The following is a 72,089-nucleotide window of genomic DNA, read 5'->3' as shown; positions in this document are numbered from 1 at the left end:
CCAACGGCACTGCTGTCGAGCAGAACAGACTGAACTTCGCTCAGGAGAAGCAGGGAAGCACATGTGAAAAAGGTAAGACACAATCTATTTTCACAATTTTTGGAAAATAATCATGGAAATTGAAAATGTATATCACTTCTAAAAATATGTATATTTATTTATATAAAGTAGTTTCATAGATACAAGTGTTATATATATATATATATATATATATATATATATATATATATATATATATATATATATATATATATATATATATTAGTAGAGACGGTTACTTTCTCAGAATGAAGATATGTGCGTTTTATTGATTTTTCTTTTTCCTCTCTCTCATAGGGATCAGTGCTTGATTGAGACTAATAGACTATGATCTGCTTTCCTGTGCAACAAAGCGCCCCACCTGTGGTTGGCATTGCTCATCTTGAAAAGCAGAAAGTGTCTGGATGTGTGTGTTGTGTATTTTATGTTTGGCTGCTGAACATTGTGTGAACCAAGTGGAGCATGTGTGTCCTTGTGCACACTGGTGAATCTGTGAGAATGTGTCGTGCAGTATTATGGCAAGTGATTGCCAAATTAAAATCTCAGAACGCAGCATCTCACCAGCCAGTTATACTTGACATCAGCCAGTCTGCCTGATACTCCAAAGTGCCCAAAAGCTAGTTAGGAAGATGGTTGTTATAATCAGTCACTAGGCAACTGTGCAGTGTCTCTCATTTCTTGTCATCTCTCTTATTTTTGTTTTTCATAGGAAAAATAAATTGTGGCTCTTCCATTTGTTTACCACACTTCTTAAGAAGTGCCAAGGGTTGCATCTCAAAAATGCCTTAAACTGGAGTTTACATATCTTTGCATTCCAAAATGAGATGGACGAGCCAGTGTAAAACCACATCAGAAATGTAGTTTAGAACAGTTCTGTGTTTTGAGTAGTGGACCACAATTAGGCCCTGTTTACACTAGTGTGTTTTCACAACCCCAGAGATTTCAAACTAAAACAGGGTCTGCAGCATTTTCAAAAGTCTCCTTTTTCAACCTCGAATACGCCAGAGTAGTGTAAAAGATGGGTGTAACCGTAGCGAAAGTTATAACGCACTAGTGTAAACGGGGCCTTGGTGTATGTTTGTAATAAATTAAATGGAAAACCTGGAAAATGCTTGAATACTTGTGAATCAATTATTGATCTACAAAGAAGCTTTTGATATTCTATTTGCATATTGTGTACTTTACCTGTATATGAGAAGTATTGGTTCCTATCCCTCTTATTTTGAAGAAACTTCTCTGTAGGCTACAATGTTAGTCTTCTTTGTTTACTTCTATGTTTTCTGAGGTTTTAAACAAGTTTGACTGATCACACAATTGAAAGCACTAATAAAAAAAATAGTTTTCCTTTTCTTTTTTTTTTTTTTTTTAAATAGTTTCTTTTCAGGTTGGTGTATCATTTTGCGTCCTTTATGCAAAAGCAAATCATAAGTTGGTCCAAACGCAGTTTACACTGAATAGCAATAAGGTCTCAAGAGTTGGAAGCCATAGAGCCTAATGTTTTATACATGGTACCAATGCAATCTGTCGTCTGTTAAAAGCCAGGTTTTCCATCTTTTGACACATTTCTCCAGGATCATCTCAATTTTTTATATTTTCTAATGCGTTTTGTAATCTAAAAATAAACCTTTGGTTTAAAAAATGCAGCCATGCCTCACTGTTCATTTTTCTGTGCTTCTAAGAATGATTAATTGGTCTTGAATAAGGACAGACTGAGATATCATTTAGGCTGGTCAATGGGCCAGTATTTGGCTTATTTGAGGTGTTGAACAATTGCCTGATAAAAGGTCCTTTTGTGTGATAAATATGTCACAAATATTTACAGTGAGTTAAGTAAATGCCTTTAAAAAATATCAATATCTCTGTATGTTAATGTATTTTCTTTGTCTTTCAGTGAACTAATATTTGTTCACTCCCTGTTTTTAAATGACATTTGCCTTTATGTAGCACCAACTAGAGTGCTAGATTACATTAGAGATTCGAATATACATGGTTTATGGTGTTTTTAGTCAAAAAAAGGTGCTTTAACCTTTTCCTCAGCTGTCATCTCAAAGTGAACATTTTGTCATATTTCACAAGCATAATGCTGTGATGCCTAAACTCCCTTGGGCATTACTGCAATAATTTGACATTGGTTATAAATAGCATAGAAGAAACAAAAAAACAAAATGTACTGGCTTGTTTCTGCAATAACCTATCATTTTTCAATTGTGTTGCATGTGTTTAATTGTATACACGTGTGTAATTTGATATCACATCTTGGCTGAATACGTATAAGTGGAGTATACAGAGGTATCAAAAATCTTTACTGATCAAGCACTGATCTTCAGTTTAACCATTTCTCAAATGCAAGAATGGTTAATGAGTCTTATTGAACAACTGAGAGCTGTTCAGGAAATGCATTGCACTCGTAATCCATTCACCAGCCACCAGTGAAACCTCTTCATGTCAATCTAGTACAAAGTACTTGAAATGTAAATTTTGCTAGATAAGGTTTAATTTATTTACACACACTGAATCTATTGTTGTCTTCCGTCCTTGTGTTCTTGATAAGCCTATCTTGTGGATATCAGCTAAGGACGCTTCACTGGATGTTTTGCCCTAATGGAAAAGGGGAATTTCCTTTAAGATAAGGATTTATTTAGTGCAGTTAATGGGTAAGGTGCAGATTAAAAAAATATATATATTTAAAATATTTTTTAACCCTACTGTTTCTGGATATATGTATTTGCCTCCCACTTAGATTAGCAGTGGTGCTTATAAAGAGCTTTGAACACTCTAGCCCTTTGTAGAACAGTCATGATGAAGCTCCTCGAGGGATTTCTTTCTCTAGGTTTCTTGGCTGTTTTTTGTAGCTCCAGTAATGCAGAGCAACAGGACTTCAAGTTACTTGCTAGTCCTCTGAAAAACAGACAGACTTCATCAGATGAAGACAATGCATTTAACTGTGGAGGTCCACTGCCTCAACAATCCAGAGCCTACTTCCAGTACCTTCAGAGCAGAGGGGTGACCCACTTTAAAGTTCCCCTGTCCTGGTCTCTCATCCTTCCTTCAGGTGATCCCAACCAGTCACATGAAGACACTGTGAAGTGCTACAAGATGCTCTCAAACCTCTGCTGGTTCTCCATCGTTCTGCGGTACCAGAACTCTTCAGAGCCAGATATGGAGGCTGGGAGAATCCATTAGTGGTGCAGATGTTTGAGCAGTATGCAGGATTTGTGTTCAATACATTTAGAGATCTTGTGGACACATTCATCACGTTCAGTCACCTGCATGAGCTATATGAAGTGCAACTTCAAAATGCTGTCCAGTCTCATGCAAATGTCTACAATGTCTATCATCAAATGTTCAAAGGTAAAACATGAGATTATTAATGAGATTATGATTTCTGTTTAACCAAATAATGTGTAGATCTTTTTGCATGATACCATTTACACAAGTTTCATAAATAACATGCTAAATTGTTTTATAGTTTAAATGTAGCAGGAAAAAAACATTAAAATAAACTTTGTTGTTATTAGTATTATTATATTCACTGGAGTATTCTAATCCCAGTACCCCCATTACATACACTATATTGCCAAAAGTATTGGGTCACCTCCTTCTAATGAACACGTTTGACACCTTTAGTAATTTCTATGAGTACAAATCTTAATGTTAAAGCATATAATGATATTCTACGGAATTGTGTTCAATGCAAAAACTCATCACCAAACACCAATGACTTGTATAGACACTATAAGGACAAAAGTATTGGGACACCCCCTTCTTTAGAACAGAAAAAGGCACTAACAAAACTGTGGCAACAAAGATGGAAACATAATTCATGTATTTAAAAATTGTATTTACATCTCTGTTGCAACAGTTTTGGATGTGTCTAAAATGACAGTACCCTTATGTACAAGTCATTGGTGTTTGGTGATGAGTTTTTGTCTCAAGGTCTGCATATAAAGTCACACCAGAGGTGTTCAGCTGGGATCAGGACTTGGCTTTCTGCAGACCAATCAAGTCCTTCCACACTGACTAAATCAATCATGTCTCTTTGAACCGTGCCTTATACACAGAGTCACTGTCATGTTAGACTATAGAAAAACCTGTCCAAACTGTTGCTATAAAATTAGAAGCACACAATTCCCTAGAATATCATTATATGCTTAAACATTATGATTTGTACTCATAAAAATGACTAAAGTAGTCAAACATGTTCATTAGAACGGGGTGACCCAATACTTTTGTAAATCTTTATAATAGTACAATGGTGATGTCTTGGTGATATTTTTTTGTTTTTTAGTGCTTAATTTGTCTGTTGGGATTAGAGAGAGTGATATTAACTCCATTTATCAAATGGGGCCAAAAATCATGGTAAGTGTTCAAGACAGATCATCATATATTATGCTGCTGCATAGTTATTATTATGTAATTTATCACATAGCCTAATTCTCTTATCTCATCTTCAGGCATATGTGGATTTCATCTCTCTGCACATGAAGTACAACTGCAAATTGGAGACACCTCTTACGGAGGAATTGAGGAAGTTGTAGGTAATGATTTATTGTGGCTCTTGAAGTAATATATCATCTTCACAACAGATCGACCCTTTGAATAGTCATCAGATTTCATAAGACTTGTCTCAGCTGGTTTTTAATATATACTGGTTTTTAAATTACTTGACTTGACAGAAGATTTCAGGACACTGGAATGACACTTGACACTCTTTAATGACACTGTTTCAGATTGGCAGTGGTCAAAAGCCCATCCTAATGTATCAGCTGACAGTCGAAGACTGTGATGGATATGAAAATAATTTCCAGCCACTTCACACAATTCTTAGAAGTAAATGTTAGCATATTTCTTTAAGTGATGTGTCCAATGTCTAAAATGCTTTTTATAAAATTAAAATACCAGATGCTAAGCTAGTATTAAGGTTGAACCCCTGATGTCACATGGATTATTTTACCGATCTCCTTGCTACGTTTCTGGACGTTGATCGTGTAAGGACCCTTGCTGTCAATGGGAGGGTCAGAGAGCTGTCAGATTCCATCAAAAATATCTTAATTTGTGTTCCAAAGATGAACGGAGGTCTCACAGGTTTGAAACGACATGAGGGTGAGTAATTAATGACAGAATTTTCATTTTTGGGTGAACTAACCCTTTTAATACAATCTTCTACCAATGTAACAAAATATTTGCCAAACCTTAACTTCAGGCTATATAATAAAATATCACTATCTAAAGTTCATTAAATACACATACTTTGTTGATAGTAGTAGTAACTGCAAACTACTACACTTTCTGTCCAAACAGCTGTGCTTTTAGATGAAATTGGCATCCAGAGGTTTACAGTCCAAGCTCTAATGGATGGATTTGAGGGTCCTCAAGGCTACAGTCAACGATTTGGATTGAACTATGTGGACTTTGAAGATCCTGACAGACCGAGAATCCCCCAAAGCATCAGCATATTACTACTCGAAGGTGATTGAGAAAAAAGGATTTCCTGATACTACAGCAAGTGCTAAGATGCAAATATATGGCAATAAAACTGAGATCACAACACTCCCTACTCTGCTGCCATCTGAAGTTCCTTCAAAATCCAAGGTTGTTTGGGAAAAGTTTTCCCCTCAGTCCAAGTTTGAAAAACAGCTTTATCACTATGGAACATTTCCAGAGGGATTCTATTGGGGTGTCTCGTCTTCAGCATATAGAAGCAATAGAAGGTGGCTGGAATGCAGATGGAAAAGAACCAAGTGTTTGGGATACATTCACTCAAAAACCTGGAAATATACCAAACAATTACAATGGCGATGTGTCATGTGACAGTTATAATAAAATAGATGCAGATCTATACATGTTGGGAGCCCTGAAAGTTAAAACTTCCAGATTCTCCTTGTCTTGGTCTCAAATTTTTCCCAACGGCTATAAATCTTCTCTTAACCAGAAGGGGGTGGACTATTACAACAGGCTCATAGATGGTTTCATAGCAAACAATATCGCACCCATGGTGACTCTCTACCACTGGGACCTGCCACAGGCTTTGCAGGATATCAATGGTTGGGACAACCCTGAAATGATTAACATATTCAATGAATATTGTGACTTTTGCTATGCAACATTTTGAGACAGGGTGAAAGTTTGGATCACGTTTAATGAACCTCAGACAATTGCATGGTTGGGATATGGACTGGGTCAGATTCCACCTAATGTGAAGCAACCCGGAGATGCTCCATACAGGGTTGCGCACAACCTCCTGAAAGCTTATGCACAAGCATATCACACTTATGATGAGAAATACAGGGCATCTCAAGGAGGTCTGTATCCATTAGCCTGAACGCTGAATGGGCAGAACCCCTAGACATCAATGTTCCTCGAGAGGTGGTGGCTGCTGATCGAGCCCTTCAGTTCCAGCTAGGCTGGTTTGCACACCCCATCTTTAAAAATGGCAACTACCCTGATGCCATGAAGTGGCAGGTTGGGAACAAGAGTGAACTTCAAGGCTTGGCAGAATCCAGGTTGCCTTCTTTTACTGATGAAGACAAAGCCTTTATCCAAGGAACAGCTTATGCATTCTGCATTAATACGTACACTACCAAATTTGTGCATCATGTGACCAGCAGACTTGATATTGCGTCTTATCAAACTGATCAGGATGTTGAAAAGGACAATGCAGATGGCTCTATAAATACAGCTGTTAATGATCAGAAGGCTGTTGCTTGGGGCTTCAGGAGACTTCCTGGTTAAAGGAAGAGTATGGAGACCCTGAGATTTATGTTACAGAAAATGGTGTGGCTACAGGCACTGAAATTGATGACACTGATCGTATATTCTCAAGAGTTGATGACACTGATCGTATATTCTTTCTGAAGACCTATATTGATGAGACTCTTAAGGGTATGCTAACACTATTTGTAATACACCAACTGTTTGTGCTGTTTATATTTGTGCATAAAATCTGCAGAAATCATAAATCAATACATTTAAAACATTACAAATTATATAAATATAAAAATGTATATATGATGATGATGGTGGTGATTATTATTGCATGTAATTTTAGTTTTTATATTATTATAGAACCTACATTTTATTTTAATGTATTTTTTTGTAATAAAAAAAAAATTAGACATGCAATATGTACAAAAGTAAAAATTATTTCTGAATGATGATAGATTAAAAATTGTACGACAAAATGCTGATTGGGTAAGCATATGCACAGTTGACAAATAAAAGGTCTGAAACACAATTGTGTGTAGTCTACGCCTATATGAAAGCTTTGTGTATTGTGTTCCAGATGGTTTTGAGTGTAAAAAACATTGCTTTACATGAACATCTAAAAGTGCTAAGGTGAGGTTGTACAAAACTCCCTTTTTTTGGCATGGTTTGGGTGCATTTTATGCAAATGACTAGATGAGTGAACATGCTTTCTCATTTAGAAGAATAGCCTGGACTATAAGTGAACAAAAGTAAAACCAAAGTTACGTGCATACACACCAGTGAATGAAGCCTACTGTTTTTTGTTGAACTTGACACATTTATATGTATTCTCTTTTTGGGTGCACAATCTGGATGGAGTACGTGTCAAGGGTTACATTGCTTCTTCTCTAATGGACTCCTTCGAGTGGCTGAAAGGCTACACTGTTGGCTATGGACTTCACTATGTGAACTTTAAACTTTCAAGTCGGCCGAGAACTCCAAAGTGCTCCGCTCACCTGTACTTTGATATAATGAGAAATAATGTCTTTCCATTGACAGAGGAGGAAGAAATGAGAGTTATATGGACATTTCCTAGAGGGATTTATGTGGAGTACAGCAACTGCTTCCTATCAGGTACAATCCTATCCAATCTTATTTGCTTACTGGAGGGCTGATGGAAAAGGTCTCAGCATTTGGGACAAATTTGCTCATACTCCAGAAAAGATATCAGAGGATGAAAACGGTGACATTGCCTGTGACAGCTACAAAAAGATCACTGAGGATATCAATAGTCTCAAAACACTGAGAGTCAGATACCGGTTTTCTATTTCATGGCCCAGAATTATGCCAGATGGAACAAACAGGAAAATTAATGAAGCTGGACTCAACTACTATCATAGACTAGTAGATGCTCTTTTGGCAGCCAATATCAAGCCAGGTAAAATATTTTGAATTAATCTGGCATGCAAAAAAAAATTGCTCTTGCAGCCTAAAATAATTTGATTCATTTCTGATGGTCTATTCATCATTTTGAACTGGCAGGTGACTTTGTACCACTGGGATCTCCCACAAGCACTTCAGAATGTTGGTGGCTGGGAGAATGAGACCACTGTCGAGAGGTTCAGAGACTACGCTGATGTTATATTTAACAGTCTGGGAGACAAAGTGAAGTTCTGGATCACTATAAATGAACCCTACATTGTTCCACTGTACGGTTATGGCCATGGAACCTTTGCACCAGGTATGATTTGTATTGAAAATTATATTTTTGCTTTTTGTAAATAAGATTTTGCTTTTTAATTTTAATTTAATTTCATTTAATTTTAGTTAAGTTCTTGATGTTCTTTTTCTGTTTTGTTAGTTTCCAATTTTAGACTACTGGTAAAAATTCATTTGTGCTAATTGAATAAAATGTTATTGTATTCTTTAGCGTATTTGCTGGATAGTGTGGACATCCGTGGCTATGCTGCCTGGTCACTAATGGACAATCTGGAATGGACAATGGGTTATGGTGAAAGATTTGGCCTTTTCTATGTAAATCGATCAGATCCTTCTTTACTACGTATTCCTAAGAAATCTGTCTGGCACTATGCTACAATAATCAACTGCAATGGCTTCATAAGCCCAGGAGAGAGTCCACATGAATGTCAGATCCATTAACCTGAAGGTGACATTCCCATACTTTATCTATCTATCTATCTATCTATCTATCTATCTATCTATCTATCTATCTATCTATCTATCTATCTATCTATCTATCTATCTATCATCTATCTATCTATCTATCTATCCATCTATCTATCCATCCATCTCTCACCTTGTTTACAGGATCTACACATCCACCTTGGTTAGCCAGTTTATTGGGTTTGGAAGTTTCAGGTCCTGATGCTGAACTGGCTCTCAATGTCCTCTTCAGTATCACCATTACTGCGGCAGTTGCTGTTGTCCTCTTGGTGTATGAACTTGCATGAATGTAAAACATTCAAGAAGCAAAAACGTCCTGTAGTAGAACACATTGACCTTGAGATAAAAAAAAAAAAAAAAAAACAATACATGAAGTTGTTACGTGTTTGTTCCTGTTTGCCCTTATTTGGTTATTTTCCTGTTCTTGTTAAGTTGATTAATTATTATATGCACCTGTTTAGTTAATTGTCCTTTGTATATTAGTTCCTGTTTGTTCCTTCATTCCTCGTCTGGTCTACTTTGTTACAAGTTGCTTTCAAGTGCTCGCTCTATGTTTCTATTTTGGATTATCCCCTGAGTTTTGTTTATTAAATACTATTAAGCTGATTCCTCGACTCCTGCGTTCTCCCTTGCCGTAGGCAAACGTGACAGACGTATTATGAAGGCATGAAGTAGATTGTGTACAACAGGTTTATCAGCAAAGTTTTGATTATGTTGATCATTTATAGGCCCTATAAATTCCTGTTTGAATTATTATACAGGCAGCTAACACACTCATAAATAGACATATTTATTGTTTAAGTGAGAGAGTAAAATCTTGCCAAACAAGCATTCTGTTTTCAATTCCCTAAGCGACAACATGTCACACAAACATTAAAATCAAAAATAAAAGTCATGTTTTGTAAAATTTCACTTCATGAATTTGTATTAAATGTGTAGAGAATATGCTTTTGCCAATAGGGAGGCAAAATATTTTAGTGATAGGTACTCATGTCAGCAATGACATTATGATTTTTGACATTATGATTTCTGCCATATTTCTATGGCAAAAACATAGTTAGGAATGTATTTAGATGGACCTCTGTGATCTCCCTTTGTTTCACCCACTGCTGCTGCATCCTGAAGGTCCTAAGGAATTTTTATGGTGGTCACAGGCCAAAACCATAGGAATCCGTCTCTGGGTGGTTGAAGGGCTGAAAAGGTCCTTCCCGGGCTTGGTACCAGAAGCCTATTTTTTATAGCAATAAAGGATGTTTATGACTAATATTAGCAGTGTAGTGTTATTAAACATACAAAGAGTGCATGTGTCTGCTTATTATAGAATCAAAATCAACTATAAATCACAACCAGAAGTCATTACAAGCACTCGATGATGGTTTAAAGAGGGTAAGCAAATACATTAATAAATTAAATACATTTTCAAGTGTAGCTTGATGCTAATTGTATTTCTAATTATATTTTAGGCCTATTCTTGTAAGCATTATAGATAGCTTGTGTTTCTGGTGTAGAAACAAATTATTTAGATGTTAAATCCATATACGTGGATACATATCTGAGGAAAAATTCATTGAGATGTGTTCCTAGCATCTTTATCTGATGGTGTTGGATAGTTTGCTTATGTTAATCCACCAAGAGCCAATCAAAATGTAGCAAACCTTTGTCCACTCTTGTGGTCAGAGAGAGCCCCCGCCATAAACTGGGCCCTGGAATGTGCTGTTTTCACTACAGATGAAAAATAGCAAAAAAATAAAGAGTGTCTATTTACACTAGGGGTGGATCTAGGATTTTTTAGAAGCAGGGGCCACAATGGGGCCACCATTTACAGAGAGGGGCCAAGTTTACCGTTCAAGTCTTTGGAAACTTTAACAATAATGGCTTAGATATTTCCATATGTATGTGTATGTATGTGTGTATACATATGAATTCATTAAGAATAACATACATAATAAAATATAATACAATATTTGAGGAAAAACGGGCATCCCTGCCAAATTGGAGTTCATTTTCACACTTTGTTGAGTTTTGGGTTCCAACAGCAAGAATGTTCATGAGCATATGATAAAATACAATATGTATACAGCTTAATGTTGTTCTTGAACATTGTAAGAAACTGACACTACACATCTTTTTGTAAAAAAAAAACAAACTTTTTTTTTACTTTTTTTGTGACTGCTGCTGAAAATTCAGCGGTCTTTTCTCAGGAGGTTGAATCCATCTACTTATTCGGCAATTACTTACTGACACACCATACAAGCTATATACATTATTATTTGGACATGTAACATGTATTACATTCTAAATTAGGTCTCTTTCATCTTAATTTAAATTATAAATATACTTTTGTTCAGTATTAGATCATGTTAGTTCATAATGATGCTACATCATTTTATTTCAATACTACAAATGAATTAGTATATATAAACATTTACATAGGAAATTAAATAGTTGTTAACTATTGTTCAACCTTATTGCAGTGCAGAAATGAAACCGTATGAAAATGTTATATCACGATTATAGTGACCAAATTGATCACGGTTATCGGTATTGTTAAAATACTGGAAATGTCTAAAAGGTATAACTGTAGTGTTAATTTAAAGAAGACACTTGGCAGATTGTTGTCCTTAAGTCAGAAAAATAGCTACAAGGGCTTGAATTTACAGTTATTAGAAATATTATTTACATTATCTTTGACAAAAATATAAAATTTGCCTTGTTGCTGTCTAGAAACACAATGCAGGTAAAGCCACAAATCTGACCATGTTCTTTTTCAAATCTGAGGATAACTTTATAACTATTAAGTTTGATTAAATATTTAGAGTATGCCATGTGATTTTGTTTAGAGTTGACTCTAAAATGCCAACTAATAGTTACTCACATTATCTAAGCATCCATGCAGTTTATTGTCTTGTGCTTCCCAAACTGCTTTGGCTCCATGCACACATTCACACTTCTCCCCAATAGGAGACTTTTAGATGTTTTTAATCATGATGCTAATGTCTTTTATTTATTGCCCATTGTTTACTGAACACTTTCTGCTTACACTGTTTGATCCCACATTTTTTTGGTCAAACTTAATTTCATCTCTAAAATTTTCATCAAATGTCTTCCTTTAAAAACAAACATACAAAAAAAAAATATATATATATATATATACGTATTATGGTCTCAAGTCGATTATCTTATATAATTATATAAATATAATTGTTCCTATTTGCATAAGGGCTAGCATGTTTAGTCATCAACACTTACTTACTTTACTTACTTACTTTTGTCATTTAGCATTTAGCAAAGCGACTTACAAATAAGAAAAAGTAACTAAAACTAAAAGTTACAACTCTATAAATACTATATACCCACATATTTAAGAAAATAAAGAAATTAAATAAAATTGACAAATACATATAACATCATTTCAATAATAATCATATAAATGAAAAAACTAAAATAAAAAGCGATACTTCTATCCCTTGCCAGTGTCCCTGCCCGGTGGAGTCGCACGGTTTGAAGTGTTTGAAACAACTTATGCAATCTGATGAGGCTTCTTATTAATGAGGCAAAAAATACATTATTTTCATACTGTGATAACGTCTACGAGTTATATGAGTCTGCGCCCTCTGGCTTCGAGTGTGAATTACACCATACATTACAGCAATAATCGAATTCAGTTTTAATGATAATTAAAATGTAAAACAGTAAAACAAACCGGTAATAGTTTCATTCCTTATTGTGTTACCGAGAATCATACGATGCTTCCACACAGACAACATTAGAATTGTATGCACTTTCCACACTATTCCACTATTTTCAGCCAACTTCCACTATTTTTAGCACACCGGGTCTATGTGACGTGAGGATCTTACTTTCATTTTAAACAAAATGCTAGTTTTTCTGCTATCAGTGATGATTCTGAAAGAAAACACGCTTGGAACCTAATGTTGCTATAGTACGCAACTCCCACCCGAGAAACCGCACGCTATTATTTTAGCAAAAAGTTTGCTTTGTAAAGTAGGTTCAATAGCATTAAGTTAAATAGCGCAAATAGTTTTATTCAACTGAACTGAACTGTGCACATTCGTGTTAGACACTTACTGTGCGTTATGCTCTTGCGCCATCTATGCAATGAATGCACGTCCTTGAATGAGCATTGTTTTGTAACATCAGGTAATGTCAATGACGTGACCCATTTCAGGGGTGCCCAAAATTACAATTTTAAATCAGTCAGCTTATTAAGATGCGGTACACAGGTTGAATTTCAAATGATTTAACGCTAACATAAATCACCGAAGTTAGCAAGTTCAAGTTTATTTGTACAGCGCTTTTTACGATACAAATCGTTGCAAAGCAGCTCTACAGGAATATATTTATATATTGCAGAACCTTAATATATTTAACTTATGGCAGAATTTGGTAATTCTGTATGTTGTCTGAGCGTTGGCATCCTCTGAGGTCCTCTGAGGGGGTGGCATCATCTTTTCTAAGGTGTTCGGTCATCTCAGATCATTTAAGGGTTGGATCCAGACTGAAGCTTCTGTAATTCCTAGTTACCATGGGATGTTAATCCCGTGTCAGAAACAGAGAAACAAATAGAGACATAATTAGCGTAGCTGCTGTTCCATCTAAGCAAAAATTATTTGTTCAACCCAAGCTAAAGAATAATAATAATGTACATTTGATCAGATATAACTGCAGTACAAGATTATAAAATGAATTATGCGAATGCTTGGCTAAAGAGATGTGTCTTTAATCTAGATTTAAACAGATAGAGTGTATCTGAACACCGAACGTTATCAGGAAGGCTATTCCAGAGTTTGAGAGCCAAATGTGAAAAAGCTCTACCTCCTTTAGTGGACTTTGCTATCCTAGGTACTACCAAAAGTCCAGAGTTTTGCGACCTTAGGGAGCGGGTTGGATTGTAGCATGGTAGAAGACAAGTTAGGTACGCAGGAGCTAAACCATTTAGGGCCTTATAGGCAAGTAATAATATTTTGTAAATGATACGGAACTTAATAGGTATCCAGTGCAGAGACTGTAAAATTGGGGTAATATGATCATATTTTCTTGACCTGGAAAGAACTCTAGAACTAATCTGGAACTCCCTTTCGTCGTGGAAGCTGACGATTCAACCACGGGAGTAGAAGCGGTGCTTTCACAGCAGCAGGGGACTCCTCCCAAACTCCATCCACGCGCCGCCTTCTCCCGGAAACTCAGCCCGGCGGTGAGAAACTACGACATCGGCAATCGCAAACTTCTAGCCATCAAGTTAGCTCTAGAGGAGTGGAGGCACTGGTTGGAGGGAGCAGCACATCACTTTCTGGTACTAACCGACCATAAAAATTTGCAATATCTCCGTGATGCAAAACGACTCAATCCCCGTCAGGCCCGATGGGCTTTATTCTTCACCCGATTTAATTTGAAAATTTCCTATCGCCCAGGCCCATGTAATGTCAAGGTCGACGCTCTGTCTCGTATCCATGCACCCGTGGAGGCACAGGAACAGAGAGAGGGGATCATCCCCGCAGAGCTCATCACCAGCCCGATCCAGTGGTCTTCTCCACCAGTTGCCTCCACAACTCCACCTGCCACTCTGCCGGGCTGTCCAACAGACCATCAATATGTACCCCGGACGCAACGGACTCCACTCACAACTCTTTGGGCACTGTCCACCCAAGGGTCAACAACACTCTCTCGTTGCTAAAAGATCGCTTCTGGTGGCCCAACATGGCCAGGGACGTGAGAAGGTTCGTGCAGGGCTGCCCCGACTGCGCCATTTCAAAGAGTCCCCGTCATCTCCCAGCCGGTAAACTTCTACCTTTACCCACACCTAACCGTCCATCGTCACACCTAGGAGTAGATTTTATTACGGATTTACCCGCCTCTGATGGTAACACTTGCATCCTTGTCATCATTGATCGCTTCTCAAAGTTATGTCGACTGATTTCCCCTCAAAGGTCTTCCCACAGCACTCCAGACAGCAGAACTTCTCTTTAATCGAGTCTTTCGCTATTACGGCTTCTCAGAAGACATAGTATCCAACAGAGGCCCACAGTTCATTTCAAGAGTTTGGAAGGCCTTTTCACTCCTAGGTGTGACCATAAGCCTCACCTCGGGCTATCACCCACAGTCTAATGGGCAAGCCGAACGTAAAATCCAGGAAGTTGGGCGCTTCCTGAGAACCTTCTGCCGCGGCCACCAGGACTCTTGGAACCAGTTCCTAGGCTGGGCCGAGTACACCCAGAACTCTCTGCGACAGGCTTCCACTGGACTCGCTCCCTCCAGTGCGTGCTCGGTTTCCAGCCTCTATTCCCTTGGTCGGGGGAACCATCTGATGTCCCCGCGGTAGATCACTGGTTCCGAGAGAGTATGGGACGCAGCCCACCATCAGCTGCAGCAAGCAGTGTGCAGACAGAGGATGACAGTAGACGTCCGAAGATCAGCCACACCCGTATATCAGCCGGGACAGAAGGTATGGCTGTCTACCCGGGACATCCGACTGCGCCTGCCTTGCCTGAAACTCAGTCCCAGATTTGTAGGCCCCTTCACCATCCTGGAACAGATTAATCCCATCACCTATAAGCTCCAGTTACCTCCCCGATACAAAATTGACCCTACATTCCACGTGTCACTACTCAAACCTTTCTCTCCTCCTGTTTCCCCAGAGCCTGACCGGACAGAAGAACCCCCTCTCCCACTTATTGTAGAGGAAGGCGCGGTCTACAGGGTTAAGGAAATCCTGGAATCCCGACGTCGTGGTGGTATCTTGGAATATCTGGTGGACTGGGACGGTTATGGGCCTGAAGAACGCTCATGGGTTCCTAGGGATGATATCCTTGATCCTGCCCTTCTCGAAGAATTTCACACAGCTCACCCCAATCGTCCAGCACCCCGGGGTAGACCACCATGACGCCGGGGTCGGCCCTCAGGAGCGGGCCGTGGAGAGGGGGGTAATGTTACAAGTCGGTCAGGTTCACCCTCCAACCAATCACACCGCACCTCCTCTCCTGAGTACTAATCACCTGCACCTGTTCCTCATCACCTCGCCCATCAAGCACACACCTCCGCTACATCCAGTGTCCGATCTCGTTAATACGAAGTGGACTCAACCGTTGGTACTATCACCTTGTACAATCGAAGTGACTTACCTGGGGTACTTACCTGAATTCTCTTCCTCCGGTTGTGCATTCCATCTGCAGCTCCAACCCCCATTCTGAGGTGTATGCTTCCAGTACTCCGGTCCTCCTATTCTCCTGGTCCCCGTCTCCACAAGTTCCTGTAAGGCAAAAGGTTCCTGTTACTCCCAGTATTCACCAACTCTGTGTTGGTTTAGTCACCCGAAGTTCCCCGTCTTAATTTCTGAGCTCCCCTATTCAATAAACCACTCATTGTTCATACTTATCTCTGTGTCCTACAAACGTAACACTTTATGGTCTTGTCCTTTTTAGGGTTAACAACTATAATTTACTATGATGTCAATACACTGTATTAAAGCCTTGCAAACACGCACATTGAGATAACAGGTATGATAAAAAAAAAATTACACAGATTTTATATCTTATTCAGATAGTAATTGTAATTGCAGATTTATATAACAAATACAGTTTATCTCAAGGCAAAGTTCACTGAAAACTGATTTTCAAAATAAGATTGCTTTGAGTGGTTAAATTTACCAACATTACACCCAAGTTGAATGGAATGATGGAATGACCTGCCAAACTCAATCCGAGCAGTCCTTCTTCAAGAAATGGCTAAAAACACATCTTTTCCATCTTTATTTGACCCTCTAACTCTAGCACTCTATATTCTAATTCTATTTTATCTATTTGTTTTCTTTTTTGGTAACACTTTATAATAATATCTGTCATTACTAAATCATTAACAAACATTATGTAATGCTTAATGGATTGTTATTTAATATATATTCACATATCTAGAAACGTGAAATAATGTGCTTGTTAATGTTTACTAATAAATATATTAAACATTACCTAATAATTAACATTTCATGTAAATTAAAATGCTTACAAATGTCATTAAACTTCTAATTCATGCACAACTTGAAAATCTACAAATGAAAAATTTAAAGTGTTATACGATGATTAAAAGCTTTTGTTAATGCACAACACTTTTGCTGCTGTTGAGGTGTGATACGGATAAGGTTAGGGACAGGTTTGGTGTATGGGTTGGTTTAAAGGTTGGGTAAGGGGTCAACAGTGTACAGAGGTCAGTTTGATTACTTTAAGGGAACACGATTCAATCGTTTTGATGAATGATAACAATAGTATACTAATATATGTGTTGAGGCAATAAAAACATGTTGCACCCAAATTACAATGTGTGTAATGTCTTTACCAAGCATTTAGATAAACTTAACTAACCACCCACAAACGTTGTTACAGTAGCTAAAAGACCAGTGCCAATAAAGATACAAAAAAAAATAGTAAAGATTTATGAACATTTACAAATGATGAATAGTTTCAACTTTAGATTGGGTACTGCGGAAACATAAATGATTTGTCAAGATGTGAAAATAGGGTGAATTCCGGTCATTTTGGACTTTTTTCCATCAAAATGACTGCACATGAAGGTACTAATGATTAGTAAAAGTTTATAAACATTTACAATTGATGAATAGTTTCCACTTTAGATTGGGTACTGCAAAAACTTTAACAAATAATTAATAAATGATTTAAGATGTCCAAATAGTAGAAGTCTAGACAACAAACAAAAACCAAATATATGACCATTATAGACTGTGATTATAAGTTAATGAATATATTAACATGAATAGTTTGTGAAGTGCTTAAAATGAATAATTAAGCTATATTGTCACAATATTTGTAAATGTAAAAATGAGCTGAAGTTTAATGACATTTGTAAGCATTCAACAGTACATTAACTTTTAAATAAACTTGTAATCATTGTGTAATTTCTGTTAAAATAATTTGTAGATTTAAATTAAATAAGTTCATTAAAATAACAACATACAGTTAGGTCCATAAATATTTGGACACAGGCACAATTTTTTTTATTACTTTAACTGCTGACCAAAACATATTCAAGTTACAGTTACACTACACAGCTACACAGTTTTAATTTGAGGGTATTCTCATTAAAATTGAAGGAAAGGTTAAGGAATTACAGCTCTTTAATATGTACCTCCCCCCTTTTTCAAGGGACCATAAGTAATTGGGCAGTTGACTCAAAAGCTGTTTCATGGACAGGCGTCAACTGAAGTCAGCTGCAGTAAAGGCCTGGCAAAGCATCACATTCATAAGTTCCAGACCTAAGCCAGTCATTGCCTGCAAAGGATTCTCAACAAAATATAAAACAATTACATTTTATTTATGATTATATTTATTTGTCCAATTACATTTGAGTCCCTGAAAATGGGGGGACTGTGTATAAAAATGGTTGTAATTCCATTTATAGCATAAATGTAGCAGTTTATGTTGCATTTTTGTTCAACCTCTTGAATTAAAGCTTAAAGTCTGCACTTCAATTTCATCTTGATTGTTTTATTTTGTTCTGGTGGCATACAGAGCCGAAATTATGAAAATTGTGTCAGTGTCCAAATATATATATATGGATCTAACTGTATAATAAACAGTTTTGTATTGACACGGAAACCCCAGTACTGTACAATCTTTGGTAAACTGTTTACCAATAACATAAAACAGTGATCGATTCAAAATACAGAATATGTTGCTTTAAAACTTAAATACAACATTCCACAAACATTTGTTTAGCAGAGGCCATTGATACAGCTCTTACATCTGAAATTTATTTGGGGGGTCACACTCACCAACAAACATCTAGTTGGGGTCCAAATGACAGCTGGAAAATTCTAGTGTTAATCCACAAACACGTGCACAATATTATCCAACAGGGCCAGATACACTGACGTCCATAGTTATCCAATATTCATCCACAGGGCTTATCAAAGGTTGCACAGGGTCAGTGTGATATACTAACTATATACAATACATAATTGATGGCGTATCACCTAAAGTTCTGAAGGTCTGCGTCAAGCAACTGGCAGGTGTGACATTGTTAATTAGTCTCTTATGCAAGAAAGAGTATCACGCTTATTCAAGACCTCCATTATCATACAGGTCCCTAAGAAATTAGACACATGTAGCCTACTCTCATTGATATTAGGCAAGTAGCATTACCATGAAGTGTTTAGAGAAACTTGTACTTGCATACATAAACTCTGTGTTTCCAGACACTGTTGATCCCCTACAGTTTGCCAAACACCCCAACCAATCAGTGGATGGTGGCCATACCTTTGCATTATACACCTTAACATCTGAACTGCAGTGAAACATATGTAAAGATGCTCTTCCTGGATTATAGTTCTGCCTTCAATACCATCTGACCGGGAAAGATACTTGGGAAGCTGACAGACCTTGGGGTCCCAAATCCCACCTGTTACTTTATTTTGGACTTTCTTATTGATAGACCACAAAAGGTGAGGTGAGGTGAGGTGAGGGTGAGGCAAGGTCTCTTCTGAGATTACAATTACACTGTCATATAGAGACTTGTTGCTAAGGTTGCTTTATGTTTATAAACCTTTTACATGTATCTGTTATACAGAGACTTTTTAATCACAGTTTTCTTATTCATATTACATTGTTTCAGGACAAAGTCAATTTCAAAATGCATGTGCAGTATACTCATATGGAAGTAAGTGTGCTTTTTTATAGTATGTTTCATTGTATGTCTATAGTGTGTTTTAATATTATTATTTATTTTGGAGAGAAATGCATCACTGATAATACAATGAATTACAGAATTTCATAATTACTGACACATATTATATGCTCTTGATACTAAGAACTAAGAAAGATTTTCAGCAAGTTTTCATTTCTGTATGAACTATAGTTTTGAAGGTATGTGCAATGTCTGTTGTGTGCATATGTGTTAGAGGGACATCTTTGACTGCTGTGCCATGTCTTGCTGTTTTTTCCAATGCCACACACCACAGGCACTGTCCTTTCAGTATGATGTGTCAAGCTAAAGGTTCTGTTAGTTAGTGTTTTTTGTTTTTTAATGGAATACCACAGATAAAATGTATCTACTGCCTAACAGTTATTACTGAAATAGGTGTCTTGAGAAGTCACACTTGTCTCTATGACAGCAAACAAGAATCTGACGGCAGGTCACTGTTATTTATAAAGGGTAGTAGATTACTGATTACAGAAAATACATTCCCTTCTTTGATATTAACATGAAATGTAATAAACAGCAGGGTTTCTCAAACTGGGGCTAATTTAAAAACTGCAAAGGGATTGTAAGTAGATAAATAGCTAATAACTAGTGTTGTCTATTTTAGTGGATGTGAAAAACGTGTTAATTCAATTAGTTATGGGGAAAACAATTAGGCGTTAAAATTATTAATGCATTTAATGCACCTATAGCCTATAATGCATTTAAATGCCCCTTTAGATATTGTGCCAAAAATACTCTTGTTAGAGTTAATGTACTGTATTTACAGTTGTATATCATATGATATAGTTAGACAATATCACATGAGCAATTAGTGCTGTTACAAGTTAAGGTTGCCTGTTTTGCCCAGTTCAACAGATTATGTCAAAATTATTTTATTTTTAGAATGCATTTTTCAAATGCAAATGCATTTTATGCTTTCATACTAGTTTAATTTCTTGTTAGAGAGCCACGTGTGACTCGCTAGCCATAGGTTCCTGGCAACTGATCAAAATAATACTTATGAAACTTAACAACTGCCATAAATTGTATCAGTAGTCAGATTAAAGTTAAACTGCATGATTGTGACACTGATATGTATGCCTCCCCCTTAGATTAGCAGTAGTACTTACTTATAAAGATCTCTGAACACTCTAGCCCTTTGTAGAACAGTCATGATGAAGCTCCTAGAGGCATTTCTTTCTCTAGGTTTGTTGGCTGTTTTTTGGAGCTCCAGTAATGCGGAGCAACAGGACTTCATGTTACTTGCTGGCCCTCTGAAAACCAGCCAGAATTCACCATCAGATGAAGACAATGCATTTAACTGTGGAGGTCCACTGCCTCAGCAATCCAGAGCCTACTTCCTGTACCTTCAGAGCAGAGGGGTGACCCACTTTAAAGTTCCCCTGTCCTGGTCTCTCATCCTTCCTTCAGGTGATCCCAACCAGCCACATGAAGACACTGTGAAGTGCTACAAGATGCTCGTGCAGCAGCTGACTGAATCGGGCATCAAACCTCTGCTGGTTCTCCATCGTTCTGCGGTACCAGAACTCTTCAGAGCCAGATATGGAGGCTGGGAGAATCCATTACTGGTGCAGATGTTTGAGCAGTATGCAGGATTTGTGTTCAATACATTTAGAGATCTTGTGGACACATTCATCACGTTCAGTCACCTGCATGAGCTACATGAAGTGCAACTTGAAAATGCTGTCCAGTCTCATGCAAATGTTTACAATGCCTATCATCAACTATTCAAAGGTAAGGCATGAGTTTATTAATTCATTTATTATCATACGTTATCATATGTTTCATGAGTAAGATGCTAAATGCTTTTATGGTTTAAATGTAGTTGAAAAAAGACTAAACAGCTCATTTGATGGCCCACTGAGACAACTTACCGCATGTAATGTGAAATCAGGCCCATATGCGTGGACAAATGTTAAAACAACAATACACGTAAAAATAAACTTTTACATAGTTTACATTACATAGTTCTTTATAATAATACAATTATGGAGTGTTTCTCTCTCTTTCTCTCAGTACTTCATTTGTCTGTTGGGATCAGAGCCAGTGATATTAAGTCCATTCATCAAATGGAGTCAAAAATCATGGTAAGTGTTCAAGACAGATCATCGTATATTATGCTGGTCAATAGTCAATATTATGTTATTTATCACATATATCTCCCGTCTCATCTTCAGGCACATGTGGATTTCATATCTCTCCATATGCAGTACAACTGCAAATTGGAGACATCTCTTACAGAGGAACTGAGGAAGTTACACGTAATGATTTGTTGTGGCTCTTGAAATATTATATAATCATCTTTACAATAGTGAATAGTCATCAGATTTCACAGCTTGTCACTTAACTCAGCTGGTTCTTAAAATTCATTGGTTGATGTGACAGAATATTTCAGGACACTGGAATGACACTTGACACTCTTGTTTCAGATTGGCAGTGGTCAAAAGCCCATCCTTATGTATCAGCTGACAGTCTTCAACTGTGATGGATATGACAATCATTTCCAGCCACTTCACACAATTATCAGAAGTAAATGTTAGCATATTCCTTTAAGTGATGGCTCCAAAATCTAAGATGCTTTTTTATAAAATTAAAATACCAGATGCTAACCTAAAATTATTTGTCAGTTTTACAGAAGAAAGATCTTCACATCATGGGCTGTGACATCACACACCTTTTTGAGAAGCTAAATCAAGAAGAAACACTCAAAAGGTAATGCTGAGACGAATAAGGTACAAATATCAGTATATAATAGTTATATAATAGTCAGCATAACAAGTATGTTCTCATTTAGTTTGCAGATAAATGACCAGAAATCAGCTACTGCATTCTCATACCAAAAGGTCTGGGAGAAGTTCAGAAGTCAAACTGAAGCTGAGCGTGATCAGTTCTTGAGTGGCTCATTCCCAGTTGATTTTGACTGGTCTGTCTCCAGTGAGAGTTTCAAAGTGGAGGGTGGATGGGCTGAACATGGGAAGGGCGAGACCATTTGGGATCGATTTAGCCATGAGGGTCATGTCATTGGAAACCAGACCACTGATTTGGCCTGTGATAGTTATAACAAGGTGGACTATGATGTGTATCTGCTTAGGGGCATGATGGCACCTAATTATCAGTTCTCAATATCCTGGGCTCGCATTTTCCCCACCGGACGCAAAGAAAGTTTGCTTGAAAAGGGTGTTGCTTATTATGACAAGATGATTGATACACTCCTACAATCCGGCATCGAGCCCACTGTTACCCTGCATCACTGGGACCTTCCCCAAGCTCTGCAGGACTCAGGCGGCTGGGAAAATGACTTTATTGTGGAAGCTTTCAAAGAATTTTCTGACTTCTGCTTCTCACATTATGGAGACAGAGTCAAAACATGGATCACCTTCGGCAGCCCATGGGTAGTGAGTAACTTGGGGTATGGAACGGGGGAACATCCACCAAGAGTGAAAGACCCAATAATAGCATCTTACAAGGTGTTTCTGTCAATCTGAGAAAGTGCCATATTCTTTTTTATGAGTTTAGAAAGTGACAATTATTTGTTTGTTTTTGCAGGTGACACACAATATTATAAAATCTCATGCTGAAGCCTGGCATATTTATAATGATAATTACAGAAAACTGCAGGGTGGAAAAGTGGGCATTGCTCTTAACTCTGATTGGGCAGAGCCGAGGAATCCCTCAAGTGATCAGGATGTGGCAGCAGCTGAGCGTTATCTAAACTTCATGCTGGGCTGGTTTGCTCATCCCATATTTGTAGATGGAGACTATCCAACCGTGTTAAAGGAACAAATTGATAAAAAGAAAGGTTCATGTGGTAAAGAGCTGGCAAGACTCCCTGTTTTTACTGAGACTGAGAAACAAAGAATTCAAGGCACAGCTGATTTCTTTGGCCTTAACCACCACACTTCCCGACTGATTAGTGAGAGCTTGAATAGTTGTGATGCTGGACCGAATAATGTCGGGGACTTCCAGACTCATATCGACCCCACATGGCCCCCCACAGCTTCTGACCAGATCCAGTCTGTTCCGTGGGGCCTTCGAAGATTATTGAACTACATCTCTTTAGAGTACACGTCCATCACAAAGGTGCCCATCTACATCACAGGAAATGGAATGCCAACTGAATACGATGGTGATGTGTTCAATGACACTGACCGTGTCGAATATCTCAAAGCCTACATTAATGAGGCAATGAAAGGTAAACATCTTAACAAAACTAGGTAATGTTTAAAACCTTTTAAATGTTTAAAGAGATAACAAGTCATGGAATTGGTGACCTAAACCTAAGGTCTTGGAGAGAATTATTCATTATATAGTATTCGTTATTTCCAGGCCAAAAACACTATTTGCCAAACTTTAAAGGGATAGTTAACCCAAAAATTTAAATTCTGTCATTAATTACTCACCCTCGTTCCAAACCTGTAAGAAGTTCAGAAGACAAATTAAGATATTTTTTTTATGACATCCAAGAGCTCTCAGACCCTCCATAAACAGCAACACAACTGAAATGTTCCCAGGTCCAGAAATGTAGCAAGGACATCGGTAAAATAGTTGCATTAGACGCATGTGTGTGTTAACGTAAGCAGCAGCACCATGCGCATGCATTGTTTACATGAAGCGGAAGCAAGCACATGCGTCGTGATACTCTCTCCACAATGGCGGTGCACCTCAGCTGACGGGATGAGGAGGAGAAGAATTGTTGAATTAAGTCGTTATTTGTTTTCTTTGAGCACATAAAGTATTCTCGCAGCTTTGTAAAATTACAGTTGAACCCCTGATGTCACATGGACTATTTTACCGATGTGCTTGCTACGTTTCTGGACCTGACAACATTTTAGTTGTATTGCTGTCTTTGGAGGGTCTGTGAGCTTGGATTTCATCCAAATTATCTTAATTTGTGTTCCCGAAGATGAACAAAGGTCTTACGGGTTCAAGATGTTTCGAATGACGTGAGGGTGAGTAATTAATGACAGAATTTTCGTTTTTGGGTGAACTATCCCTTTAACATCAGACTATATAATAAATGGTTGCTATCTAAAGTTTACTAACTACATCTCTCTCTGTCAAAACAGCTGTGCTTTTGGATGAAATTGGCGTCCAGAGGTTTACAGTCCAGTCTCTAATGGATGGATTTGAGGGTCCTCAAGGCTACAGTCAACGATTTGGATTGCACTATGTTTACTTTGAAAGTGCTGACAGACCAAGAACCCCCAAAGCATCAGCATATTACTACTCAAAGGTGATTGAGAGAAATGGATTTGCTGAGGATGCGGCAAAGGCTAAGATGGAAATATATGTAAATAAAATTGAGATCCCAAGACTCCCTAGTCTGCCACCGTCTGAAATTCCTTCAAAATCCAAGATTGTTTGGGAAAAGTTTTCCCCTCAGACCAAGTTTGAGAGACAGCTTTATCACTATGGAACATTTACAGAGGGATTCCATTGGGGTGTCTCGTCTTCAGCATATCAGGTAGAAGGTGGCTGGAATGCAGATGGAAAAGGGACAAGTGTTTGGGATACTTTCACTCAAAAACTTGGTAATATCCCAAACAATGACAATGGCAATGTTGCATGTGACAGTTATAATAAAATAGATGCAGATCTATACATGTTGAGAGCCCTGAAAGTGAAAACGTACAGATTCTCCTTGTCATGGTCTCGAATTTTTCCCAACGGCTATAAATCTTCTCTTAACCAGAAGGGGGTGGACTATTACAACAGGCTCATAGATGGTCTCATAGCAAACAATATCGCACCCATGGTGACTCTCTACCACTGGGACCTGCCACAGGCTTTGCAGGACATCAATGGTTGGGACAACCCTGAAATGATTAACATATTCAATGAATATTGTGACTTTTGCTATGCAACATTTGGAGACAGGGTGAAATTTTGGATCACATTTAATGAACCTCAGACAATTGCATGGTCGGGATATGGACTGGGTCAGATTCCACCCAATGTGAAGCAACCTGGAGATGCTCCATACAGGGTTGCACACAACCTCCTGAAAGCTCATGCACAAGCATATCACACTTATGATGAGAAATACAGGGCATCTCAAGGAGGTCTGGTATCCATTAGCCTAAACGCTGAATGGGCAGAACCCCTAGACATCAATGTTCCTCGAGAGGTGGTGGCTGCTGATCGAGCCCTTCAGTTCCAGCTAGGCTGGTTTGCACACCCCATCTTTAAAAATGGCGACTACCCTGATGCCATGAAGTGGCAGGTTGGGAACAAGAGTGAACTTCAAGGCTTGACAGAATCCAGGTTGCCATCTTTTACTGATGAAGACAAAGCCTTTATTCAAGGAACAGCTGATGTATTCTGCATTAATACGTACACTACCAAAGCTGTGCGTCATGTGACCAGCAGACTTGATATTGAGTCTTATGAAACTGATCAGGATGTTGAAAAGGACAATGTAGATGGCGCTATACATACAGCTGTTAATGAGCAGATGGCTGTTTCTTGGGGACTCAGGAGACTTCTTAACTGGTTAAAGGAAGAGTATGGAGATCCTGAGATTTATATTACAGAAAATGGTGTGGCTACAGGCATTGACATAACAGTTGATGACACTGATCGAATATTCTTCCAGAAGACCTATATTGATGAGGCTCTTAAGGGTATGCTGCCACTGTTTGTACTGTGCATATTTGAAGGGATGGTTTATTCAAAAATTACAATTCTGTCATTAATTTCTCACCCTCATGTTGTACCAATACCCTAAGACTTTTGTTCATCCTCTGAAAGTAATTGAAGATATTTTAAATGAAATCCTAGAGGCTTCTGTCCCTCCATTGACAGCTTAAGCAACTTTCACTGAAGGTAGTAAAAACATCATGAAAGTAGTACATGTTACTCCAGTGATTCAACGGTAATTTTCTGAACCCGTCAGGAGTCTTCAATTGTGTTCTGAGGATGAACGAAAATCTTGAGGGATTGGAAGAACATGAGGGTGATCAATTAATGACAGAATTTTCATTTCTGGGTGAACCATCCCTTTAAGCATAAAATCTTCTTATAAATATTTACATTCAGAAATAATAAATCAATACATTTTAAATATTGTTATGGTAATTGAGACTTCTGAAACCCAATCCTGTGTAGTTTTTAGTTTTCATGGTTTTGAATACAACAAACGTTGCTTCAAATAAACATCTAATGTTCTAAATTTTTGCAATTTTTCTGCATAAAACACGAATTGTACAAAATTATTAGCGAATGAGACCCAGTAATTTTAATAGTGTTACAGTATAAATTGTTGAACCTGACACACATTTATATGTATTCTCTTTTTAGCACACAATCTGGATGGAGTACGTGTCAAGGGTTACATTGCTTCCTCTCTAATGGACTCCTTCGAGTGGCTGAAAGGCTACACTGTTGGCTATGGACTTCACTATGTGAACTTTAAACTTTCAAGTCGGCCAAGAAGTCCAAAGCGCTCGGCTCATCTCTACTTTGATATAATAAAAAATAATGGCTTTCCATTGACAGAGGATGAAGAAATGTTATATGGACACTTCCCAGAGGGATTTATGTGGAGCACAGCAAGCGCTGCCTATCAGGTACAATCTATTTTAGCAAATGAAACTGAATTTTATCTATCCTATTTGCTCTGTGTCTTCAAATGAGGACATTTGTTTCATTTGCTTATGCTCAAACACCACAGATAGAGGGCGCCTGGAGGGCTGATGGAAAAGGTCTCAGCATTTGGGACAAATTTGCTCATACTCCGGAAAAGATATTGGAGGATGACAACGGTGACATTGCCTGTAACAGCTACAACAAGATGGCTGAGGATATCAATAGTCTCAAAACACTGAGAGTCAGATACTACCGGTTTTCTATTTCATGGCCCAGAATTATGCCAGATGGAACAAACAGGAAAATTAATGAAGCTGGACTCAACTACTATCATAGGCTAGTGGATGCTCTTTTGGCAGCCAATATCACGCCACAGGTAAAATATTTTGAATAAATTTGCATGCCAAAATTGCACTTGCAGCCTAAAAAAATTTGATTCATTTCTGACGGTCTGTTCATCATTTTGAATTGGCAGGTGACTTTGTACCACTGGGATCTCCCACAAGCACTTCAGGATGTTGGTGGCTGGGAGAATGAGACCACTGTCGAGAGGTTCAGAGACTATGCTGATGTTATATTTAACAGTCTGGGAGACAAAGTGAAGTTCTGGATCACTATAAATGAACCCTACATTGTTGCACTGCATGGATATGGCCATGGAATTTTTGCGCCAGGTATGATTTGTATAGAAAATTATATTTTTGCTTTTTATAAATATTATTTCTCTTATCGGTTTAAATGTTAACACTTAATAATGTATTGTAAAATTCTTTATGTTCTATTTCTGTCCAGGTATAAGTTCTAATCCAGGCACTGCACCATATATTGCTGGACACAACATCATCAAGGCGCATGCTGAGGCCTGGCATGTGTATAATGACAAGTATCGTGCAAAACAAGGTGGCATTATTGGCATCACGATAAACTCTGACTGGGCTGAACCAAGAAACCCATACAAACAAGAAGACGTGGATGCTGCCATGCGTGTAGTTCAGGTACAGTTTTGTAGTTCAACCATTTTCTGCATTCATGACAGTGTTGTTATCTCTAACTAAAACTAAAATTAAAAATACTAAACAATTAAATTAATTGAAATAAACTCAAATAAAATAAAATGGAATATAAAAAAAAAAAATCTTTCAGTTTTTTTTTTTTTTGCCCAGGCAGTTTTTTAATTGAATAAACTACAACTAAAATAAAAAGGATTTAAATAAATAAATAAAAACGAACACAAATGAGACAACAAAATTACTAAAACTTTAAATAAAATTTAAATTAATGTAAAATATAAAAATAAAAACTAATTCAAAAAATTAGTTTTTTGAGCTACAGGGTGCTTTCCTGTAGCTCAAATAGTAGAGCATGGCACTAGCAATGCCAAGGTCATGGGTTCGATTCCCAGGGAAAGCAAGAGCTGATAAAAACGTAAACAAAACTGTAACTTGAATGCAATGTAAGTCGCTTTGGATAAATGTAATCCATACTAACATTGCACAGCAATGATACTGAAATAACAATACCTGTGTGCATGAGCAAATAATACACCGCTGCTCCTTTTTATTTCTCGAAACAGTTCATGATGGGTTGGTTTGCTCATCCCGTGTTCAATGGAGATTACAGCGATTTAATGAAGAACACTATTCGAGAGAGAAGTTTAGCGGCTGGCCGACCTCAATCAAGGTAATAAAGATATTTTCTTTTTTTCTGAGGAATTCAAAGTTTTGTATTCAAATGCTTATAAATGTTTTTACATTTGCATTTAACACCTAACAGGCTTCCAGAATTTACCCCGGCAGAAGTAGCGAGGATTAAGGGAACTCATGATTATTTTGGATTCAACCACTACACCACTGTCTTAGCCTTTTACGTTGACTTTCAGAACCAAGAGCATTATGATGCAGACAGGTAAATGTTTAGATTTAATCAACATCTTCACACTGTTTTAGGCCCAATTTGTTTAAAACATGCATCGATATTCATCATGCTTTCATCTATTTCAGGGGTGCAGCAGTTATTAGTGATCGTACATGGCTGGAAACTGGATCCGACTGGTTGAAAGTAACTCCTGTGGGATTCAGAAGAATTCTGAAATTCATTAAGGATGAATATGGAAACCCTCCTGTTTTCGTTACAGAGAATGGAGTATCAGAAGGAGGGCCAGTAAATCTGAATGATGCCCTCCGAATCCACTACTACGAAAACTATATTAATCAGGCCCTGAAAGGTAAAAAGATTTTTTTTTATGCTTTTTTCATGCATCAATTTGAGACTATTGGTAAAAATTCATTTGTGCTAATTGAATAAAATGTATTTTTATTCTTTAGCGTATTTGCTGGATGGTGTGGACATCCGTGGCTATGCTGCCTGGTCACTAATGGACAATCTGGAATGGACAATGGGTTATGGTGAAAGATTTGGCCTTTTCTATGTAAATCGATCAGATCCTTCTTTACCACGTATTCCTAAGAAATCTGTCTGGCACTATGCTACAATAATCAACTGCAATGGCTTCATAAGCCCAGGAGAGAGTCCACATGAATGTCAGATCCATGAACCTGAAGGTAACATCTATCCTTTTGTTTCTTCATTCAAAGTATCCTTCACTCTGTATGTCTGTCTATCTGTCATTCTGTCTCTCCATCCATCCGTTTAACTGAGTATTTTCTTGTTTACAGGTACTACTCCTTTATCTCCTCCTGATGAGGAACTGTTGGTTAGTTTCCTGGGCTTGGAAGTGTCAGGTTCTGATGCTGCACTGGGTCTCAGTGTCCTCTTCAGTCTCACCATTATTGCAGCAGTCGCTGTTGTCGCCATGGCGTATGGACTTGTCAAGGCATCCAAGAAACAAAAACATCCGGTGGAGGAACATATTGACCTTGAGAACAAATGCAAATTCTAAGCATAACACATGCTTTACCAATTATCCTAATATAATCTGTCTAATATAATATAATCTTAATATAATTTTCTATATTATGACTTTATAAATGGTTGTAAAGATGTCTCTTTGAAAAATATCTTCTTTGCCTTTAACAGTAAAATATCAGTAGTAAAATGTCAGTAAACTTTGTCTTAACTTACTAGCAATGTAATTAAAAGTCATTATAATCCTTTCCAGTGTATCATCAGAAAGCATACGTACAAAGTGGCACTAAACACTGAAATGTTATGTTAGCATTCTTATATTACATTATTTTAATTTATTAATTGCAAATTTTGTCACGCATATGAAATTCATTTTAATATGTCAGTCTTTTTAAATGCATAGAGTGGATTGTTCTGTTTTGTGTGCTTTAATGCTTTGCATATGAATTATCTCTGTACATGCTGATTTTAACAACAAATAAAGTAATTCAGTTGTTTTATTGTAATGCAGAGTCAATGGAGTTCGGATCCATTTGCAACTTTATTAACAGAGTTACTTGTTGGACAAACAAACACTGGCGCCAGGGATATCAAAGGCAAAACAGTAGCATAATCACAATGAGTCAGGAATTATAACTAACAATATAAAAGTTATTCTTCCTTTACATTTTAAAAATATTTCACATTAAAAAGACTTTACTTGATAAACTGGAATGAATCCAAGGACAGAAGGCATGAAGTAGATTTTATACAATAGGTTTATCTGCAAAGTTTTGATAATGTTGATCGTTTATAGGTCCTATAAATGTATATGATACAGTAGGCTAATATATTTAGAAATAGACATTATACTTATTGTTTAATAGAATGCTACAACAAATCATTAATGTAAGTTAATAAACTGTTTTAAAAATGTAGCTAAAATGTTGTAACGCACATTGCCAAACAAGTATTCTGTTTTCAATCAATTTATACCCCCAAAGGGACAGCATATCATGGGATACAACATTAAAATCCAAAATAAAAGTCATGTTAAAAAAAGAAAAGAAAATCATGAATAAATTATTTTTCGTATGTCCCTTTATGGTCTTGCCCTTTTTAGGGTTAACAACAATAATTTGCTCTGCGTTATTACCCTGATCTACCGTATGATGTCAATGCATTTTGACCCCTGTGTGGTGTTTTATTAAAGCCTTCAAACACGCACAAACAAGATAACAGATTTAGCATTTGAATGCAATCAAGATATTCGATCAGGTTTTAGGCATCATAATTTTCCCTCCTCCCTTGTTGTAATGAAATTACAGATTACAGATACATGTCTAAACGTCCACCTCTGGTTGAAAGGGCGTTATCACCTCCAACGCTATCAGAGACAGTCGTCAACGATTCCCCCACCACCACGAGGAGCCACTACCCGTGGCCCAGACACACTCAAAAGCTGCAATACACATAGGAAAGGACATTGGCTCCATTTATCCACAAACTGTTCCAAAATGTATATATTGTTTTCCTCTGTTGTATGCATGCTCCTAGGTTATAGTCGCTTAATTACTTGGATCTAGACATATGAATGTATCACTGGTTTAATGTTTTCCAAACCTTTGCATATTAGGTATCAAAATGACTGTCTTCTGATTCCCAGATTAATGGTGTATATTATGTCACCATAACTTGCACCATACTCTTTTACCATACTTTGACTTAATATTGGACAAATCCTCCAGACCACTATAAACCATTCAAATAAGGTGTTGAGTGAGACAAAGGAACCTCTGCTGCTAAAAATTCACACCTCTACATTGGTCAATCTGCCAAAGATGGGTGTGACCAGGGACCGTTAAAAGGCCCTAACCCAAACCCATCATTGCTCATTCCCTTTGAGACACACTTTCCAAGACTCATCATCCTTGAGACGGACCTTCTGGCAGTTTTTATCCTCAAGTAACTTCGTCAATTCGCTGTGGACTCTCCAATCTTCAGAAGAACCCGACGAAAGCTTCCAGCTCGCTCCTACTGAACTCATCAAGATCTTCTGTTGTCTACCGCATCCGTACTCTTGTTCAGCAACAAAGCCATTGCAAGTAACCGTTTCCAACTAGTTAGATGAGGGTCTATGTTTGGGCCCCTTTGTTAAGGTGATTTTTTTTTCTCTGATTATTCTCACTAGGTTGCGGTTGATTGATGCTAAATACTGCCATTCTTTGTTTCTTCTCTCTCTCTCGCTCTTTCCGTACTTTCCTTCGTTCTGTAGATATGTGTTTTGCTTAGTCTAGTTGCATGTTAGCTGTATTATTTCATTTATTAAATTCATTATATTCACAATTGATTGCCTCTGTGTGCTGCTCACAATTCGGAGTCACTGAATGTTGATCTTGCTACATGCTAAATTAATGCTAGTACTGTATGAAGTAGGAAAGTTATTCTTTCTTGGCCAGGAAAATAATCTTTCCTAGAATTGATAAATGATTATACTGTCGGTGGACGAACAGATTAAATCATTGTAATATTGATTCTGCTACAGTTAATTCTAAGATCTGATCTAAATATAATTAATTATAATTATAAATCTGCATAAATGCAGATTTATATAATCAATACAGTCTCTCTCAAGGCAAAGTTCCCTGAAAACTGTTTTTCACTTTAAGATTGCTGTGACTGGTTAAATTTACCAACATTGCAGAGTCAGTGTGTTTGGAGATATGGAGAGATTTTGGATAGTCTGCAAATAATGTATTACCTTCATTTTCTTGTTTTATAATACTGAAAAAGAATAATAATCCTGTTTTGTCATTGTGCTCATTGTGGGATTATGTACAAATTAAATTTAAACAGATTTTCTGCAAATTTATACTTTATGAAACTAATCATTTTTAGTTTCGTTTTTTTCAGTGCAATATATAAAGTGTTTTCTAATAGAGGTTTCTCTGCTGACATTTCAGTGTTTCTGCAGTAGATAAAAGTAAACATCCCTATTGGATATTTTGGATATTTTTACTGAGACAGCTGGGAACTTTCATCTTTCATTTTCCCTTAATGTATTAAAAAACCTCCATCCCTGCTTCTGGTTTAATTAAGGTTAACCGATTGCTAATGTGAAAGAGTTTTCATTGGATTGTTCTTGTAAAGTGGGTTCAGTGTACAGACATTCACAGTTTTATCAAAAGATTGACCCAACATTCGCCTTTTCAGGCCATATCAAATCACTGGAGACTTTTATTATTAAAAAGTTTTTCATCATCAAGTTTTCATCATCCACAGTGAGCTATATTGGGTGTGATGGCAAGTAAAGGGCAACACTATGCGTAGATTCCCTTCCTGGTTTATTTCTGTGATGGCCAGGGGATTGAGTTAATGCTACTGGCAGCCCCATTAACCAAGAAACCAAATAAATACTTGAGTTTGAATCACTTTGATGACCCAGCATTTCAGTGGAAGGTGTTACGTTTAACTGCATAAGTCCATTACTACCATATGTGTTGTTCAGATTTACTTTAAATTAGAGATTTTTTAGATGTTTTGATTAAAAATCTGAAAAATCAAGTCAAAGAAAAGACCTATTCCTGAAAAGACCTTTTTTCCTGTGGCTGAGTTTGGTGGTTCTAGCTTGAAAGAAGAATAACTAGACAAACAAAAAGTCTGTCAAGACAATATTTTGGTTGGCTTGAGAAAGCCTAGGTTTGAAGTAGTTGTAAAAGTATTTCTAGCGTGTTTCTAACATTATTAGCATGTCACTATCATGTTGTTAGCATGTTTAACATGGTAGCATGTTGCTAGAATGTTTCTGACATGTTTAGCATGCTATCATGTTGCTAACATGATTAGCATGTCGTTATCATAGTGTTAAAGAGTTTATAGAGTGTTTGGCAGTCAAAAGACCCACCCACATGCTATTGTGGCTCAGAAATGTGGGCACTTAAATGTATTATATGGTTTCTAGGGTGGTCTAAAATGGTTGCTAGGGAAATGACTAAACAGTTTTCATGATGATAATTAAAAGTTTGAGTCAAAAGATGCCATCTACTTGTCTCTACAATGTTCTGATCCACAGATATACCTCTCACTTTTTTTCCAATGGAATTCAGTGGACTGATGCTAATGTCACCATTTATTGGCTCCTTGCTAAATTGAATCTAATGAGGACACCCCCAAGTCTCTATGATATTCTAATGTGGACATGAGTCTATAGGATTTTTCACCCACTGTACGAACATGAAAATCCCAATCGCTTATAAAATTCATAATCTCTCCCCAATAAACCACACGGTTTGTTTTACAAGCACCACTAATAAGTATGGAAGATAACAATAGTGATGCTTTGCTTTGTTAGCACTACTAATGACTAGATATGTAGTGGTGCTTGCTGTAGGAAAGGACAGCACTGGGTAGTTTCTTTGGCGGTCTCTTGCACCCCAGGGGTACAGTCTGTTGACTTTAAGAGCTTTGCTCTAACATTCCTATGGATTTGTACCGGCTGAGCGTGTACAAATGGCAAATAAATTCAAACTCAAACAAGTCTTACACTACTACCTGTAACACCCCTGTCTCACTTCAAACAAACCTTGTTCCCTTTCGAGGGAACTTCGAACTGCGTCCTCTAGGGTCGCTATGGGGAACGCCGTCAGCGTGACCCGTGTTTGAAGCATACATACAAAAACACCACATGTTGGCCGGCGACAGCCTATGAGGCCGGGAAAATACGTCATCCTCTTCTTCGTCTTCAGTGACTGTTTTGTTTGAAGCGTACATACTATGGTAAGAATGTTTTTTCTAATGTTATCATGGCGAGCACTAGCAAGGCGTTTAAGAGATGTGTGTGTCCGTGTCCTCGTTATTTGACACCTTATGACACACGATCTTTGCGTCTTTTATTTGGGCGAGGAGCACGCACGCAATGTCCTCGAGGGGGCAATCTGCGTGCACTGTGAGCTTTTTTCTATGAAAAAGCTCTGCTCTCGTCTGTCTCTCTTTTCAAGGAAGGAGCGGCAGCCATTTGCTTCCCGTGGTTCAAGACCCACTGTTGCGAATGCGATTATCATGCGCATCTTGTCAGTAAAGCCGGTTCAGTGATTGGCAGTAAATCGCCATCACCTGCTTTCAAATGGAGCGGGAATTACTACACAGAACCGTAATTCACTGACAAGCTAGGCAATTTCGTGTTCATAATCGAAGGCGATTCATTTGCGATTAAGAACGCGATATTGCCTATCTTGTCGGTGAACTACGGCTCTGAGTAGTAATACCCACGCCATTTGAAAGCAGGTGATGGCGTGGGAATCGAATTCGATTTAAATGGACAGCCCTACCTACAAGTATGCCACTCCCTTCTGAGCGTCTGAGTTCCCTTTCATTCTGAGAGTTAGGTTCAGCTCCCTGGAGCGCTGTGATTCAGCGGCCTCAGGTTGTTAGGCCTCTCTCTGCCTCCCTGTTAGTTTTCTCTCCTTGTTGGTCGAGCAAGCATTACTCCCCTCGCTATACAGGGTGAGCATGCTGCTCCCTTCCGCGCATCTGAGTTTCTCTCTCATCCTGAGAATTGGATTCTCTGCTCTGTGGGATCCACCGTGCAGTCATGCCAACGGGTCAGGTCCTTTCTCCGCCCTTCCTTATAGGCTGATCTCATGGTATGTTCGGCCGTGCTCCCCTCGCTCCGAGGGTCTCTATGAGCACACAACCCCTCCCTGAGCGTTGGAGTTTCCATCTTATCCTGAGAGTTGAGTTCTCCACCACAGAGCTCTGTGAGTCAGCAACTTCACTTTGTTAGGCCTCCCTGTTAAGTTGCTCGCTTTGCTCCCTAGAACGGTGTTTATAAATCCATGTTATGGTAAGTGCGCAGGCTAGTCTCTGTGCACTTTCTGAAAGCCACGTTGTGGTAAGATCGCACATCAAGTGTTTTGTGTTCTTTCTAAAAACCTGTACGGTAGGGGTTACGTGCTACGGCTTCGTGCCCCTTCTTTGAGTTGGTCAGGCCCCGGTTTCGCCTCGGGCCCCACTCTACCTATTTCTCCCAATGTTTCTGGGCTTGAACAGTGGGGTGCTACCGAGGTCTCTGTTGAGACAGTTCCCTCAGCGAGCTCGTGCAGAGCAAGCAGTAGCCCCTGGGTGACAGGTCAGGACCTAGCTACTATCATAGGCACTTGGCCGTATCCCCTTAAAAAAATCTTTCCTAAATATGATTCTAAGCCTTCGAGCTCTACCCTGGGTCTGGGATTCCGGCCCTTAACAGGTAAGTGTTTAAGGGTATGCAGCTCGGGTCTTTGGCCGTAGGGGATAATGTCACTGACAGCCGTCTAACCGTACCAGGGGCAACTCCCTTAGCCCGGTAGAGTTGGTACTTAGTGCTCGCCTTTTGTGCTTGGCTTGCACTCCCCGCAGCATGGTGGCATGGGTATTCCATTTCCCATAGCGACCCTAGAGGACGCAGTTCGAAGTTCCCTCGAAAGGGAACGTCTCAGATTACGTATGGTTTCCTGAGTAGGGAACGAGACACTGGGTGACGTATTTTCCCGCCCCTTTATACTGTGGTCGCGCCGGTAGTGACGTCATAGGCTGTCGCCGGCCAACATGTGGTGTTTTTGTATGTATGCTTCAGACACGGGTCTGTGTCTGAAGCATACATACACCCCAGAGGACCCTAGAGGACGCAGTGTCTCGTTCCCTACTCAGGGAACCATGGTTGCATACGTAACATTCTTCTAACTGAGACAACTGAGACACTTCTAACTGAGACATTCTTCATCTAAGAATTACTTTTGGAGAGAAATAACATAATTTCATTAGCTATGTTTCCATCCACCTATTTTATGCACATTTTGAAATATTGCATAAAAACACTGGATGGAAATGCCAAGATTCTAAAAGTTCTAAAACAAATTCTAAAATTTCTAAAATTCTAAAAATGTGCATAAAATTTTTTTTAAATGAGCATAAATTATGTTGGAAACACATTTACCGAATAAATTCCACCATGTGCATTGAAAAAGTAATGTGACTTTGCGCTATGAGACGGGATAACTTGACTAACCAGTTCACCGATCTCATTCATTGCATCAAGGCTATATGTTGTTTTGGTCATTCTGAAATGCCTGAGGAAAGTCTGTTGTCAAAGTATTTCTGTATAATTACTCTCTTACATGACTGTGTTCCCAAAGAGCAGACATCCACCTCCGAAAGCAATGACCACATTTATTTTGTTACGTCTGAGGCAGAAGTAACTTTTTATATATGAAAATTATTATATGGCTTCTCCTAGTTTTCTTAGAGATATTTAGTGATAGGGTACAACGGGGCTAAAGGCCCATCTTAAGAAAAAATGTGCTATTCACTGCGCGTAAAATGCATAGTTGCAGAAAAAATATAAGCGTTGTATTGAACATTAATGGAGCAACAGATTTTGTGTGAAAATAAATAATTCAAGTTGTTTATTTTGTTTAAAAATCTTATAAATGTATGAGGTAGCAACAAGGACCTTTTACCCCACACATGGGGTAAAAGGCACACGGTAGTGATACAAATACTTCAGCTAAAATAATGTTTTGTTTAATAATGTCTAAGTTAATAGTTGTTCAAAACTATCACTTTAGCAAAGTTTGTACTGTTTTCTGCTTAATTTGAAAATATGTTAATATAAAAAATATATTTTAAAATACAGAAACAAAATCATTTTAATAAGTAAAGATTCTTAAAGTATTGAAGGAGATCCAATAATAATTAAAAAATATATTTACAGTAGTAACAACAACATTTTATTATATGAAATGATTAATATCATGTTTTTAAATATGATGGTTTCATTCTAAATATGGTGATTATCTCTAATACGGACACATACATAATATCATACATAATATGATATTTATAACAACATATATATATATATATTTACCATCTGAATCTAACCATGTCATGTCAACAAATGGAAAAGTCAGAGATCTATTAATTATCATGTTAATTACTGTGCACACTTAGCCCCAACAGCAGGGGCGCTTTTTACCCCAAATACCATACTTTTACATATTCTTTCGTTATTTAAAAACTGTTGCTTTAATTATCTTAAACGAAACTGAAAATTGTTAATAAGACCTTTGCCTCAAAATATGTGCATTAATTTTAGTGATTCTCATTTGCTACTTAAATCTACAACATTTTAAAAAGCATAAAATATTAGATCAAGTAAACGATCGCGTAAAAGATCAGACAAATAAACACCTGCATCTTGAAAAGCGAATGTTTTACAAAGTGCTAAGTGTAGTAGAGACCAGCGGGTCAGTGCTATGCAGGTTAAATCTCACTCCCCGATCTCGAACGGAGCGCCATCAGTCTTCTTGTTAGAGCGCCCGCCTCCCACACCGCTCGGAGCGGGGCGAGTAGAACCGCAATATAAGCCATATGTTTGTGCCATCTAGTGGTTTAGATGAAAATGCGCAAAGGCGCCTTTTACCCGGGGGCGCCTTTAGCCCCGTTGTACCCTAACTGTGCTTTATTCACAAATGTTTTTTTTTTTTGCAATATTCCAGTTTTGCACAAAAGTTAAATTCGCATATTTGGATGGAAACATGGCTATTATTGTTTACTGACATAGGCCTATATTATGCTCTTGAAAATAAGAAATAATTACCAAGCTTACTTTCTAACAGCTTCTTAGAAACCGAAACACTACTAAATTCACATACAGTCTGGAATTGTTGTAGGCCTATTTAAAACATGTATTTTTATAATAAATACATATATATTTATTATAAATATATATTTATAATAAATAGAAAATACGGCAATAGAAAATACGGTTTGAACAGTATTAAAACCATTACGCCTATGGAGAGTCCCTACAAGGATAGCTGACCAGATGTGTGTGTTTTAACTGAACACAAGCAAGAATATCAATGAATAACAGCAGGGTGCAAAATAGAACCTGCAAATAAATAATAAAAAACATTAAATATACACAGCCACTGCTAATTATTATTATTTATTGGGAATTAAAATTAGTTAGATGAATGGAATATCAGTTCAACAGATTATGTCAAAATGATCACATTTTTGTAGGATTTTATTCAAGAAGGCCAAGACCTCTGAAGGTGCGACAAGTCAATATCATCATTTAAAGGGTCATTAATTTAATGCTTTTTCAGTTTAATTTTTGTCAAAGAAGCAGGTGTGGATCACGAGCCATAGTTTCCTGACCACTGGTTCATATGATAAACTTAACAACTGCCATAAATTGTATCAGTAGTTAGATTAAAGTTAAACTGCATGATTGTGACACTGATATGTATGCCTCCCCCTTAGATTAGCAGTAGTACTTACTTATAAAGAGCTTTGAACACTCTAGCCCTTTGTAGAACAGTCATGATGAAGCTCCTAGAGGCATTTCTTTCTCTAGGTTTCTTGGCTGTTTTTTGGAGCTCCAATAATGCAGAGCAACAGGACTTCATGTTACTTGCTGGCCCTCTGAAAACCAGCCAGAATTCACCATCAGATGAAGACAATACATTTAACTGTGGAGGTCCACTGCCACAGCGATCCAGAGCCTACTTCCTGTACCTTCAGAGCAGAGGGGTGACCCACTTTAAAGTTCCCCTGTCCTGGTCTCTCATCCTTCCTTCAGGTGATCCCAACCAGCCACATGAAGACACTGTGAAGTGCTACAAGATGCTCGTGCAGCAGCTGACTGAATCGGGCATCAAACCTCTGCTGGTTCTCCATCGTTCTGCGGTACCAGAACTCTTCAGAGCCAGATATGGAGGCTGGGAGAATCCATTACTGGTGCAGATGTTTGAGCAGTATGCAGGATTTGTGTTCAATACATTTAGAGATCTTGTGGACACATTCATCACGTTCAGTCACCTGCATGAGCTACATGAAGTGCAACTTCAAAATGCTGTCCAGTCTCATGCAAATGTTTATCATCAAATGTTCAAAGGTAAGGCATGAGTTTATTAAATAATTTATTAAATTAATGTCAAGGGCAAACTCTCCGTAACTTAGTAGGTTTTGAGTCCAAATTCCAATTTATACATCTTGACAAAACTACTCTTATGAAAGCCTGAAAAGTTTCTCAAGGCAAGTTTTTTCAAATAAATCGTATGTCTCCAATCAGGTTGTCACATGAATTTTGAATGTAATGTTAATGAAAATTATCATGACATCTTTTGGAACCTAATAATTGTTCGCTATTTTTGTATGATACCTGTAGTTAAAAAAATCCATTACCTCAGACACGTAGGAAGCACTGGCCAAGGTCGTGAAAACACCTTTTACATAAATGACATGAAAATTGTTTTATGGTTTAAATGTAGTTGAAAAAGACTAAATAGCTCATTTCATGGCCCACTGAGACAACTTACCGCATGTAATGTGACAACAGGACCATGTGTGTGTTCAACAAAATGTAAAAAAAACTTTTAAACATACCTGTAAACTTTAGTAGTAATAGTAGTAGTATTCACAATTGTGACAACTAGCCCCTCTTTCCACATTACATAGTTCTAGTACAATGATGGTGTAATTCAGGCTGGTTTTTTTTCTCAGCACTTCATTTGTCTGTTGGGATCAGAGCCAGTGATATTAACTCCATTTATCAAATGGGGCCAAAAATCATGGTAAGTGTTCAAGACAGATCATCATATATTATACTGGTGAATAGTTAAGGTTATGTAATTCATCACTTACTTCTCTTATCTCGTCTTCAGACATATGTGGATTTCATCTCTCTGCACATGAAGTACAACTGCAAATTGGAGTCGCCTCTTACGGAGGAATTGAGGAAGTTACAGGTAATGATTTATTGTGGCTCTTGAAGTAATATATAATCATCTTTAGGGCAGATCAGACCATTGAATAGTCATCAGATTTTATAAGACTTATCTCAGCTGGTTTTTAATATTCTAGACTGCTTAAATGGGTGATTTGACAAAACATTTCAGGACACTGGAATGACACTTGACACTCTTGTTTCAGATTGGCAGTGGTCAAAAGCCCATCCTTATGTATCAGCTGACAGTCGAAGACTGTGATGGATATGAAGATAATTTCCAACCACTTCATGCAATTTTTGGAGGTAATTTATTTAAGTGATGTGTAGAAAGTCTAAGATGCTAAGATGCTGTTTTTGGAATTAAAATACCAGATTCTAACCTTGAATTATTTGTCAGTTTTACAGAAGAAAGATCTTCACATCATGGGCTGTGACATCACACACCTTTTTGAGAAGCTAGATCAAGAAGAAACACTTCAAAGGTAAAGCTGAGACCAAAAAAGTGCAATTATCAGTACATAATAGCTATCCAGAAGTCATCATAACAAGTATGTGCTCATTTAGTTTGCAGATGGAAAGTGCTAAGACAGTCACACATCAGAAATCAGCTTCTGCATTCTCATACCAAAAGGTCTGGGAGAAATTCAGAAGTCAAACTGAAGCTGAGCGTGATCAGTTCTTGAGTGGCTCATTCCCAGTTGATTTTGACTGGTCTGTCTCCAGTGAGAGTTTCAAAGTGGAGGGTGGATGGGCTGAACATGGGAAGGGCGAGACCATTTGGGATCGATTTAGCCATGAGGGTCATGTCATTGGAAACCAGACCACTGATTTGGCCTGTGATAGTTATAACAAGGTGGACTATGATGTGTATCTGCTTAGGGGCATGATGGCACCTAATTATCAGTTCTCAATTTCCTGGGCTCGCATTTTCCCCACCGGACGCAAAGAAAGTTTGCTTGAAAAGGGTGTTGCTTATTATGACAAGATGATTGATACACTCCTACAATCCGGCATCGAGCCCACTGTTACCCTGCATCACTGGGACCTTCCCCAAGCTCTGCAGGACTCAGGCGGCTGGGAAAATGACTTTATTGTGGAAGCTTTCAAAGAATTTTCTGACTTCTGCTTCTCACATTATGGAGACAGAGTCAAAACATGGATCACCTTCGGCAGCCCGTGGGTAGTGAGCAACTTGGGGTATGGAACGGGGGAACATCCTCCAAGAGTGAAAGACCCAATAATAGCATCTTACAAGGTGTGTCTGTCAATCTGAGAAACGATATATTTTTATGATTTTAGAAAGTGACAATTATTTCTTTGCTTTTGCAGGTGACACACAATATTATAAAATCTCATGCTGAAGCCTGGCATATTTATAATGATAATTACAGAAAACTGCAGGGTGGAAAAGTGGGCATTGCTCTTAACTCTGATTGGGCAGAGCCGAGGAATCCCTCAAGTGATCAGGATGTAGCAGCAGCTGAGCGTTATCTAAACTTCATGCTGGGCTGGTTTGCTCATCCCATATTTGTAGATGGAGACTATCCAACCGTGTTAAAGGAACAAATTGAGAAAAAGAAAGGTTCATGTGCTAAAGATCTGGCAAGACTCCCTGTTTTTACTGAGACTGAGAAACAAAGAATTCAAGGCACAGCTGATTTCTTTGGACTTAACCACCACACTTCCCGAATGATTAGTGAGAGCTTGAATAGTTGTGATGCTGGACCGAATAATGTCGGGGACTTCCAGACTCATATCGACCCCACATGGCCCCCCACAGCTTCTGACCAGATCCAGTCTGTTCCGTGGGGCCTTCGAAGATTATTGAACTACATCTCTTTAGAGTACACGTCCATCACAAAGGTGCCCATCTACATCACAGGAAATGGAATGCCAACTGAATACGATGGTGATGTGTTCAATGACACTGACCGTGTCGAATATCTCAAAGCCTACATTAATGAGGCAATGAAAGGTAAACATCTTAAGAGAATTGTTGTCAGTGTTTAAAACTAAGACTGTATTAGTCTTTATAGAGATAGCAGATCAGTCTGTGTGAAATCAGAGAGTTGGCAACTTAAACCTCAGGTCTATAATGTATTTCTATAAGGTATTTTCTATTGCAGATTCTAACATTTTTATATTTGAAATATTCATTATGCAGTATTAATTTCCAGGCCAAAAATACCTTTTCTTGGAAGCCCTATCTATATAAGGAATAAGGGTAACACTTTACAATAAGGTGTCATTTGTTAACATTAGTTAATTTATTAACTAACATGAACAAACAATGAACAATGCATTTATTACACTATTTATTAATCTTTGTTAATGTTAATTAATGAAAATACAGTTGTTCATTGCTTATTCATGTTAGTTCACAGTGCATTAACTAATGTTAAGAAACACAACTTTTGATTTTAATAATGCATTAGTAAATGCTGAAATGAACATTAACTAAGATTAATAAATTCTGTAGGAGTATTGTTCATTATCATTAGTTCATGTTTACTAATGTAGTTAAGTAATGTTAACTAATGAACCTTATTGTAAAGTTTTACCGGAATAAGATCTTAAAAATCTATGATTGTTGGCCACGCTTTAATGATATCTTGGGGCAAACTTCTCTTTTGCATGGGAACAGGACCCATGTACACCTACTTCTACTTTTCAAGAAATTCCTAGTTAGTCAACAGTCAAATGATTCTCTCAAAAATGAATACTTCAGCAGACCAATATCAGTGCAGCAGGCTATGAACAAATTTGGGGGAAGCAATAGCCTTAATGGATTTGTCACAGACTGACCTTAACACAGTCTTCTACCAATGTAACAAAATACTTCCCAAACCCTGATATCAGTCTATGTAAATAAAAAAATCACTATCTAAATTTCACAAACTTCTTTCTGTCCAAACAGCTGTGCTTTTGGATGGAATTGATGTCCAGAGGTTTACAGTCCAGTCTCTAATGGATGGATTTGAGGGTCCTCAAGGCTACAGTCAACGATTTGGATTGCACTATGTGGACTTTGAAGATCCTGACAGACCGAGAACCCCCAAAGCATCAGCATATTACTACTCAAAGGTGATTGAGAGAAATGGATTTGCTGAGGCTGCGGCAAAGGCTAAAATGGAAATATATGGAAATAAAATTGAGATCCCAAGACTCCCTAGTCTGCCACCGTCTGAAATTCCTTCAAAATCCAAGGTTGTTTGGGAAAAGTTTTCCCCTCAGACCAAGTTTGAGAGACAGCTTTATCACTATGGAACATTTACAGAGGGATTCCATTGGGGTGTCTCGTCTTCAGCATATCAGGTAGAAGGTGGCTGGAATGCAGATGGAAAAGGACCAAGTGTTTGGGATACCTTCACTCAAAAACCTGGAAATATCCCAAACAATGACAATAGTGATGTTGCATGTGACAGTTATAATAAAATAGATGCAGATCTATACATGTTGAGAGCCCTAAAAGTGAAAACGTACAGATTCTCCTTGTCATGGTCTCGAATTTTTCCCAACGGCTATAAATCTTCTCTTAACCAGAAGGGGGTGGACTATTACAACAGGCTCATAGATGGTCTCATAGCAAACAATATCGCACCCATGGCGACTCTCTACCACTGGGACCTGCCACAGGCTTTGCAGGACATCAATGGTTGGGACAACCCTGAAATGATTAACATATTCAATGAATATTGTGACTTTTGCTATGCAACATTTGGAGACAGGGTGAAATTTTGGATCACATTTAATGAACCTCAGACAATTGCATGGTCGGGATATGGACTGGGTCAGATTCCACCCAATGTGAAGCAACCCGGAGATGCTCCATACAGGGTTGCACACAACCTCCTGAAAGCTCATGCACAAGCATATCACACTTATGATGAGAAATACAGGGCATCTCAAGGAGGTCTGGTATCCATTAGTCTGAACGCTGAATGGGCAGAACCCCTAGACATCAATGTTCCTCGAGAGGTGGTGGCTGCTGATCGAGCCCTTCAGTTCCAGCTAGGCTGGTTTGCACACCCCATCTTTAAAAATGGTGACTATCCTGATGCCATGAAGTGGCAGGTTGGCAATAAAAGTGAACTTCAAGGCTTGACAAATTCCCGGTTGCCATCTTTTACTGATGAAGACAAAGTCTTCATCCAAGGAACAGCTGATGTATTCTGCATTAATACGTACACTACCAAAGTCGTGCGTCATGTGACAAGCAGACTCAATATTGAGTCTTATCAAACTGATCAGGATGTTGAAAAGGACAATGCAGATGGCTCTGAAAATACAGCTGTTAATGAGCAGAAGGCTGTTGCTTGGGGACTCAGGAGACTTCTTAACTGGTTAAAGGAAGAGTATGGAGACCCAGAGATTTATATTACAGAAAATGGTGTGGCTACAGGCACTGCTATAACAGTTGATGACACTGATCGAATATTCTTCCTGAAGACCTATGTTGATGAGGCTCTTAAAGGTATTAACTAACTATGCATATTTGTGCATAAAATCCAAAGAAAAATTAGTTTTTAATACCACTACAGAATCTACATTTTAGATAAATAACTATTATTATTAATCGTGAATGCAGCCCAAAGTTTGCAATAGTGTTACTCTGCAAATTGTTTAACCTGACACACATTTATATGTATTCTCTTTTTAGCGCACAATCTGGATGGAGTACGTGTCAAGGGTTACATTGCTTCCTCTCTAATGGACTCCTTCGAGTGGCTGAAAGGCTACACTGTTGGCTATGGACTTCACTATGTGAACTTTAAACTTTCAAGTCGGCCGAGAACTCCAAAGCGCTCCGCTCACCTCTACTTTGATATAATGAGAAATAATGGCTTTCCATTGCCAACAGAGGAAGAAATGTTATATGGACACTTCCCAGAGGGATTTATATGGAGCACAGCAACTGCTGCCTATCAGGTACAATCCATTTTAACAAATACACTTCATTTTGATAGTCCAGCTTAGACATTCTGCTGACTCTGAGTAACATTACAACTACATGTAAACTAGCAGTTATTAAAGTATTAGTAGACTGTCTCCTCAATATCTGCTAATACTTTATTTTGATGGTTCCCCAACAGACATCTACTGACTGTAAGTAAATTTGCAAATACATGCCTCATCGTTGTTCTAACCCTAACCCATGAAGCCTACTAATACTCTACTAATACTCTGAGGTTGACATGTAATTGCAAATTAATAAGAGCTCAAATGTAGTGTATGAAATGAAGTGTAACCTTTTTATCCTACTGTATTTGTTCAGAGGAACTTCAAATGATGACATCTGTTTCATGTTATTCTCCAAAACCACAGATAGAGGGCGCCTGGAGAGCCGATGGAAAAGGTCTCAGCATTTGGGACAAATTTGCTCATACTGCTTTAAAGATATCGCAGGATGAAAACGGTGACATTGCCTGTGACAGCTACAACAAGATCGCTGAGGATATAAATAGTCTCAAAACACTCAGGGTCAACCACTATCGGTTTTCTATTTCATGGACCAGAATTATGCCAGATGGAACAAACAGGAAAATTAATGAAGCTGGACTCAACTACTATCATAGACTAGTAGATGCTCTTCTGGCAGCCGATATAAAGCCACAGGTAAAATATATAGAATAAAATTGCGCTTGCAGCCTAAAATAATTTGATTCATTTCTGATGGTCTATTCATCATTTTGAACTGGCAGGTGACTTTGTACCACTGGGATCTCCCACAAGCACTTCAGGATGTTGGTGGCTGGGAGAATGAGACCATTGTCGAAAGGTTCAGAGACTATGCTGATGTTATATTTAATAGTCTGGGAGACAAAGTGAAGTTCTGGATCACTATAAATGAACCCTACAATGTTGCAATGGTAGGACATGGCTATGGAAGTGCAGCACCAGGTATCATTTGCACTGAAAACGATCCTCTTACTCTTTGTAAAATATGGTTTTGAAGTTAATAAAGTAACTTACTGTTTTATTTCTGTCCAGGTATAAGTTTCAGACCAGGCACTGCACCATATATTGTGGCACACAACCTCATCAAGGCTCATGCTGAGGCCTGGCACGTGTATAATGACAAGTATCGTGCAAAACACGGTGGCATCGTTGGCATCACGATAAACTCTGACTGGGCTGAACCAAGAAATCCATACAAACAAGAAGATGTGGACGCAGCCATTCGTGTAGTTCAGGTACAGTTTTCGTAGTTCAACTATTTCTGCATCCATGACAGAGTTGTTATCATTAACCAGAACTAAAACTAAAATGTCTTTTTCATCTCTTGAAACAGTTCCAGATTGGTTGGTTTGCTCATCCCGTGTTCAATGGAGATTACAGCGATTTAATGAAGAACATAATTCGAGAGCGAAGTTTAGCGGCTGGCCGACCTCAATCAAGGTAATAAAGATATTATCTTTTTTGTGAGGAATTCAAAGCTTTGTCAAATGCTTATGAATGCTTTTATATTTGCATTTTACATCTAACAGGCTTCCAGAATTTACCCCTGCAGAAGTAGCGAGGATTAAGGGAACTCATGATTATTTTGGATTCAACCACTACACCACTGTCTTAGCCTATAACATGGACTACAAAAACCTTGAGCATTATGATGCAGACAGGTAGCCATTCAGTTTTAATCAACAGCGTCACACTGTTTTAGGCCCAATTTGTTTAAAACATGCATCAATATTTATTATGTTGCCGTCTATTCCAGGGGTGCAGGAACAGTTGCGGATCGTACATGGCTGGATTCTGGATCCTTCTGGTTGAAAGTAACTCCTGTGGGATTCAGAAAAATTCTGAATTTCATTAAAGAGGAATATGGAGATCCTCCTGTTTACATTACAGAGAATGGAGTATCAGAACGAGGGACAATTAATCTAAATGATGTTCACCGAATCCACTACTATGATAACTATATCAATCAGGCCCTAAAAGGTAAAGAGATTTTCTTTTCCTCAGAGAGGACAGCTTCATGCAATAGATTCTGTGATGCTTTTCCATGCATTTTAATATAATTGTTTGTTTTTTAGACTAGTATCTTGGTAAAAATTCATTTATGATAATTGCGTAAAATCTCATCTCATTATTTAGCATATTTGCTGGATGGTGTGGACATCCGTGGCTATGCTGCCTGGACATTAATGGACAATCTGGAATGGGCAACGGGTTTTGATGAAAAATTTGGCTTTTTCTATGTAAATCGATCAGATCCTTCTTTACCACGTATTCCTAAGAAATCTGTCTGGCACTATGCTACAATAATCAACTGCAATGGCTTCATAAGTCCAGGAGAAAGTCCACTTGAATGTCAGATCCATGAACCTGATGTTGACATCCCCGGTACTTATTTATTTATCTATGTAGTTGTACCCTTTGTTCCATCCATTCATTAATTTGTCCATCAGTCCATCCATCCAACTTTTTTTGTTTGCAGGTACTACTCCGCCATCTCCTTCTGGTGAGGAACTGTTGGTTAGTTTCTTGGGCTTGGAAGTTTCAGGTCCTGATGCTGCACTGGGTCTCAATGTCCTCTTCAGTCTCACCATTATTGCAGCAGTTGCTGTTGTTCTCTTGGTGTTTGGACTTTTCAAGACATCTAAGAAACAAAAACGTCCTGTAGAGGAACACATTGACCTTGAGAAAAAAGACAAGTTCTGAACATAACATCTGCATTACCAATATATATATATACTGTATATATATATATATAGCATTTATCAAGTGCACAAGTAATGTTTGTCACATGTATATGAAATTCATTGTTAGTCTATTTAATGCAAAGAGTACATGTTCCATTATGTGTGTTTTAATGCTTTTCATATGAAAATTGTTTCTCTACATACTGATTTTTAAAAAGAAAGTCAAAAGAATAAAGTAATTCAGTTGTTAAGTCCCTTTTTACGTGATCATAAATATAACAGTGTAAACAATATTGAACCAACACGTCTTTGCTTATGCTATCAGAAGAAAAAATACAGAACATAAATGATTCTGTGTGATGTCATTTCATAATATGCACAAAATTTTAAAGGTAAGAGGGAGTGGATAAAAGATCACTGTAATGGGATTTTAAGATTGTAAAGATTTGTATCAGTGGTGCAATGACTTTAAGTAAACTCACACATTTGCTGTTTGTCTTAACAATGATAATTTGCTGTGAGTTATTTCCCTGATATGATATCAATGCATAGTGACCCCTGTGTAGAGTTTTATGAAAGCCTTGTAAACACACACCAAGATAACAGGTATAATAAAAAAGAGAAACAGATTTGATATCTTCAGATATATTACTGCAGATTAATATGATCAATACAGTTTCTCTGAAGGCAAAGTTCACTTAAAACAGAGTTTCAGTACAAGATTGCTGTGACTGGTTTTATTATCAAAATTACGTCCATGTTATTTAGTCCATAGGGTATATGTTGAGAGAGAGGTCTGATTTTACAGGCAGAACAAACATTCCAGCCACGTGTACACAGTGTTAGAAAAATGTAATAATGTATAGAAGAAGCAGTGTTGGGCTGGTTACACAAATAATATAATATATTACTCATAGTTACTCCTTTCAAAAGTAATATTGTTACTTTAATTATTACTTTCTGGCAACAGTAATTGGTTACACTATACTAGTTACATTACTTTTTCTTCACGCCCCATGCACAGAAGTTGTAACTGTGTATCTTCCACATAAAATTCTTCTAGAGTGTTACTTTCTGCCTCATCATTTGACCAAAATCCACATTGGACCGCAGTCAGACGTTATTACAAACACCCAATAGTGATTGATAGTGACATTCAAGTAGAAGTGTTGTATTAATCTCATTAATTGTCATGTGTAGCTGGAAGCTAATTGTATTTTCTCTGTTACCCATATACGATTATATTTCATTATGTATTTTATCAAATCACATAAGTTTGTAAGAAATAAAACTTAATTATAGTAACAATGTACCACATACTGGTCAGAGTGATGGGTGAGATGTAATGACAGAGTAAAGTAAAGCCACAACTTACACAACAGTGTTCAGACCAGGGGTGTCCAAACTCGGTTCTGGAGGGCCGGTGTGCTGCAGAGTTTAGCTCCAACCCCAATTAAACACACCTGAAGCAGCTAATCAAGCTCTTACTAGGCAGACTAGAAACTTCCCAGCAGGTGTGTTGAGGCAAGTTGGAGCTAAAGTCTGCAGGACTCTAAACCCCTGGTTTAGATCATCTTTTTTCCTGACAAAATCAATATAATGCAATATTTCTATTTGCTAAATGTAAGCTTTTCCATATTCCAAGCTTGCCTGCTGCACTGGAGACATCACATGCATGTGCAAATCGTGAAAATTATGAAAATAAATCTAGGAATTATTTGTTTGTTGTATTTTTAACCGGCAGGGTTGAGGCATCAAAAGTAACTAAGCTGTTCCCCTTCAGGAACTCGAGCTGCGTCGAAAACGCTAGGGGAACACCTCCAGCGTGACCGCGCTCTGAATACATGTGTAATCTGGAGCCGGCATCAGCCTTTTGTCATTCAGCAACCGCTACTCTGTGTGTGTCTGTCGATCTGTGTTGTGTGTCTTAATTAGTGTTGTTTGTCCCTAAGCACAATCACTTGAAATAAGCTCCACAATGTGTGCAAGCACTTGGGCGAGAGCAGATCGCATTACAGGCTGTGTGTTCCTCCCTGCAAACCTTCCATCACTGCTGGGAATACACACAGTCCGTGTGTGGTCTGCTGGAGAGGGAGCTGACTGCCTGCTTTGTGAGCATTTGTCACTGCGTCTGCTTGCTCTCAGAAGACTCTTTGAGGAGTGAGCTTTCACTAGCGTTCCTCGCGGTGCCGGTCCCGCTTCTGCCGAAGAACAAGGAAAAAAAAGCGACGGCTGCGCTCGTGGGAATCGCACATGGATCAGGTGGAGGGGATGGAGACGGGCGAGCCCCTATCTTCTTCCTTTCCCATCAGATCCAGCTCCCGCCCCGTGGTTCTATTCCCAGAGAGAGGGCTCGACGCTCCGCCTGTCTTCCTCCTCCGAGGTGAACGTGAAGGACGTCGATGAGCTTTGTAAAGCTGCAGTGTTTGCACAAGCATATTATGAATTACGACATCATTATATTCGCGCTGTCAGCTCTAAAGATAAAGGGCTGATTGTGCTTTTCCCCGCCGTAAGATCTCGCTGTTCCGGTCCTGCTGAGGCATGGCGGGATCGCAACATGGATCTGGCGGATGGGTTGGAGACAGGTTCGCCCTATCTCCACCTGCATTCCCCAGATGTAGCGCACTCGCTTGGGGCTGGAAGGCCGCGGTGCGGTTCTTCCCCTTTGAGTGAGAGCTCTCTGTTGCAGCGCGCGTTGCAGAGGTGACCGCGTGCATTGCGTCATTCTCATTCTTATTATGAATCCTTTTCATATCAGACCGTGTTCACTCATCTGGTTGTCTTTCTGCATTTAATTTTGAGGAATTAAATGATGTATTTCATCTAACTAGGAGAAGTTAGATGTGTATGTAAACATATGCATATACCCAGATAGCAAAATTATTTTATGTGGCCCAGGTCTGGCCCAGACACTTCAAGCCAGATCCGGCTGAGACTCGGCTTGGTCCCTGGGCCAAATGTGGCCCAGAAACTGCTAAATGTAATTCAGCAGTGAAACACAATTATTTAAAAACATTAAGGAGGCTTTAATTATAAAGTCACCAAATACTTTAATATAAATATATATTAACAATTAACAAATTAACTACAGTATAAACATTAACACACTTTTTAAACCACAAAGTAACAAGCAAATTATATTTACTGTATATTATGAAGACTTCATTAGCAAAAACATATAACTCCGTTTTTAACATTTTTAAAAATAATGTTTTTTCATGGTGCATTCCAATTAATCTCAATCAAACTGCAGTCGGGTTATTTTGATTAGGTAAAAACATTAAGCGTGAAAATGTGGATCTCAAAATCATACAGTCACTGCTGGAAAGGGTTCAAATATGCAAAAGATGCTGGAAAACTGAAGAATCTGCAGGACATGGAGGATTTTTCTGAAGAACAGTGCTCAGTTTAACTGTTCAGAACAAACAAGGGACTCATGAACAACCATCACAAAACAAAAAAACAGTTGTAGCTCATCCAGGCAATCACACACAGTATTAAGAACCAAGGGTTCCCAAACTTTTGAATGGGGTTATTTTAATAATTTCAGCAATTTTTTTGTCTTGTGGACTATATGTAAACATCTTTTATGGAAAACATCTTACTCAGGACAGCACTAAATAAAAAATAACATACATTGTATATGATCTCTCTTATTTTGTTAAAATTATCCACATTTTCACAGATTCTGCAAGGGGTGCCCAAACTTTCGATTTTCGTTCTGGAGTTCGTGTAGGCCTGTTCCACCCTCCACCCTGAGGGTCTACGTGGTGGCTATATCGGCCTACCACGCCCTTCTCGGTGGCCTTTCAGTGGGTAGACACCCCCTAGTACATATTTCTTCCAGAGGCTGAGGCTTCCGGCCAGAGAGATTATGCTATGCTATGTGGTGGATCAGGATGATATTCCTCTGCTCTCCTCTTTCCCGGGGATCAAGACTCACTTCTTAGAAGTTGGCCTTTGGGACGCAGGCCCCGCCGACTGTAGCCACTCGTGGCCCTTTTTCTCTCGCCCTCGTTGTGTTCCCGAGGGATGCACACAGTGCAGGGACTTGGAAGTCTGGCGGCGTGGGCATCTCGTTCCCCTAGCGTTTTCGACGCAGCTCAAGTTCCTGAAGTGGAACATCTCAGGTTACATATGTAACCATGGTTCCCCGAAGGGAACGAGACGCTGCGTCTCGAAGGCCACACTTCCGGCATCCCTGCCAGCGCTTGCTTCATTCCTAGAAGCTGATGCCGGCTCCGTCGCACGTGCTTTTATGCTTCCTGGTCGATTACGACACCCGCCTGTGACGTCTCGCCCTTCCATTGGACAGATTACACATGTGATTCAGAGCGCGGTCACGCTGGAGGCGTTCCCCTAGCATTTTCGACGCAGCGTCTCGTTCCCTTCGGGGAACCATGGTTATATACGTAACCTGAGACGTTTTATGGATGGTAACTATAATATTATTACTGAAATCTTATTAGTAATTAGTTACACTACTAGTTACTGCAAAAAGTGATATTATTACAGTAACTAATTTACTAGTAACTAGTTACTGCCCAACACTGAGAAGAACATAGTAAATCAAAATAAATTTCATGCCACATTGGCTGCTTATGTTTCATTGTTCTATTATGAATGTAAATAATGTTTTAGCATTTTAAAGAGACGGTTGGGAATGTTCAGCTTCCTCTTAATGTAAAATATATCCATGCCTCTGGTTTTATTAAGGTTAACTGATTGCTAATGTGAAAGAGTTTTCACTGGATTGTTCTTTTAAAGTGGGTTCATGCAGCTTTACTCCCTGTACAGACATTTACAGTTTGAGTGGCCCAACATTTGCCTTTTCAGGCCACTATCAGAAACTGTCCTGCTGAAATCTGCTATTACATATTGCACTTCTGTATCGCTGGATAGAGTCTTTTTTATTGAATTATGAAACCATGTGTTTTATCAGCCACAATGAGCTGTGATAATGAGAATGAGGGCATTATTTTTGGCTCATTAAAAATTAATCATACTGCTGCGGTATATATCAGAGCTTAACATGTTTAAATATTCAACTCATACAATACAGTACAGCAACTTTCTGTACAGGGACTTTGGTGACACTATGGATACTGTGGAGACTTTTATCTGTAGACAACAGTTAATACGTAATTACAAATGGAGGTTACAGAAGGGAATAAGCTGGTATAATTATGTTTTGTACATTTTTAGTAGCTATATCACACTGTGCCTAGAGCAACCTTTGATAAGGCCTGTGGATGAATACTGGTTAACTAGGGACTCTGCCCTGTTGCATAATATTTTGCATGTGCTTGCTGTCATTTGGACACAAACTAAATGTTTGTTTGCTTTAAATTTACTAATAAATCAAGGAATCTTCTTCAGATCCCAGTAAACTAGATCATGCATCTTTATGTATGCATTTCTTTTTCGCATGAAATTATAATGTAGCCATTATCAACGATCTATGATTGTGTATACAAACCAAGGCAGGCAACCATCTCGAACATCAAGATGTGTGACAAAAACCTTTGCTAGTTCTCACAAATCAGCGTCATGTTAAACAGAAAGCACAGGCCAACAGAACAATGAGTTGTGACTGTGAAATGCATTTGACTTTTGTGGACAATGACTCATAAATTGAGCATGATCCAAAGTATCTAATCTAAAGAAATATTAAATGTCAAAGTCTCATCACTGGCCTCAGACAAATGTGTGTGGAGTGTTACATTTAGATTTCAAAGTAACATACTTGTGTACTTTTGAATAGTAGATCATATAAATATACTGTTATTGGTAATCACTTTAACAACTTTTTTTTTCATTGTAGTACACGTTTTGTGTGTGTGTGCATGTTTATGTGGTTTATGAGGACACAAATTTGTATAATGACATTGGTATGACAGAGGTATTACAATATGAAGGTGGTTTATGAGGACACTGCCTATGTCCCCGTAATTCAAAAGGCTTAAAAAACATACTAAATGGTGTTTTTTTGAAAATCTAAAAATGCACAAAGTCTCCTGTGAGGGCTACGTTTAGATGTAGGGTTGGTGTAGGGCAATAGCACACACAGTTTGTTCAGTATAAAAACCATTGGAGAGTCCCCATAAACCACAAAAACCAACATGTGTGTGTGTGTGTGTGTGTGTGTGTGAATACAAAAAATATAAATAAATTAGTCAAAAATGTTATTATTGAATTTATTTAAACAAACTTTAATGTTTAGATGCATTTAATCACTTTAATAAACTTGGTTTCTTAGTTGCTACTATTTGTTGTCCACTAGATGTCGACGTCTCACTTCACAAAAACCTTGTCCAAGTCCGTTATCTAAAAAAAATTGCATACCATAGGGTATTTCTTAATAACTAAAAATAGAAACAGTAATAATAGAAAATACACATACAGTCTGGAATTTACTGTATGTATTTATTTATTACAAGCTACAGAAGATACACCAAACTGGTATAGATGGATAGATGAACAGTGCTTGAATGTGTGCCAGTGTCTGTTGGCACAATATGAAATTACCCTTCTGATCACCATATTGCATTTTGGATGTTGTGTAATAGTCATGTTGTCTTTTTTTTTTTTTTTACGTTTACACGTGCTTTTACACTGAAAGTAATATGCAGCAACATGAGTGACAGAATGTTGTTGATGTTTGATGATAAAAATGAACAACAAGATAATGTGACAAAGAAATCCGACTTATGATACAGGTGGAAAACTGTGACAGAAGTGTGAACTATGAACTATTAGACTAGAAACCAACAGCACAGACACTGACCGACCTCCATCGATTTAACTACTGTCAGTGCAAACGGCCCTTTAGATATGACAAATCACAGTTGCAACAAGAGAGGGCCTCCAAAGAGCCCCATGGCCTTGCAGGACCCTATTCTTTCCTTGCTTTTATTAGTCTTGGAATGAATGCCTTGTTGCATATTCTGAAGATTGCTTTTAACCTTCTGCCCAGGAGGTCATGATTGGTCTCCAGAGCAACTTCTTTTGGAAGGAAAGATCACATCAATTAACCACGGGTGTATAATTTGCTGTAAGTGAGCTCCTAATCACCTAATCAACACCATACGCATACATGCCAATAGTGCATTCCACTTAACAGGCACAAAATAGAAATGGACCAAGTAATTTACACTAATACATTTGATTGAGTCTTTTGCTTATTTGCATATTAAAATAATGTTTCACCACAAAATTAAAATGTGAAGAAAATGTACTCATCCTTATGCCATTCAAGATGTAATTGAGTTTGTTTCTTCATTGGAACAGATTTGGAGAAATTTAACATTACATCACTTGCTCACCATTGGATCCTCTGCAGTGAATGGGTGCCGTCAGAATGAGAGTCCAAACAGCTGATAAAACATCACAATAATCCATAAATAATCCACACCACTCCAGTCCATCAATCCATCCAGTCTTGTGAAGTGAAAAGCTGTGCATTTGTAATAAATCCATCAAGATGTCTTCATCTTCGAATCATTGTTTTTGACTGAAATACGAGTCCTCAATCCATAATATTGCTTTTTAAACAGGCAAAAACAGTCCAAAACAAAGCACATATGTCCGTGGGTTATGAAATATGTCCATGGATTTTTGATGTGAGAGGACAACAAAGCATGGGCTTTTTCACAGGAGGAAGTGTTATTATGGATTATGGACTTGTATTTTGGCCAGAAGCAACTGTTTAAAGTGTAAACGCCTCAGTTGATTTGTTTCTTACCACGCAGCTTTTCGCATCACAATTGATAGACTGTGGTCGTGTGGATTATTGTGATGTTTTTATCAGCTGTTTGGACTCTCATTCTGACAGCACCCATTCACTGCAGATGATCAATTGGTGAACCAGTAATGTAATGTTATATTTCTCCAGATCTTTTCTGATGAAAAAACAAGCTTATCTACATCTTGGATGGCCCGATAGTAAGTAAAATTTCAACAAATTTTCATTTTTGGGTAAACTGTTTCTTTAAGGTCTGTGCTATTGTTTTAATTGCTATGTATATGTGCTAGATAGACATTTTTGACTGCTGTGCCATGTCTTGCTGTTTTTTGTTTTTCTCAGCGGCACACACCACAGGCGTTGTGTTTTCAGGAAGATGTGACAAGTTAAAGGTGCTGCAAGTGATTTTTTTTTTCTCTTTTTTTTGTAAAATACAACACATAAAATGTCTCTGTTGTCTGACAGTTATCACTGAAATAGGTGTCTTAGGAAGTCAGAGCTCTGAGCTCTGTAAAACAGCAAACAAGAATCTGACAGCGGGTCACCGTTATTTTGCCAATCAAATTTACAGGCACTGCCTGCTCATTTTGAATGTTCGGGTTTTGCTGACGCCGAGTTTGCAAATGTTTGTAGTGGGAATTTTGGACAAAACGGTTTTGTGTTGGTGTCTAAAAAATGATTTCATTTAAAAGTTCATTTTTATATATATATATATATTCTTATTCCAGGGAGCATCTTATTGCAATAAAAATTGTATATGCCCTAGATGTGCAAGATGAATCTATTACTTTTTGGTCTGCTCTTCCAGATGAGGAATTCTAGTTAATTTCAAATGCATACATCTACTTTTTGACTACTTTTATGAGCATGCTAGAATAAAGGTGACCTCAAAGCTAACATACTCAGAACACAAAACTCTGATTGCACTACATCTAGCTGCTGATTATAATGTTACTGAAAGAAGTCTCTTATGCTCACCAAGACTGTATTTGATTAAAAATACAATAAAAACAGTAATAGTAATTGTACAGCTTAATCTTCTATGTTGTGCTCTCTCCCTAAAAGCCGTGCCTGAGCTGGTAGTGTGATTCAATGGAGACCTCCTCATTCCCTGTGAGTATGAAGTCTAATCTTAGACAATCGAAATCAGATCTCGTCGAGCGTCATCAGTGAGTCCCCACGGATGGCACCACCAGCCTTCGGTGACGTTTTTGCAGCCCTGCGCTGGGCCACACAAGATTTGGTCGATTTGTCTGGGGCATTATTAGCAAGGGCCCAAGTGGCGGTAATGTTGCCTGGGATGCTTTGACGTCAGATAAACCCCTGCTTCACAAATGACCCCCTAGGACACCTTCTGTCCACAGTAACTAAAAGACAACTCACCCAGTGATTTCTGCAGAATTACAACAGTAATACAATGACGTGAATGTTTATCTTCTTTCTTGGCGCCACAAGAAAGATGTAGCACTTGCTCTGTTGTTTTAATCAAATGCTTGCTGCGTATAAGTGCACCTTGGTGTCACATATTCTGAGAAATTGTGATTGCAAAGTGCTCTAAACCAATAACACTCCCAGGAGAGAGAATCATTCTCTTCTCGTATAAAGGGTGCCGACTGCGTTCCACTATACTGCCTGTTTAATGGGTCTGTTCCCGCTTGACATGCATCAGCAGACATTTTTCAGTAAAGTGAATTCACATGCTATAAAAATATATAGTAAATAGACATCATTTTCACTGTACGTCTGCACAGTTCTGCATGTATTTTTCTCCTCCAGCTATAATGACTCCGGATTGGACACATTTTTCAGTAAATTTCAGGGGAATATTTATAAACAGAGGGCATAACCAAACCCTACGTACGTCTCAGCTGTGGCATGTTTTTGCACTATCTGCAGTGTTGGATGTCTGGCATACTCCCTTTTCCTGGAAACGTCTTGAAATCGTCCCTTTTGAAATGCGAGATCACGAAAACATTATTGTAAAGGAATGGTGCGGGGTGGGACAGGGAATCTGCAGTCCAAATTCGAGGGGTGAATATTTTCACTCCAATAATCTGAACTTGATACTGAAAGAATGTTTCCAGCTGAAAGGGTTGCCTGGGTAAATTGCAGCCTTCAAAGTAATTTTTTGGAAAAGATGCCTATTCTTGACATTTGCAATCTTTTTTCAAAGATAGATGTCAACATTTTTGGCTAAACCCTAGTGAAGAATAAATATGCTAAAATGTATTTGAAATTGTTGAATAATTTTGGTTCATTTTACATGATTTTATATGCCCATGAAACATTGTGTAGTGTATGCTTAACTTAGAACTGCTGTGTACAGGTCAGGGCCTAAAATGGAGATGATGGGGTCAACTGGGAGACTAATGCTTGTTTTTTTTTTTAAAGAAAACGAGTAGATAGACTATAGAAAAAAAGAAACCTAGTGTATGATTTTTAATAAGAAACAAGTAGATAGAATAGAAAAAAGACAGCTAGTGTTAGTTTTTCAAGAAAAGCTAGCAGTTAGAGAATAAATAATTGATAGAGAGTCAAGTGGTGGTCAAGAGGTGGTTTTGTAAGCAGCTATTGGTAGCCAGTGCAAATTGATGATCAGACGTGTGATGTGTGTTCTTTTCGGCTCATTAAAGATTAATTTTGCAGTGGCATTTTGGATTAATTGTAGAGGTTTGATGGAATTGGCTGGAAGACCTGCCAAGAAAGCATTGCAATAGTCAAGTCTGGACAGAACAAGAGCTTGAACAAAGAGTTGTGTTGCATGTTCTGAAAGAAAGGGCCTGATCTTCCTAATATTGTATAAAGCAAATCTGCAGGACCGGGCACTTTTAGCAATGTGGTCTGAGAAATTCAGCTTATCATCAATCGCAACTCCAATATTTCTGGCTGTTTTTGAAGGAGTTATGGTTGATGAGCCTAACTGGAAGGTGAAATTGTGATGAAGTGATGGGTTTGCTGAAACTACAAGTAGTTCTGTCTTAGCTAGGTTGGGTTGAAGGTTATGGTCCTTCATCCAGCAAGAAATTTCTGTTAGATATGCTGAGATGCGAGCAGCTATCATCGGATCATCAAGATGGAATGAGAGGTAGAGCTGAGTGTCATCAGCTTAGCAGTGATATGAAAAGCCATGTTTCTGAATGATAGAACCTAGTGATGCCATGTAGACAGAGAAGAGAAGTAGTCCAAGAACTGAGCCCTGAGGCACCCCAGTAGCTAGATGTTGCGACTTGGATTCCTCACCTCTCCAAGATACCTTGAAGGACCAATCTGAGAGGTAAGACTCAAACCACTGGAGTGCAGTTCCTGAGATGCCCTCTCTCAATAGGGTTGACAGGAGGATCTTGTGGTTGACCGTATCAAAAGCAGCGGACAGATCCAGCAAGATAAGTAATGAAGACTTGGAAGCCACTGTTGCAAGTCTTAGGGCTTCAGCAACTGAATTTACATATTTATGTGTTTAATAAAAATGCTTTGCAATTGTCCTTTTTGTATACTAAGCTTGTATAAATTTGAACAACTAATTTTGTCCTTACAATGCAAACATGCATTGTGCACAAGTAGTACTCCAAAAAAAAAGAAAAAATTGAATTCTAATATTTATATTAGTAAGTCTCAAGCAATATGTCAGTAAATGTTAACAGATTTGAACTAAACTTAGAAATAAATGTATTTTAAATCTATTACTTTTTTTACCAGGGAATAATGCCTGGAAAGAGATGTTCCCATCTCTGCCTACTTTTGAATGGCAAAACTGTGTTGTTTTCATATTATTTCTAATAAATGTTGTTAATATTTTCAAATAGCTTTTGTTTTTGTATTTTGTTTAATTTTAATTTTAGTGTAAGTTTTAATAATTGTATGTTCTTTCACTGTAAAAAGTGATAAGTTGACTTAAAAAAAATTGAGGAAACCCGTTGCCTTAAAATTATTATTATAATGTACTTAATAATTTTAAGGCAATGGGTTTCCTCAATTTTTTTAAGTTAAGTCAACTTATTACTTGTTATTTTTGTTGTTTTAAAGATTTCTATTTAATTGTAATTCTTATTTTAGTTTCAGACTTACAACATTGTAAACTTATATTTTTATAAAATATATTTCAGTTTGTCCAGGCAACATTTCTGCTTTTCACAGAATTAACTTTTGTTTTTAGATTGTAGGTTTTTTTTTTTAGTTTACAATCTTTTTAAATGTGTGTTTGTAATTAAAAAAAAATTCCATCCAATATTTATATTTTTATTTATTTTAAATACTTAAAATTATTTTAGTTAAAAGTAACAACATTGTAGCAAAATACTCATTTTGACTACAGTATGATATAGATATGGTAACTACCAGCCAAATCCTGACCCTTTGATTTTCCCAAAGTCATCCAGATACAATACAGCTTTAGTCTGTGCACCTTTCATGACAGAACACCTCCCTTTTGTCAAATTGCATGCATATCATGCAAAAGAATTACCTAAGTGGAAAAAAGTTTCTTGGCTTCATTTTGATGCTTTTTAAACGGTGCTCTCGAAAAGCACTAAATTAGCGCTCATCATCACCCACATTCTTTTTTTTCTGCATTCATCGACTCTGGTATAACTGCCTGAATTATGCATGCATTCTGATTACCGCATCCGCCGCAGAATCAGTGTCTCTGCTCGGCATTCATGTATTCCTCAGACACTCTCATATCTTGAAAGGGCAGGCGCACTCCACCATTCAAGGCTGTGATGATACAGTTATTCAAACATTCCTTCAGCTCACTGTGATGAGATTGATTCACAATCCCTTTTCTTTCCTGAATACACCATAGCTTCAAAGCTTTCCTTCTCAGCAACCTACACACTGTTATAAAGTGCATTTTGTGTAACATCAAACAAAGTCTCGCTTGGCAAAAACAGCTTGTGTTTTTGGTGTTAATCTTGTTCCATCATTTTATGAGAAAGTAAAGTAATAGAATGTATGCTTTTAGAAAGAATTTCTCATTTTGTAATTGTTTACGCGCCCTTGTGTCATTTCAATTGTGTATTATTTCTTTCTTTGAAATATTGAAGTAAATGTACAGAAAAGAACATCTTTTGTGTTTGATGCTAGAAATAGAGTGAATAAATATGAGAAGTTTTAAGAGTTGGGGTGAACTGTTGCTTTAAGGTTTCCTCTTTCTTCATTTATTTTTGGATTATATTCTGGTCCATCCGCCAGTTGGCATTGACTTCCGCTCTCTGGCCAGTGACCCGGCGAGCTGAAGCCGGCGAGTGAGCTCTGCAAATTGCCTGGCTTCATTACAACAGTATTTTTCAGTCTCATCATTTAGAAATATAGACTTTGACAGTGTCTGCAACAAGAGGGTGGAACAATTTATTTCGCGTCAGTGCTGAACCACATGTAAAATGACTCTAAATGAAAAGACCAGGCAGTGGATATTCAGAGTTCAGCCCAGATCTCTTTGTATGTGTATGGGGCCTTGCTTGGTGATTGTAATACAACACACTTTAAAACTACATGGTGAAATCTATCTATTGTCTGTCTGTCTGTTTATATTCTCATAACTTTGTGGTTTAATGAAGAATCTTTGCAGGATTCGCAAGTGGTTAGGCTTGTGTCATTAAAAGTTGCAAATTCCTTGAGCATACCTACATATTACACATTGTTATTAGATGCAGATCTAAAATTTCCAGTATTATTATATATGGATGGCAAGAAGCTCTAGCCAAACAAAATCAATACAATGTTCCCTCTGTAAATTGTTAACTGCAGGATGGAATATTGTGCTATAATTGAAATGAGCTTTCAGTGTGTTACAGAATAAACTACAATATGCTCTGAACATCATTTCAGTAGTCAGAAGTCTGGCTGGTGAGACTTTCTGATTTATTGAGCAGAACTGTAGCTCTGAGTGATTTAATTAGCGACATTCTAAAAGCATTACTATTTTGAATTTTCCATATTTCATCAGAGGAGAAACCCCATAGATGAAAGCGATTGTCACTGTTGTGTTTGCTCTGGAATTATGTGCACTCTATTTTTGAAAAGGTTAATCTACCAATATGAACGATTGCTCGTGGGATATCGCACCCTGACTGATTTCTTGTTTTTCAAGAAAAATAGCAGTAACCTTTATGTGCTGACGAGAAACCTCTTTAGGTTCCCTTATATTGATTCAGCTTTCAAACCAATATTGAGTAATCATTCGAACTTCAGGAGTACGCCTGAGTGCAAATATCTCTGTAATTTAACAAGTGTTTTTCTTTTCTTTTTCCTTAAGGTTCATGTTGGCACGCTGTTGGCTTTGCACTACATTTCTACATTCACCGTTATTAATCTACACCATGACATTTCATAAATCTGACATGCTATATACCAGGTAACTGGAAGAGTTCCATTTGTGTTTAAATCTATCAGATAGTTCATGACCCCCAGTTATGTTGTGTAAACATGAAACTCCATGTTATAGATTTTATTTCCACTGCCCTATTAATCTTAATCTGAGTTCATGCATGGTTTGTCCTCCTAGTAACTATTTCTGACTAGGTCTAATGAACTCTTAAGTCATGATTAGTAGAAAGACAACAACAAAAAGAGAAGTTATGGTATGCATACTTCTATCATCCATCTGTAAAAAGAACTTGTAAACACTAATACACCAGACCTATCTCTCTTGAGAATGAGGTTTTACTGTTTGATCCTAAAACCTGTTTTGCATTTCTTCACAGCAATAGAGTGATCTCAGGTGGTAAAAACTTGCAACCATGTTTTTTTTTTTTTGGAACACTAACTCACATGCAATTTTAAAGCTTTGACAGAGAAGAGTATGATTAACAAACAATTTAAAGGCATAGTTCACCTAAAAAAAAATATTTTGCTGAAACTGTACTCACAATCTATACATCTTGGGTATCCAAGATTCAAGAGTAAAATCTTGAATCTTCTTTATCTGAACAGATTTGGAGAAGTTTAGCATTACATCACTTGCTCACCACTGGATCCTCTGCAATGAATGGGTGCCGCCAGAATGAGAGTCCAGACAGCTGATAAAAACATCACAATAATCCACAAGTAATCAACACAACTCCAGTACATCAATATATGTCTTGAGAAGTGAAAATCTGCATGTTTACAAGAGACAAATCCATCATTAAGTCGTTTTAAGGATTCCACTACAGTGAAAAAGTCCATCCTGTAGTTCTCTGACATGAAAATCCACCAATATGTGTTTAAAACTGTTTTGTTTAGAACTGTTTTGGACTGTTTTCACTAAACGGTGCTTGATCTTTGCATATTTTTCTCCTGATTCAAACAAGATGACTTTCCCTGGAGAAAGCATTATTATGTATAGAAGTCATCACGGTTTGAAGTCATGTAGATTTGTGGATTATTGTGATGTTTTTATCAGCTCTTTGGACATTCTGACCATACACATTCACTGCAAATCATTTCATTATTGGGTGAACAGTTTCTTTGAATTCTTGATGCATATATTTTAACTTGACAGTTGTGGTCACTATGGAAAAGAATTGTTCGGTTCTTCAATTTGTTTCCTTTCTTGTTTACTGGAGCAAAAACATTCAATGGATTTTGGAGCGACATTGGTAAGTATATCATTTTTGAAAACTCGTTTTTTCAATCGACTTAGACAAACTGATTAAATTAAATAAAAACAGATCCTGATGTACATTACATAATTTATACAAGATGCAGTCTTAAGTCAAATAAGTCTCATGAAGTAAATATCTGGCAAGGTTTTGAACTTTCCCATCCATGTGGCTTAAAATGCTCTTTTCCATTAAGATTCATCTGATGATGCTAACACACAAGCTTATAACAAATAGTAATGGCCATTATTCCTCCTGCACTTATCTGGATCATGGATTGTGTTTATCTATCCTTTGAATTCTTAAATGGGTTTTACAGCGGTTGAAATAGAAACTTTTATTTATTTATTTTGCTGAAGCTGCAAGGTTACAACAGCAGAATATTCTCTTTGTAATTACGGTGATTTAATTTAGAGAAAAATGATCTTGCCAAGAGAAATGGTAGTGTATCAAATTATTCGAGCTAAGCTGATGTTCAATTTTTCGACTTGGATTTCACTTAGCAACCGACACAAGCATGTGATAAAAGGGCTATTTATACACACACGAGGTTCTGTTACAGCTTGAGCGTGTTTGCCTTGTTGAACCGAAAATACTAGCACAATTACAGTGAAAAAGAGCCCTTCAGAGGATGGACAGATGTTCAGTGTTGTGCACCACTTACCCTCAGACAGGAGAGATGCACATTTACAGCATATCGCTAAATTGTTTTAACCAAAAATTTAACCCGATCCACTTGGATTATCTGAAGTTCAGTTCAATGTTTCTGTTTCATGCAATGAATCTGTTTTCAAGCATAGTGTCATTTCATATTTACAAGCACACAAAGATTATATCTGAAATGCACTAAACAGCTAATATTAAAATGTGGGAAAGTTTATCAAACCATCTGGTGTTCCTGACTGTATGAAGTTTGTTTGTAACCGAAAATGGCCCATTTATTCCCTAGGTTCAGAGAGAAGGTGTAAAATTATAAAAAAAAAAATAAAGAATTATTAAACAATATGAGTTATTACAATCCACACAACCCTTACAAAACAACCATAATCGACACTTTTCAATCTAGGGGCAAATTTTTAAATATGTTCCAAAAGTGTCCGCCATTAATTGTCATCTTTGCACCAGGAAAGACATTTCTAATTAATATGGATATTATATAAGGCTTTTCACTGTCCTTTTTAGACCGAAATAATATGCTGGATGGATTTTCTTCTCTAGACGCAGAAGAAAAATTACATTTATTTGGTCATTAGCTTCTTCTGTCTTCCGAGGTTCTGTCAGAATGACCCTTCACGACAAAAGGATGTCATTAATGCTGACAAATGCTCGGGTTTAATCATATTCACAACTCTGAGCTGGAGAGATTTCTTGCTCTGTCGCTAAATATGTAAATAGGATAATTTTGTGTTAATTAGCAAATCTGAAAAAGTGTGACTCGGATTAACATTTGCTCCTTGTTCAGATTTCATGGAGTTGTACTGCCGTGTTTAATTCGGCATGGAATGTTAAATACCTGAGGTGTTGCAAATATTCATCTCTAATTTCCAGAAAATTCTCCAGGAAAGGCACGAAGATCTCTCAGGTGCTGTAATACAGCACGGATGATTGCGAAAGATTAACTTCTCTGTTAATTGGCACATGAGGGCCCATAGAAAAGAAAAATTTGCAAATGAAATCTCTTTAATATCTCCATCATTTCTCCCTGACAGCTGAAACATGGAGGTGAAGAGCAAATAAAGACCTGTAAATCAGATGTTTCTCTTGAGAAAAAAGACTGACAATGTTGCAACATGAATTTTCAGAGTCAGATGGTAAGATCTTGGTATGAGCTCAGAAATTTCTCTTGAGGTTTTTACAAGATTAAATCTGAGCTATGCATTTGCATAAACATTATAGCTCTGTACTCTTATCGCATGTCATAAATTGTTTTTATTATAATTTTAGGAGAAAAGTTGATACTTTAAAGGAACACTCGACTTTTTTTGGAAATAGGCTCATTTTCCAACTCCCTAAGAGTTAAACAGTTGAGTTTTACCGTTTTTGAATCCATTCAGCCGATCTCCGGGTCTGGCGGTAGCACTTTTAGCTTAGCTTAACGTAGATATTTTTCCTATTTAAAACTTGACTCTTCTGTAGTTACATCGTGTACGAATATTGACGGAAAATGAAAAGTTGTGATTTTCTTGGCCGAAATGGCTAGGAACTATATTCTCATTCGGGCGTCATAATCAAGGAACTTTGCTGCCGTACCGTGGGTGTAGCAGGCGCAATGATATTACGCAGCGCCTGGAAGTAGTCCCCAGCTAGGTAACTAGTTATGATATAGCTGGGGACTACTTTCAGGCGCTGCGTAATATCATTGCGCCTGCAATGAATAGACAATTGAGAACTGAGACAAGACTGAAAGTAATGGCTGCTGACAATTCAACTTTGCATCTTATAAATAAATTACATTTTAAAATATACTGAGGTTGAAAATATTTATTTTAAATTATAATAACATTTAAACATATTAGGGTTTTTACTGTAATAAATAAATACAGCATTGATGAGCACAAGAGACTTTATTCAAAAACCCCAAAGTTTTAAATTAAAGTACACAGTATTTTCAGACATTGAGGGAAAGGTTCACTTCAAATTTTCAGATGAGTAATTCAATTTTTTATTTTATTTATTTAAAAAAAAAAATTGCCCCCCTCCCCCATCAACCACTTCTTAACCTTTTAACCTTTGGGTCCCCCTAAAATTTGTTGGTCAATTTGTTGATGCTCTCTTCTTTGTATCTTTCTTTCAGTGATTTGTGATGAAGATATTTGGATCATGTGCTATACACAGCATTTGGGTGGAAAAAAATGAGACCCAAATCAGTCACTCTGATCCATGACAATGGCTTTTTGTATTTGGATTGCAGGTAAATATATTGTACTTGGTAAGCAAGACCATCTTATGTCATTTGCAAGTGCTGAGGAAACTGATACTGGAGTGAAACCATTAAAGTCAACATGAAACGGCATTCACAACCCATTTGTCTTTCGTAATCTAACATAATTCCAAGTGAAACATGATATGAGAGAAAAAAATGTTGGCAGACTTGATTTTATCCATTGGGAATTGATTAGATCACGAAAATGGAGGTGGTTGGAGGGGTCAGTGGAAAGTAAGAGGGATTTGTAATGTCAGGGAAAGTCATTTTAGAGGAGAAGCAAGTAATTGGATTTTGATAAAAGACAAGTTTTTTTATTTGTAATACAATTCACCACTGAGTTGTGCACAATAAGATGAAGAACATAGTCAATTGATTTCATGCCGACTTTAAGGAAAGATTGCAAAAAAAATGTATTTGGAATTTTGATTTATTTTCCTTGCTTTCATATTGACTTTAAGGAAACTTTAATAGCAGTCTGTGGCACTTCTGTCAGGTTTTGTTCTGGTGTGAGAGCGTATGTGTAGCATCACACGCTCTCTCGGTCTCCGGTGCCTCAGGTCCCTTGATCCCCAATCTCTTCAAGCTCTCTTGTTTCAGCCCAGCAGTGTCTTTGGAAAATGATAGGATGTGGAGAATGTCCTTCTCTGCCCGCTTTAGCACTGAACAATGGAACCTTAAACCCTCGCAGCACGACATCGTTTTGAGCCGTGCCTTGAATAATTTAGCCCTATTGCATGAGGCGAAGAAAAAACTCTAGGAAATGTCTTGCGCATGAACAAAACTGACTTTAACAGACTTATTAATAGTAATACTTAACTCACTTCTCTTGTAGGCCAAGGGGTTTTGTTAAATAATGTATATCAACCTAAATCAACAAATTTGGTGCCTTTATTAAGCGTTCATTTGATGTGTAACTTGATTTGCATTTCCCAAAGGAAGTACCAGTGCATGCAAAACTGAAAAACTAGTTTTAGCTAAATTTATACTTTAGGCTTTGGTTCTGTGTAAGTAAAATGCCGCTTTGCCATTGACACAGGGCAATTTTCATTCATTTTTCATTCTCTCTGTTTTACTTTCAGACAAATACAGAAGGCATTTTAGAATTAATGGAACAACATAAAGAGCAATTGATGTGCATCAGGTGTGTATTTAATGCTTTTACTATGTTTTATGGTCCATTCAAGTCTTCCTGGGAAGTTTGTATTTATGAGTCAGTAAGTCATAATTATGTTGTCAGGTGTGTTCAAATCTCTCTGGAGCAAGATGGTGAAAAAAGCAGCATGATTTTTTAATTTTACATCTACAAAACGATGAAAAAAAGAATGCACACTGGGTGTGTTTAACACAACCTCATGGCAGTTTGTAACTATTTGACGATTTGTCAAATTGGTGGCTAATTTGTATTCGCTTTTTTAAATTAAAAAAGTTGTATTTTTTGTATGAATCACATCATATGAATTTAATTTGTAGGTGCTGTAAACTAAACAAATGTTATATATTCTAGCCTAATTGTTCAAATACAGTCATTTTTTAAACATGCAACTTTGCTAGTTTTATTGTAAATTAAAATAATAATTAATTTCAGGAAATTTTCCATCAATACAGATCCATTGTGTCCCCACTCATAATCATGACGTTATATAGAGAATGATGGGAAATATGTGACCCTAGACCACAAAACCAATCATAAGGGTCATTTTTCATACATACTGAAAGCTGAATAATTAATCTTTCCATTGATTATGGTTTGTTAGGATAGGACAATATTTGGCCGAGATACAACTATTTGAAAATCTGGAATCTGAGGGTGCAAAAAAAAAATCTGAATATTCAGAAAATCGCCTTTAAAGTCGTCCAAATGTATATAATATTTAATGTATATTACTAAAATATAAAAATATACTTTATGAAAAACAAAAATAGGTAGAACATTTGAAACTGAAATTATCTGCAAAACAATGTTGGAATGGAGTAGATTTTTCAAATTTGTAAATAAAACAAAGATTATTGGAGTACCTTTAAGAATAAAATATTATTTCAGACTACTTTAAAATTTCTCGTGTAATGTGCTGCTTGTCATTTCAGAATGAAGGTAACACTTTATTTTGATAGTCCACTTTAGACATTCTGCTAACTATAAGTAACTTTGCAAATACATTTCAACTTTACTAAACATAACCTTAAACCTAACCCTAACCTACCAGTTTGTGCCAACCCTAACCTAACCAAACAGTCTACTAATATTCTAATGAGAGTTAGCTGACATGTAGTTGCAAAGTTGCTTATCGTTATCAGAATGTGTGGTAACACTTTGGATTAGGGATCACTTTTAACTAGTTGCTTATTAGCATGCACATTAGCATATTGGCTGTATATTAAAGCATATATTAATGCCTTATTCTGCAAGACCAAATTCTAGATTCTTTAAACCCAATACCTAAGCGTAACTACTACAGTAACTACCTTACTATCAACACGCATCAAATGAAGTGTTTATTGAGGGAAACGTTCAGTTTATAGTGAATATGTGTCCCCTAATCTGAAGTGTTACCATATGTCTAAAGTGGACTACTGAAATAAAATGTAACTGAAATTTAAAATGATCTCTACACCATTTTTTTCCAGTGTAGTTTGGGGTGAACTGAAAATAGCAGAAGTTTAACGCTTAGAGTTAAGGGTTCAGAACCCTATTTGTCATTTAAGTGCTGCCTTGCAAGCAGTATAATTAGCGGTTTATATGCTAAAAATGATGCTTCACATTTTTATCCTGACAACTTTTTCATCCCACCTTTACTTTCTATACATATTTCTGACTTTCTATCACCACAGTGATTTTTATGAACTCCTCCACAGAAAATAGCCCCCTTTTCACTCCTGATAAATGTTATTTCAGGGCTGCGAGAGAGAGAAGCGGCAGATGAGACACATTCAGCCCCACTTGCCACGTTGTAATTTAGCTGTCAGAGGAAATGTCTGCGCTCCTGCAGGACTGTCACAATTCAGAAAAAGCATGTATGTCATGTCAGTGTCAGTTAAGAGCGAAACCCGATCGGCTGTTTTGATGGGCCTGCCAAAGTTGAGTGATGCCAATATGCTGTCAGATTTCTCCTATAAAGCGTTAAACTGCCGTCGTTTTGATGGACCATTTTAGTAAGTAACAAGCTTTTTATTCTTTCAGCAACCTTTCCATCAAAGTGATGAGGGGAGTTTGACTGAATCCTGTACTTAAGTCATCATGATGGAGATTCAGACACGCCTCCAAAACAATTAAATATTAATAAAATTTCACCGCTTCGAGGCTCACACATCTTTAGGCATGATCTTGTCATCTAGACCTTTTTAGGCTCATTTTTGTGCCAGACAAAACTCATGTTGGTTACAAAGTTGTTCATTAGTCTGTTCATTTTTTAGTTTTTAAAGGCGTCCTGTAACTTTGTTTACATCTCCTCCATGGTAACCCATCATTTAGCCAGTTACTCTCTAATGGCTGAATGCAAAAAGGGAAATTGCTTTAAATGAAGTTGATTAAATCCCAGGTGTTCGCAATAACCTGCTATGGATTTTCACAGAGGCACGTAATCCTGCGATAAACAAGTGGTAATAAAATGTTGAGAATGGAAACGTCTTGGGGGCACTGGATGCTGCTCCTTTAATGCAATATGCCTGCCGTTGTTTTGTGCAGGGTAATGCGCTCCGGTTAGATGGAATTATTAATAACAGCATCATTATCGTCAGCACAGCTTGTTCGCATTATTCCTGTTTTGTCAACACTGATGTAAGACGTATCGCAAAGTGTGGCTGGAACAACAGCTCTTGTCTTGCAGTTAGAAGTTTCTTGAATAAAATGTGGACTTAAATCATGCACTTGAATGGGCACAATAAGCAAGCTACTGTAACACTCATACATTCAATATTGATGTTCATTTGATTTAAATGTGTACATTTTAATCTATTTTACTGCACAATGGGATTTGAAAAAATTAACGTCTTTAAATACATTACTGTGATCTCGACTCGATTAATTAGTTATTATTAAAGGGGTCATATGATGCTTTTTTTAAATATCATTATTTTGTGTTTTTGGTGCAACAGAATATGTTGACATGCTTTAATGTTCAAAAAAACACATTATTTTTCAAATACTGTACATTATTGTAGATCCTCTATGCCCCGCCTCTCTCAAACGCATAATTTTCTACAAAGTCCCTCCTTTCCACATCGTGACGTAGACGTGGGGGTGTGTTTGAATGAGCCGTTTTGGGGGGGCGTTAACTTTGGTAAAGAATATCTCTTTGATTTTTAGATTTTCGTTTTTGCAACTTCAGGGATCTTATGCAAAATCAGCTTGAAACACTCCAAAGAGAAAGGAAAACTTGAAATCGCATCATATGACCCCTTTAATCTACCACTTGTCCTTTATGCCTAGAGTCCTATATTGTTGAACCAGCATGGTTCAAACAATGGAGCTGTGACCATGTTACTATGCTTTTTCAAAACAGTCGTGACTAGTTGTTAGTTTCCTCCACTGATGCATCGTTCGTCGTCGTAGGGGAAACGCACCCCAGAGTGAATCAACTTCTGACTCACATATCAAATGCAAGTTACCATTACTTCTCTCAAAATGAGGCAACAGCTTGAAATATAAGTTATAATTGCATTTAAATGTACTTTCAAAGGTCGATTTCAGTCCAATTGAAGCAATAAGCAAAACTCCAACCCACACAGTTTCTCTCCCACTGTCTAATTCATGCCCGAACACCTTCCCCCTCCACAGTGCGAGCGCTCAGCATCCTGTGTTATCAACACGAAACTCTGAAAACACAAACTGCCTATCGGCGGCACGAAATTACACATTGTGACTTTAGAGCCGTTCTGCCGAATGGAGATGCACAACACGCTGAGACAAACTGTGTCATTAACAAAGACCAACAGATGGCGGTTCTGGAAAGAGCCCAGATATGAGATACAACAGGCAGAGGAAGGAACTGGTTTGGGCCAGTAATGGCAAATTGTTCTCAATAAAATAGCTGTTGTGCTTTATGTCTGTGAGATCATTGATTTCAGCAGATTGAGCAGGTCACAAAACATTTTTAGATACTCGGAAGCAATGCACAAGTCTTATGTTTATCAGGTTGTGTGATCGTTTTCTTTGCAGTTCCACTTGATTATGTCAAGATGGCTGTAATTGTTTTATACTGAAACTTTGTTTGCTGATAATATTCACCTCTACTGCTTTTCTATCAAATATTGCAGCTGTGGAAGAGGTTTGATGGCATGGTGTTTGGTTATGAGAAACTCAAGAACTATTTGATGTTATTGCCGTCCAACATACTGACAGCTAATATTTCATTAT

General features: G+C 37.6%; 3 protein-coding genes and 1 pseudogene across 5 annotated transcripts in view; all 4 read left to right on the top strand.

Moving 5' to 3' along the window:
* The window catches only part of LOC306876064 (gap junction gamma-1 protein-like), a 5,505-nt gene extending 3,833 nt beyond the window's left edge, over nucleotides 1-1,672 (top strand). For both annotated transcript variants that reach the window (XM_079426972.1, XM_079426973.1), the window contains exons 2-3: nucleotides 1-72; nucleotides 337-1,672. The exon at nucleotides 1-72 is cut by the window's left edge and continues 1,087 nt beyond it. In XM_079426972.1, the coding sequence (XP_079283098.1) occupies nucleotides 1-72; nucleotides 337-350 (86 nt within the window). In that variant the 3' untranslated portion in view covers nucleotides 351-1,672. The remainder of the gene's footprint in view (nucleotides 73-336) is intronic.
* A 1,163-nt stretch (nucleotides 1,673-2,835) lies between these two features.
* Nucleotides 2,836-14,602, top strand: LOC306875656 (lactase/phlorizin hydrolase-like; annotated as a pseudogene). Its single transcript has 7 exons — nucleotides 2,836-3,390; nucleotides 4,494-4,577; nucleotides 5,341-6,921; nucleotides 7,585-8,161; nucleotides 8,266-8,464; nucleotides 8,654-8,869; nucleotides 14,019-14,602. The product of its transcript is annotated as a lactase/phlorizin hydrolase-like (transcript).
* Nucleotides 14,603-20,786: 6,184 nt separating this feature from the next.
* On the top strand, nucleotides 20,787-30,121 carry LOC306875868 (lactase/phlorizin hydrolase-like; the record flags this gene model as incomplete). The annotated part of the gene is made up of 17 exons (XM_079426619.1): nucleotides 20,787-21,369; nucleotides 21,652-21,722; nucleotides 21,813-21,896; nucleotides 22,065-22,164; nucleotides 22,263-22,347; nucleotides 22,430-23,102; nucleotides 23,182-23,827; nucleotides 24,702-26,258; nucleotides 26,935-27,203; nucleotides 27,308-27,598; nucleotides 27,698-27,896; nucleotides 28,015-28,217; nucleotides 28,796-28,902; nucleotides 28,996-29,127; nucleotides 29,223-29,446; nucleotides 29,547-29,783; nucleotides 29,898-30,121. 17 exons carry the CDS (start codon nucleotides 20,787-20,789, stop codon nucleotides 30,119-30,121), a joined length of 5,685 nt encoding a protein of 1,894 aa, XP_079282745.1.
* A 9,311-nt stretch (nucleotides 30,122-39,432) lies between these two features.
* LOC306876147 (lactase/phlorizin hydrolase) lies at nucleotides 39,433-48,502 on the top strand (the record flags this gene model as incomplete). Its single annotated transcript, XM_079427121.1, has 17 exons — nucleotides 39,433-40,006; nucleotides 40,615-40,685; nucleotides 40,776-40,859; nucleotides 41,044-41,143; nucleotides 41,238-41,322; nucleotides 41,405-42,095; nucleotides 42,170-42,815; nucleotides 43,758-45,314; nucleotides 45,501-45,769; nucleotides 46,166-46,456; nucleotides 46,543-46,741; nucleotides 46,832-47,034; nucleotides 47,133-47,239; nucleotides 47,329-47,460; nucleotides 47,556-47,779; nucleotides 47,936-48,184; nucleotides 48,279-48,502. 17 exons carry the CDS (start codon nucleotides 39,433-39,435, stop codon nucleotides 48,500-48,502), a joined length of 5,706 nt encoding a protein of 1,901 aa, XP_079283247.1.
* Between the last annotated feature and the right edge of the window lie 23,587 nt (nucleotides 48,503-72,089).

This window comes from Barbus barbus, assembly GCF_936440315.1.
Source record: "Barbus barbus genome assembly, chromosome: 10".
Classification (NCBI taxonomy): Eukaryota; Metazoa; Chordata; class Actinopteri; order Cypriniformes; family Cyprinidae; genus Barbus; species Barbus barbus.
Note: the sequence above shows the minus strand (reverse complement) of the source record. Positions and strands in the feature narration are given on the sequence as shown.